This window comes from Microcaecilia unicolor, chromosome 7, assembly GCF_901765095.1.
Source record: "Microcaecilia unicolor chromosome 7, aMicUni1.1, whole genome shotgun sequence".
Classification (NCBI taxonomy): Eukaryota; Metazoa; Chordata; class Amphibia; order Gymnophiona; family Siphonopidae; genus Microcaecilia; species Microcaecilia unicolor.
This window is the reverse complement of record NC_044037.1, coordinates 107,659,977-107,732,065: the sequence shown is the minus strand read 5'-3', so window position 1 is coordinate 107,732,065 and position 72,089 is coordinate 107,659,977. Positions and strand designations below refer to the sequence as shown.

The 72,089-nt window shown below is 43.8% G+C and overlaps 1 protein-coding gene across 1 annotated transcript; it reads right to left on the bottom strand.

The window, feature by feature from the left end:
- Positions 1–21,485: 21,485 nt before the first annotated feature.
- On the bottom strand, positions 21,486–61,026 carry LOC115474524 (protein mab-21-like 3). The gene is given in 5 exon segments (XM_030210015.1): positions 21,486–21,772; positions 31,458–31,608; positions 60,100–60,340; positions 60,343–60,360; positions 60,482–61,026. Coding segments are annotated over 5 exon segments (1,122 nt in total). The 5' UTR covers positions 60,957–61,026; the 3' UTR covers positions 21,486–21,535.
- Between the last annotated feature and the right edge of the window lie 11,063 nt (positions 61,027–72,089).

The window sequence follows — 72,089 nt, the reverse complement described above, 5'->3', positions numbered from 1 at the left end:
TGTGAGAATGGCTTCCCCCCCATAGTCTTTTAGGGAGATTGCTATCTGACAGCATACATCTGGTCATTTCCACAAGTGACCTAAATTTTCCTCTCTGCAACAGAATTTGCTCTGGTGTATAAGCTACTGTTGTGATATGCTGAATGCCTTCTTGTTTCTAGAAAGGTGCGCATGCTTTGTGAAGTGAACTCACCACCATTGTCGGTCTGAAGAACCTTTGGTTTTCTTTCAAATTTATTGCTCACCATGGCTACCGTATTTCTTCAGCATGTCTGTGACTTGACTTTTTTCTTTCAGCAAATAGGCCACACAGTATCTAGAGAAATCTATCCAAGAATATTAGCACAAATCTGTATATTCCCAATGATGGGATATTAAACGGCCAACATAAGTCACTGTGTATTAAGTCCAGTACTTTATTACTCCTATTTCCTGGGTATGCAGGAAATGAGGGTCTCACACCTTTTTGAGTAACACAGTCTATGCATTCTCCATTTTACCAGTATCTGCATTTATTTTGAATGCCTAGTGGCAAGTTGCTTACTGTGAAGATCCTGGATCACCTTAAAATCACGATGTCCCAGGCGGCGGTGCCAGATTTCCAGACTACATTTACCATCATTCTTCCTTACTTGCGCCATATGTGAGACTTCACCTGAAATGCTCAGTTTATAAATATCATTATGCATAAAAGCTTCAGCATACCTTCATCATTTTAGAGATTGTTGCACTTACTGTTTTCAAAATGAATCACATATCCCTTCTTATCTAATGTAGATACACTAAGCATATTGCAAACTGCTTGGGGAAATAGACAAGACATCACTACAAGGAATTTCTTAACTTCATTAGACCTTTGCATTTAAGAATCCAATGCCTTTTGCTTGGATCTGAGTAATCCCTGCGTTTGCAGTATGGAAGAACACCTTCTTCTGGACTCAATTTCCTGAAAGAAATCCTTACAATTGGTTAAATGGCATGTGCTCACCCGAATCCAAAATCCAAGTACTTTCATTTGAATTATTATTTACCATAGTCAAAGATGTTTCGGCCATTAGAAGCTCTTAATGTTTATCATTGTCCTTTGTACATTTCCTGCTTTGGAAAATTCTTTTGTTCCATTGGCTTAGGGTGAGCTAGAGGGGGTGTTTTGTGTTTCCTTACACCATTTAGATACAGGTCCCTTCTTTCCACATGAATAGCAAATCAGCTTGCCCTTGGGTGGAGTTTTCCCATAGCTCCGCCTTCCTCTATTCTTTGCCAAGAAATTTGTTTCATTTCTCTCTGACTGTCTTTGAGAACACATCTCCTCAAAATCATTAATTATGCATTCCTGCCTCAGTTTTGATGCTGCCTGTTCAAAAGATTGCCCTTCAATGGCTTCATTACAGACCTAAAAACATCAAACTGCTTTGATAGTGAGGTAAAAGAAATGCTCTTTTCAATGCCTCACACATGGGAATTCCAGAAAGTTCTAACTTTTGAAATGAAGACATAAGATGCATAATGTGATCATTACACTTACTTTTATCCCTTAATTTGGTTTCATTCAACTCTGCCAACCAAATTGGTTGCTGTTTGCATATGTAGTTGCATACATAGTTTCTCAGTTTATCTAAAATTTCCTTTGCTGTATCTTTTGCCTCCACCAATATGGCTTGTTTCTCTGAGAGAGCTTCAAAAAACATGCACTTCATATAATAGTTTGCATTGTCCCATTCAGCCATATTTTCAGCTGTTCTGTTTGGTCTAAACATATACTTAATTTCTTTGCTTGAAGGAGACATATGAATCTTTAGCTCCCATTGCTGTATAATTATATTCAGTTAATTTAGGCACCTTGAGAGAGTGGAAAAATGGTGAATTTCCTCCCTCTGCCATTGCTTAGCCTTGCCTTCTGTTTTGGTGTGTGGGGGGGGAGAGAGAGAGATCAGACTGAATCTTTCTTTTAAACTTAAGAGAAAAATTTGGCTTTTTCACCTGCCCTGGTAATATTTCTCTTCTTCCTTTTTCATTCCTGGGCTGGGCCCATAACCCTTTTGTTGGATTATTTGTAGTAAATATTAGCAGATTTTATACACACAGCTTCAGCTTTAGAAACTGTTAATTTCTTTTCTTCATCTCTCTCACATACACCCCAGAATAATTCACTGCTGAGTCACTTTAAAGTTGAATTAACAAAACATCTGTTTACTCACAATTTTAGTTAGATTGATATTCAGGCAGGCTTATATAACATAATACAATACATTTGGATTATCAGCTCTCTCCATGTGCTTAGATGGTAATGGATGCTCACACCACAGATCCTCAGGCTAGGAAAGACCTTTAGAGCTCCATGTGCTGTTCCTAATCACACCCACAGGAAGTTGCATGGGTGTGACCTCTCTAGGCAATTCACATCAGAGGTCACAGAGTAATCACAGAGAAAGAAAAAAAACATTGCTGACAGACAATGCATGTAAAACACAATACATTATTCCAACAGTAATAATACTCAATTAGGATGTAAGAGCTCTGAATTTGAAGTTACCTCATTGTCGACACCAGTCTTGCAATCCAGAGGTGGCTGGTTCAAATCCCACTCCTGCTCCTTATGATCTTGGGCAATTTAACTCTCCATTGCCTCAGGTACAACTTAGATCATGAGCCCTCCTGGGACAGAGAAATATCCAGAGTACCTGAATGTAACTCACCTTGAGCTACTACTGAAAAAGGTGTGAGCAAAATCTAAATTAAATAATGCCTAAGTGTCTTTATAGAATTGGCACCCATCGCACCTAATTCAAGGCACACACTTATAGAATTGCTCTCTTATCTTCCTAGAAAGCTTAGGAATCATTGATGCTCCAAAGGGTCTAACAGCCAAGACTCGACATGGCCGTGTTTTGGCTTATCTGACCTGCCTCAGGAGTCTCCTAAGGTTGTCTGTGTAATCCCAAAGGAATGCTACTGTGTAATGCACTATAAAATATGTCTGGCCAAAGTATAAATCTTGGCGGAAACTGCTACACACCAAGAAAATGAATGTACTTTCTGAAATCCACTTCTCAAGACTAACAGCAAAACATCCGTTGTCTGTATTTCCAGAACACAATACATCCGAAAGAAAAATGAGAGAGACCAGCTGCTGGCACTGCCAATTTAGATTTGAATGCACATCGGACCCTGGGAGACTTGAAATGATTAGTTGAAACTTTAGAAGCAAAGTAATCAGCTAGTGCATCTGCACTGCAGAAGGGCCTGGCTGACTAAAGAAGAAAAATAAATGTTCCATACACGACCATGGACCACTTTATTTATCTTTAAAGTCGACTCGCGATGATGGCTGCCTGCCCCTGCCTGCTGCTGCTAGTGCTCACCTGCTCCGACGACCACGATGCTCCAGCTCCTTCCCGATGGCTGCCTCCTGCTCACCTGGCTCCGACCACGCTCTCCAGGCAGCTCTTTTTCCCTTCCCGCTCAGACTCCCACCCGCCCTCGCGGAAACAGGAAGTACTCATCATCAGAAGGCGGGCGGGAAGGCGGAAGGGAAAAGCTGGGGTGAGTGAAGCCGACAGCCGTCGTGCCTGTGGCAGGCTGCTGCACTGTCTGTCTTTCGGGTCGGGGCGGGCCGTGCTGTCGTCCTGGTCGCTGGGAGTGGGACTGGGAGGCAGGAGCTGTTGTCAGCGGGCTCGGGGGGGGGGGCGGGTGGCAGGAGCGAGAGCGAGCGTCGAAGCGATGATCGCCATTCGCGGTCCAGTCCAGAGCGAGTGGGATCGGATCATATATTGATGAATCATGCGAGCAGAGCAGCCGGGTCAACTCGGAGAGGCAGAGTAGAGGCGCGCCACGCGGGGCCCCTTAAGCGCGGGGCCCTATGCGGCCGCCTCGGTTGCCTCTGCCTAAGACCGGCCCTGTCTACTGAAGACTCATCTCTTCAACAAGGCATACAACAAAGATTAACAAATATGAACTCCTGTACACATATCCAGAACTGCCCCTACAATATTTGCTTGCAAAACCACTATCATATTTTTTTCGCTATCACTAAATGCATACTCCAATATAATTTTTATATAATTCTTAAATATTTCTTACTATGATTGTTTGCTAAAACACCATCATGTTTTATCATTATCATGTACCCAAGATCCTCTGTCAGTACTAAATGTATACTTTCTAATGTACTTTCACTATTCATGATGTATTGTAAGCCACATTGAGCCTGCAAAGAGGTGGGAAGATGTGGGATACAAATACAATAAATAAATAAATAAACCACAAGAAGCGGATTTGCTGCTTTGCTGGCATGGCAAGCAGCGGTTGGAGGGTTTGGATATTGTTACCTTTTGACACCTGTAGCTCAGGGTGTATGTTGTATTCTAATGTGCTATGTTTGAAAGTGGTTAATAAATTAAGCTGCGGCCTACTGTTATCCCAAGTTGTTTTTGTAAGTGAGTTTTATTATGAGACTGGTCTTAAAAGAGGAATGTGAGTGGGGGGAAAATGGGGGGAGAGATGGGGGGTGGGGGTTGTATGTACCCCGGTGAACAGGTCCTAGATCCAAGATTTAAGCCTGATGAGCAATCAGAATCTTAAAGGGGATGCGATACCGAGATTAGAAGCCAGTGCTCTTCTCATAGCAAAGAGTTAATCCTGTCAAACTTCTTCTTCTTCTTCTTCTTTTTCATAAAGCAGTTTTATAGTGATATTTTGAACCAACTGTAAGCGGCGTTTTTGCGAGGTCGTGAGATCAGAGTACAGAGAATTGCAATAGTCTGATCTTGAAAGCACTAATGAATGGGCCAAAAGCCTAAAAGCCTTCATTTCAAGCAGGGGGCAAACAGATCTGAGTTCTTGAAGAGTAAAATATATCTGCCAACTAAAATATTTAATTTGTATTATGCTTTCATTTATGCTGATGTATATGAACGTTCTTCCTATTTTGATATCATTTGTATTCTTCTGACATTTATTATAGTTCTGTTATGATTATTTTACAGTGCTAACCCCCTAATTTTATAATCTTGCTTGCCCAATTTTATGCTTACCCCCTAATTCTATAAAACTCACCAAAAATTGTGTGTGCAAATTTGGGTGCATGCCCAATTTGCACACGCAATTTAATTGAACGAGCCAATTAGTGCCAATAATTGGCTTTTTAACAAGCAATTATTGGCACTATTTAGATGTAATTGACATTTACATGTGTAAATTTAGGCATGGGAGTGACGGGATCCATGCCTAAACTTTACGTGCAATCTGAAAAAGGGGGTGCAGAAATGGGCGGGTCATAGATGTAACGAGAGCATTCCGAAAATTAACATGTGTTGCTGTAGAAAAACGGGGATACATACCTAATATAGGTGTGTACATTTGCATCACATTTCAGTTAGTGCAAATGGCTGTGCCTAAAGTTAGGTGTGACGCTCTAGCGTGCTATTCTGTAAAACGCGCCTTACTTTAAGAGCGGCTTATAGAATAGTGCTTTTTTCAGTGTCGATTTTTTAGATGCCATATAGAGTATCTAGTCCTTAGGATGCAAAATTGCATGCACAAGTAACAGAATACTTACAATTACACACATAACTTAATTGACAAATTAGCTACTAAGTGGCACTAGTGCGGGGTACAAATGTAAAAAATAAATAATAACCAATTATTGATGATAATTGTTGTTAATTGGTGCTAATGGGCACTGATTTGCAGTTATGCGCATAACTGCACTTAGTCAGAATTCTATAACCTTAACACACAAATTCTATAGCACATAACTTCAAGGGGGTGTGGATGTGGGAGGGGCATGGGTGGGTCAGGGGTGTGACCAACATTCACACACTAAGGTTATAGAATACTCTCAGCAGGGATGGACTGAAAGTGATCTTGGCTCCCAGGCAGTAAAGGTCATTGGGCCCCCCGGCAGCTGCCCACCCCACCATGCCATGCCATACCATACCATACCAACCCCACTGCCACCCCCTACTCTTGGCCAAAAGGTAAGCACACACACCCACCATCCACCTTTTTTCCAGCCCCCCTCCTGCACAGTACAGCCCCTTTATTTCTAATAGAAGTGATTTATAGTAGTAGTAGTAATACCCTGCTGCATATTACAGCCCCCCCAGAGCTTCAGTGGACCCTCCCTTGTCCTATCTTGAAGGGCCATGATGGTCTAGTGACTTCTTTGGGGGCAAGAACCCCACTCCTGCCCGCTGTTGCTGCTCTGCCTGGCGCTGCTGCCACATTTTCTTCATGTCAGTCCTCTTACTAGGATTCAATTTGCCATCTCCAAGTTTATCTCATTGTTTGTTTGTTTTTTCCTTATGTTTGTTTATTTTACTATTGTTTATGCTGTTAACAAAATTATACGTTGTATGTGATGCTGTACCTGCTGTACACCATCTTGGGTGAATCTCTTCATAAAAGTGGTTAATAAATCACAATAAATAAATAAAAATAGGTAAAAATTCCACCTTATTTAAGATCCAAAAATTGTCCTCAAGAGCAATGGAATGCCTTTTTGTATGGGGAGGTCCAAGATCTGCATCCAACTCCCTTCTCCCAGGCCCAGCATAAAATCCCTTCTGCAACCCCTAACTCTAGTCACTGTTTACCTCTGAGCCTCCTTCTCTCAGACCTAGCATCAGACCCCACTTGCCTCCAACATCAGACCCCTTCTGCTACTCCCAATCTGCCAGCATCTCCACTGTCTAGCATCACCCTCTATCCTCTCTCATGTGCCCAGAATTGCCCATCTGTATTTGTATCCTTCTCACATGCCCAGCATTGCTTCCTGTGTCCCTATCCTCCTCCCCATGTCCAACAGTACCCCTGTATCCTTATCCCTCTCCATGTCCAGCTTTCTCCCTCACTCTTCCTCTCCCTTGAGGCCAGCATCTCTCTATCTCTCTTCCTACCCTTCTGCACCCCCTGCCACCAGACTACCATCTCTTTCCCTCTCTCCTGACCCCTTCCCTGGGGATCCAGCAAGTGTCCCTCTTCCTTCCCTTCTTCCTGTCTTTCACTCTATGGGTCCAGCATCTCTCCCTTTTCCTATTTTCCCTACAGGTCCTGGATCCCTTCCTCTCTTTTCTCCCTTCCACTGGATGGTCTTTTAAACTTGTTTTTGTTGCTTCAGCAGTAATGTTACAGACAGGCTGTCACTGGCCAGTCCAGGGCCATCCCTTTACTGTGTTTTTCCTTTCTAGAAATGGGAAATTGCGTGAAAGGAGACAGGTGCAGCAGAGGGAAGGCTCCAGGCCGGCTGGGACAGCATGTCTTTAGTGCCGCCGCTGCTGGCCAAAGGCAAGTTTGGAGGGGTAGGGTTGTGGCAGAGAAATGCTGGATGGGTCCTGTTTTTCTTTGTAGACATAGTAAGGTATATTTATGGAAAAGGTTAGTTACCCCTCTTTGCCTATCGTTGAAATTAGAGTATCCAATTTGTCCCACTCAATCTTGTTTGAGGTTCCCATGCTCCATCATATTGAGGTGCATTTCTTGAAGGAATGCTATGTCAGCTCCCTTCTTTCTCAAGTAGGGCAATATTTTTGTACATATAATAGGGGAATGGATCCTGTCAATATGCAGCGTTAAAATGTTCAAGGTGGTCAGAGTAGTGTAGTAGTAGGAAATAACAAATGATATTGCAAAGATATGTTTCCAGCCCAAGAGACCTCCCAGCAGAGCCACCCTGATCTTTTCAACCAGTTATCCTCCCAGTAAGGCAGTTGTTAAAAGCCCCATTTTCATAGCCTATTGTAACATCAGCAAATTTCTGATTCTGGAGACACACACAGTGACAAGCACACGTTCTACCATTCTTCCAACTATAAATGCAACCCATAATCCCTCCCCACATCAAAGGTCTCCCTCCCCATATGCCTGTGCCCCACAATTCTCCCCATCTATCCCCAAACAGAGCTTAAATCCCTCCCCCATGCATCCCATCCCTTGTTTAAAGTGAATAAGCACAGTTATGAGGCGTATGGACCTCCTTATAACAAGCAACATGAGTAACTCCACTGGAGTCCCATGCACAGGAAATAAGGAAGGAGTGTCCCGTGTGTGAAGATTGTTGTGCCTTGGGTGATAAATACCAATTCAAGGCCTGATCACAAACTATATTTGCTCACAAATGGTATCATAGGCCCCCTCTATGGAGAAGAACGGTGTGGCGGTAGTACCATATAGAGGACCACCCTGCCCGGTCTAGCCAATAGATCAGTTATGGAGAACTGTGAACAGTAAACTGAATTTGTTATGTGGTCTGATTGTCTGCACTTCACGTCTAATCCCCTCACACATGAGATGTGACAATGCAATCCAAAGAGCTAATGAGGTAATAAGATCCCAAAATCCCAGAGGCCTTAGCTGCAAAGAAAAAACAGCTTACTTCCACTGTATAGAAGGAAACTTTGCAAAGAGAAATGCTGCATCCTCTCGGTGGCTGGGCTGCCTACTGTGGATTTGGTGAGTGTATATGGATCAATTGATCCATGAATTGCTTCACCTCCTCCTTGCTGTTAAGAAGGAGCATCTTGCCATCGTGGTGCACTCATACTTTAGTGAGAAATAGAAGGACGGATTTCAGGCCCCTTTGGTGGAGCTCTATGCAAAATGGTGTCAGTTCCTGTTGCTGTTGCAGCACATGTGCAGAGTAGTCATTAAACAGCTGCACGTTGTGGCTTTTGTACTCCAAGTGCCCCACTTACGATAACCCACAGCACTTTTTCTATATCATCCTAGTATACATAATGAACAATAGCTGCTCTGTGCTTCTGGTCGCCATCTCTATGAGGTCCGATGCGGTGTGCATGCTTACAGATAAAGGAGAGGCCCACTGCTTTCAGGCCCAAACTTTCCAGCAGCCACTTACCAAAAACATCATACAAGTCACCATCTGGAATACTTTCTGGGAGGCCGATAAAAGTAAGTGGATCCGTCAGCTCTGTGGGTCCTGGTCCTCCATGCATTCCAACAAGGTTACAGTGTCTGTCTGCAGTGTGCTTAGCTGTTGAGATATTCAGTGTGCCTCATCTTCCTGAATGGAGACTCTCTGCTTGACTTCATATAAGCGGCAGGCTTGTGAATCAACTTTTCATTTATTTTATCCACTGCAGATTGGAGTTTAAGCCTGTCCTCCAGAGCTACAATGACACACCTTGTAATCTCTTTAACCCAGTGCTCAGGGGAAGGTGGGTCACATTTCATCACTATCTATTTCCCCTTCTCTTGATTTCCTGGCTGGAGTTTGGAGGTTATTCCAGGACCAGAGGTTCAGAATTGCTCCCAGCGGCAGCTCAGTCCCAGTAGCAAACATCATGCCATAAAGATGGGTTTTTTTTTTCTTTTTTGGGGGCCTCTCCCAAAAAAGAATCCCCCCCCCCCCCCATCTTTAGAGGTTAATGGCAAATGTTTTGTTTTTTCAGTGTTATGCTGCAGGAGTTCTACAGCTGCACGACTTTCCCAGAGCTGAGCATCACTTGACACCCCCCCCCCCCCCCCCCCCCCCCCCCCAGTTTTACTTCAGTTTACACTTTTGTTTTATACTTTGGCCTTGTACATAACCCCTTTTCTATTGGTGTGGTCCTTGTAGCTTATCAGTGAATAATAAAAGGGAATTCTGAACTCTGGGACCTGTATTATTAGACGTGTTTTCCCTAGATCTAGTGCCTTGTTTACACGTTTGTGTCCTACACTGACCCCTACTGCTCAGTGTAATACTGTTCTACCCTCAAAGGTCTCCTCCCCCCCCCCCCCCCCCCACCATATCTTTCTTGTCTACTAATCCCTTACTCACCTCAAACTCTTAAGATCCTCCAAATCTAAAGGTCTAGTAATTCCGTCTTTCTGTCATATCTGCTACGATTTAGTTAGAACAAAACTTTTTAGTGTAGTGGGCCCTTCCTTATGGAATACCCTCCCTCCTCATTTGCACTTAGAATGCTCTTTAGAGAAATTTAGAACTGGCCTAAAAATATTTTCTTTTTAGAGTTGCGTTCACTGATTAATTCCCTTTGTTTCCTATCGGAGAGTCCTCTGCTTGGGAGACACCTTGGGGACATGGCAGGTGGCCCGGCCCTGCCCTGCAATAATTCTATCTCTCTGTCCTAAGTACAAATGTAGTTCCATCTTATTTGTATATTACAATTGCAAACTGCTCTGAAAGATTCTCAAGGGAGGTATATCAAGCATTTAATAACCTTGAAACGTGAATGTTAAGCTGATACACCAAAGAGGAGAAAGACATGTTCTCTGAATGATGTGGGAACCTTCTACTCCTTCAGGAGAGCGAAAGAACAAAAGTAGAATTTCTTTTGATTTGAACTTGTACAAATGCAAAGTAGCATTTCATAATCAGAAAGAAAAGCAGGAGGGAGATGGAGATGGCACAAGAGAATCCTGATGTGGGACAGTCCCCTACACACAATCATAAACAGAGAGAACAGAAAATTTGTGCCTTTCTCTTGCTAGTGATCAATCACAGAAAAACACACTCCGGTCTGCAGAAAGCAGGGCAGCTAAGTCCCACGATTGTGCTGAGTCCGAATATTCAATGTTGGGCCATTTTCAGTGACCAGCATTGAATATCCGTTTTTTTTCTTCTGCTTTAAACTTAACTGGCCAAGTCAATATTCAGCGCTGGTTGGTTAAGTTTCTAGCGGCAAAAGTCAGGACTTCTATTTAGGTGGCCCGTGTGGCTGCTAAATTTAGTCGGTGATGTGCTGATTATTTGCGGTTTGTCAGTTATATCATGCAATAAAGCGATAATATTCAGCGAAGATAACCGGCTATCTTGCGCTGAATATTAGTGCTTAGCCAGTTAAGTATTATTTAACTGGCCACGAGCCGTTTCTGGCCAGTTAAATAGCGCTGAATATCGGCCGGACTGAATTTAGTTGATACAGATTATGGGGCAGAAGTAACCCTGACTGGAGAAACAGTTTATGCTGCACTAGTGCATGTCCCTGTAAATACTATGGGGTCCTTTTACAAAGGCATGCTGAAAAATGGCTTGGGCTAGTAAAGGCATGTGTTTTGGATGTACGCAGGTCCATTTTTTCAGCGCACCTGCAAAATAAGGCCTTTTTTTGGCCGAAAATGGACATGTGGCAAAATAAAAATTGATGCGTGTCCATTTTGGGCCTGAGTCCTTACCGCCACCCATTGACTTAGCAGTACGGTCTCATGCATTAACCGGGCAGTAATCCTCAGCACGTGTACACTGCCAATTACCGCCTGGTTAGCGCCGCACGGTACAAAATAAAAAATATTTTCTGATGTGCGTATTGGATGCGCGTATAAAATGGAATTACCACCTAGGCTATGCGGTAGCCAGCGGTAGTTCCAAATTGACGCATTTTGCATGCACATAGGCACTTACATGGCTTAGTAAAAGGACCCCTATGAGCGCTGACAAGTAAGCAATGTACACAGAATGAGATAGCTAGTTTTAATGAGAGCGTGCATGAGATATGTTCCAAGACACAGAGGCCCAGATGATCAAAACTCCAGTGCTATTCTGAATAGCGCCATAAAAATAGCGCCGGAACAGCGCAGAACGCCTTAATGCTCAAAGCTAATGAGATGCAAATATAGGCACGCTCATAGCTTTGAGCATTAGGGAGTTTGGTGGAAGGACTGTGATTGGCACATATGCAGAAGAGTTCAGCGGTAAGCTCAGCTCCTGTGTGCATGCGCCTGGTAAAACCTGAACATAAAGCACACATTGGCATCTGTTTTCTGCAGTCTAAATATAAGTGCTCTTTTCTGGATGCTTATATTTAGATGCAAGTAACACGCCAATGTATGCTTTGGGTTTCTTTTTAAGCATGGCCGCTTAAAATTTAGACACAGGACAAGAACGCCAGTGTGTGCTTCACATTCGAGTCTGCTGTTTCTCACAACCAGCACTCAAGGGCTTGCACGGGCTTCCATCTGCTTCCAAAAGCAATCAAAACTGGTAGATTTTGCAAAATGAATTATGAGAGCAGCATGAGAATCATGGGAAATCCTCTCTTCCAACCCCTAACACCTGTTCAGACTTGGCATTATTTTTTACAGCGGTAAGGCACCTTTGTATCAGGTGCTCTTGTCTGATCTGGAGAGGAGTGTGGTAGCCGTGTTAGTCCACTCTTAAGGTTATCAATAGAAATCAAACAAAATAAAACATGGAAAAGCAAATAAGATGATACCTTTTTTATTGGACACTAGTAAAAAAAGGCCCGTTTCTGACACAAATGAAACGGGCGCTAGCAAGGTTTTCCTCGGAGTGTGTATGTTTGGGAGAGTGTATGTGAGAGTGATTGTTTGAGAGTCAGAGTGAAATTGTGAGTGTGTGAGAGAGAGAGTGAGTCTGGGTGTGAGTGTGTTTGTGAGAGAGTGTGTGTGTGAGAATGAGAGTGTGTGCAAGTGTGTATGTGAGACACAGTGTGAGAGAGAGTGTGTGTGTGTGGGCGAGAGAGAGAGTGTGTGTGAGACACAGATTCTCTGTGAGAGTGAGTGTATGAGACCAAGCGAGTGTGTGAGTGACTGTGTGGCACATAGAGAGTGAATGTGATACAGTGTGAGACAGAGTGTGTGAGAGTGAGAGTCAGAAAGACATTGTATATGAGAGAGAGATTGTGAGCCCTGCCCTCCCAATCCATGCCCATCTGTCCCCTGCCCCCTCCATTCATCCCTTTCCAGCAATTCCCCTCTCTCCCTGAGCCCTGCCCTCCCAATCCATGCTCCTCTGTCCCCTGCCGCCTCCATTCATCCTTTTCCAGCAAGTCCCCTCTCTCCCTTCCATGACCCCCCCTCGCATCCATGCTCCTCTCTCTCCCATGTCCCAGCCTGGCCCGCCCTCTTCTCCCCCCCCTTCGCATCCATGCCCCCCCCTTCGCATCCATGCTGTCGTTTCTCCCCTGCCCTCCCGCTCCCATTGTTCAACTTTACTGCCCACCCTCTTCTCTTCCCCCCCAAATCCCTTTTTTTTTTCTTCTTTTTAAATTTACCTCCGTGGCGGTTCCGGCAGCGCAGCATCAGGGAAGGAGGCGGCGCTCCCGACGTCTAGCCTTCCCTTCTCTGTGTTCCGGCTTCTTCTGACGTCAAGGATGACATCAGAAGAAGGCGGAACACAGCGAAGGGAAGGCTAGAGACGTCGGGAGCGCCGCCTCCTTCCCTGATGCTGCACTGCTGGAATTGTTTGTTTTTTTTTTCCGCCCTCGACGTCATGACGTTTGACGCGAGGGCGGGGCAGAGACGGCTGGCTGGCTTCACACCATGAATCCACGAACCCTACAGCCAGTGAGTATTTGAGTGGCTTCAGAACGTTGTCTTCAGAATGTTCACGGTGCGTTTTATTATATTAGATAACTTAATACATTTCTTGATTAGCTTTCGAAGGTTGCCCTTCTTCGTCAGATCGGAAATAAGCAAATGTGCTAGCTGACAGTGTATATAAGTGAAAACATTCAAGCATTACTATGACAGTCTGACAGGGTGGGAGGATGGGGGTGGGTCGGAGGTATGCATGGGGACATCAAAGCATATCATTGATATTCTAACAGGATGGGTGTGGATAGGTGAGGGGTGGGGTGATCAACAGAGACATACAGCTTTATGGTTTATAATGCGCTAGGAACCCCAGATCCTTGTTAAGTCCTTTCTGTTGGGTGTTAAAATATTCAATCATTCTGACTTCAAAGGTCTTATGTTCTTGTATGGTTTTAAAGTTACCTTTCAGTATTCTTACTGTGAAATCACTGGTACAGTGTCCTGGTTCTGTGAAGTGCTGTCCCACCGGGGTGGGGGCCCTACTGGCTGTATTGTTCATGTGATGTCTATGTAAATTGAATCTTGTCTTAAGCATCTGGCCTGTTTCTCCAATATAGCATCCTTCGTTACATTTTTTACACTGAATGATATATACCACATTGGAAGATGAGCAAGTGAAAGATCCCTTTATGTTGAATATCTTTCCTTTGTGGATAACTGTGGGGTCCTGTGAAATATTTTGGCATAGTTTGCAACTGGATAAATTACAGGGACGTGTGCCCTTCTGTTCCTTTTCAGTCTGTGATGGAAGTTTACTTCTGATTAGCTTGTGTTTTAAGTTGGGTGGCTGTCGGAAGGCCAGTACTGGTGGGGATGGGAATATCTCTTTCAGTAATTCATCCTCCTGGAGTATAGGTTGTAGATCTCTTATGATTTTCCTCAGTTTTTCCAGCTCTGGATTGTATGTCACTACAAGTGGGATTCTGTCTGTGGATTTTTTCTCCTTGTACTGTAGCAGATTCTCCCTGGGTGTTTTGAGGGAGGAGGCAGTATTCTTGGAGATTATTTTGGGGTTGTAGCCTTTCTGTTTGAAGGATGCAGTCAGGCTTTTAAGGTGTCTGTCTCTGTCCCCTGGGTCAGAGCAGATATGGTGGTATCTTGTGGCTTGGCTGTAAATGATAGATCTTTTTGTATGTGAAGGATGGAAGCTGGAGTTGTGGAGGTAGCTGCATCTGTCTGTGGGTTTCTTGTATATAGATGTTTGTATACAGCCATCACTGATTGAGACCGTGGTGTCCAAAAAATTGACTTTTTCTGGGGAGTAGTCAATTTTGAATCTGATTGTAGGATGGTATATATTGAAGGCAGAAAAAAATTGTTTCAGAGTTTCTTCACCCTCCATCCAAATCATAAAAATGTCATCGATGTACCGGTAGTATTTTAGAGGTTTGGTCTGGTGTGTATTCAGAAATGTCTCTTCCAACTCAGCCATAAAAAGGTTGGCATATTGGGGTGCTGTCCTGGTGCCCATCGCAGTGCCCATTATTTGCAGATAGATATCATTGATAAAGCGGAAGTAGTTGTGAGTTAAAATGAATTTGATTAATTTTGTAATAGTTTCTGGTGAGTATTGATGGTCCAGTGTGGATTTTTTTAGGAGTCTTCCACATGCAGCTATGCCATCCGCATGTGGAATGTTGCTGTATAGTGATTCTACATCCATCGTGACCAGAAGGATGTTAGGTGGTAGTTGCTTGATATTTTTCAATTTATTCAGAAAGTCTGTGGTGTCTTGTATGAAGCTGTTAGTTTTATGTACGAGAGGTTTCAGAATTCCCTCTATGAATCCAGATATTTCTTCCATGAGTGTGCCAATACCTGATATGATTGGTCTGCCAGGGTTTCCCGGTTTGTGGATCTTGGGTAGCATGTAGAATGTGCCCACAGCAGGCTGGTTTGGTATGAGTTTCTTCAGGTGAGGTTGCGCTTGTGTAGGAAATGTTTTGATAAGGTCTTTCAGCTGTTTTGTGTAATCCTGTGTGGGGTCCTCAGTTAGTTTCCTGTAGTATTTATTGTCTGAGAGCTGTCTGTGCCCCTCTTCAATGTATTTTTGTATGTCCATAATTACCACTGCGCCTCCTTTGTCTGCGGGTTTGATGATAATGCGTTCGTTAGTTTGTAGGGCTCTTATGGCCGCTCTTTCTGGTGGGGTAAGATTGTACAGGATTCTCTTTTGTTTGTTGGAAAGTTGGGATTTCACCCTATGTCTGAAACTTTCTATGTAATTATCCAGCTTGTAGTTTTGTCCCTCCTGTGGGGTGAAATAAGTGTTCTTTTGTTTAAGACTGTACTCCGGTCTGTTTATTTATAGAAATGTGTTTTAAGGCGCATTTTTCTAAAGAATTCTTCTAGGTCTGAGTATAGTTGGATTTCATCTAGTTTACTAGATGGGCAGAATGAGAGCCCTTTGGAGAGCACAGAGACCTCATGTTGTGATAATTGATGGTTCAAGAGGTTTATTATCCCCATTTGGTTTGCATCTGTAAAGGTGTGATCAGTATTCCCTGGTTTGTTTGGGCTCTGATTTTCACATGCCTCAGATGTGTATCCAAGTGTCTCCAAGGTGTCTGGGGATGTTGGTTCTGCAGAGCTGTAGCTATTCAAGGATAAGCAGTTTCTCTCTCTTTGATTTTGAAGAAGAGAATATAGCTTTAATTCCTTTTTGCGGATAGCACTGTATTGCTTTTCTCCTTGGATGTTATGTAGGTCCTCTTTAAGTTGGTTCACAAGGTGTGGATGTAATTCCTCCATGTTCCTCATGATTACATCCCTTTGGGTTTGTATTATTCTTTTTTTCTTGTAGAGTTGATGTATAAGTTCATTTCTTAGTTTCTGACTAGTGCCTTTGCAGAGTTTCTCTGCATAGTCAGAATTGTAAGTAGTAGCCAAAGGATTTTTGATCCTCAGTCCTTTGGGAATGATGTCATTCTTCTTGCAGATTGTCAGAAAGTAAAGATGACTGTTCACTTTTGTTTCTTTTTCCAAACGTTTGTTCATTTGCTTTTTCCTCACCTGAAGAAACTCATACCAAACCAGCCTGCTGTGGGCACATTCTACATGCTACCCAAGATCCACAAACCAGGAAACCCTGGCAGACCAATCATATCAGGTATTGGCACACTCATGGAAGAAATATCTGGATTCATAGAGGGAATTCTGAAACCTCTCGTACACAAAACTAACAGCCTCATACAAGACACCACAGACTTTCTGAATAAATTGAAAAATATCAAGCAACTACCACCTAACACCCTTCTGGTCATGATGGATGTAGAATCACTATACAGCAACATTCCACATGCGGATGGCATAGCTGCATGTGGGAGACTCCTAAAAAAATCCACACTGGACCATCAATACTCACCAGAAACTATTACAAAATTAATCAAATTCATTTTAACTCACAACTACTTCCGCTTTAACAATGATATCTATCTGCAAATAATGGGCACTGCGATGGGCACCAGGACAGCACCCCAATATGCCAACCTTTTTATGGCTGAGCTGGAAGAGACATTTCTGAATACACACCAGACCAAACCTCTAAAATACTACCGGTACATCGATGACATTTTTATGATTTGGACGGAGGGTGAAGAAACTCTGAAACAATTTTTTTCTGCCTTCAATACATACCATCCTGTATTCAGATTCAAAATTGACTACTCCCCAGAAAAAGTCAATTTTTTGGACACCACGGTCTCAATCAGTGATGGCTGTATACAAACATCTATATACAAGAAACCCACAGACAGATGCAGCTACCTCCACAACTCCAGCTTCCATCCTTCACATACAAAAAGATCCATCATTTACAGCCAAGCCACAAGAAACCACCGTATCTGCTCTGACCCAGGGGACAGAGACAGATACCTTAAAAGCCTGACTGCATCCTTCAAACAGAAAGGCTACAACCCCAAAATAATCTCCAAGAATACTGCCTCCTCCCTCAAAACACCCAGGGAGAATCTGCTACAGTACAAGGAGAAAAAATCCACAGACAGAATCCCACTTGTAGTGACATACAATCCAGAGCTGGAAAAACTGAGGAAAATCATAAGAGATCTACAACCTATACTCCAGGAGGATGAATTACTGAAAGAGATATTCCCATCCCCACCAGTACTGGCCTTCCGACAGCCACCCAACTTAAAACACAAGCTAATCAGAAGTAAACTTCCATCACAGACTGAAAAGGAACAGAAGGGCACACGTCCCTGTAATTTATCCAGTTGCAAACTATGCCAAAATATTTCACAGGACCCCACAGTTAGCCACAAAGGAAAGATATTCAACATAAAGGGATCTTTCACTTGCTCATCTTCCAATGTGGTATATATCATTCAGTGTAAAAAATGTAACGAAGGATGCTATATTGGAGAAACAGGCCAGATGCTTAAGACAAGATTCAATTTACATAGACATCACATGAACAATACAGCCAGTAGGGCCCCCACCCCGGTGGGACAGCACTTCACAGAACCAGGACACTGTACCAGTGATTTCACAGTAAGAATATTGAAAGGTAACTTTAAAACCATACAAGAACGTAAGACCTTTGAAGTCAGAATGAATGAATATTTTAACACCCAACAGAAAGGACTTAACAAGGATCTGGGGTTCCTAGCGCATTATAAACCATAAAGCTGTATGTCTCTGTTGATCACCCCACCCCTCACCTATCCACACCCATCCTGTTAGAATATCAATGATATGCTTTGATGTCCCCATGCATACCTCCGACCCACCCCCATCCTCCCACCCTGTCAGACTGTCATAGTAATGCCTGAATGTTTTCACTTATATACACTGTCAGCTAGCACATTTGCTTATTTCCGATCTGACGAAGAAGGGCAACCTTCGAAAGCTAATCAAGAAATGTATTAAGTTATGTCCAATAAAAAAGGTATCATCTTATTTTCTTTTCCATGTTTTATTTTGTTTGATTTCTATTAATAACTGATCTGGAGAGGAATACAAAATGACCTCATTTACATGAGCTTGACTACATTTGCATGCTATCTGCGCTAAGGCCTGGCGTGCTCGTTGTTTGCTGTGCTAGACCCCTCTGATCATTCTGCGCTGGTAAATGCGGGCAGATTTACTTTTGATCATCGGAACCAGATTGAGACAGACCCTGTAAAAAGGGCTCTAGTTGATATTTCCCCACCCAGAAAACTGGAACAGTATTGCCAGCCAAGGGAAGGGGGACACGCAGGTAGGAGAGATGATTCAGGGATCACTGCAGGTGGATCCTGTTAAACCTGAGGTGAGTCCTTATAATCACTGGGTGTGGTCCTTGTTGAGCCCTACCTTATGTGGGCCTGAACAAGAGACACATTTCACTGATGTATGAGAAGTCAGCATGCAGCATCAGGCACCAGTGAGCCCATAACCCCTTATTGTGAGGGAGGATCCTCAAGTTTTACGTCCTAGCTAGTTTGAAATAGTATTTATATTTAGCTGTGTTCTGCTAAACCAGTAACTACATAAAAGCTGAAAAGTTTGTAGAAGCCAGACAGAAGCTAGAAACTGCAAAGACCACTGCCCTGCCCTGGGTGTCTGGGAACCAGGGGCCCCTCTCACCCTTCTGCAAGCCTAAAGGGGAAATAGGGCATAATCCATTTCCACTGGTAGTTCCAGCTGGGCAAACTATCAGTGCTACCTTGAGGCTGAGGACAGGAACACTTACTTTACAGCAGTGCCTTGGCATTTCCATCCCAGAGGACATCTGTGTCATTTTCTATGAAGGGGGATCCTCAATTACCCTGAGTTACAACACCAGAGAGAGATCATCAAAGATTTTACTCTAGTTCCTGTATTTCGTCTTAAGCACTGCTGATGTTAAATGCTGTACTGAGTGAAACATGAAACATTCTCACTGAAGAGTAAAGTAATCAAAAAAGAGGTGTGTAAAATTTGTATATAATCAGTGCTGCTTCTGCTAGAGTACTGTCCCATCTCTGTTCTGTCCTCTGACAGCCTTGCAATAGTTTATAATGTGATCCTAAAATGCGTTTAATGCTTTTACTGTTAATCTCATTTCTAAGGACCGTGTTGTAGTTTCCTCGGCAAAGATATGTGAGCAAGGCATTGTGTACAATGTAGTTCACAGGCAATGCAACTACACTTGTCTGTCTGAATAAGAACTGTTACCACTGGTTGTGAGGCTGCCCAGACCTCCTCTCTCTCTCTCTGCCAAGCCTGGCTTTTTTGTCTTCCTGCTATCATTTCCTGGTCATTCTTACTATCTCTGTCCTGGGAGGTCAGCCAGGTATGACCTTTCCCTCCAATCGAGGGCTGTCTTCTAGCACCTCCCTTGCCACCCGGTGGCAGGCTCTGTCCCCATTGGTCTCTATCTGCTCTTCCTTGAGCTTGTGTGAAGCCTCAACACCCTTTTGTCCCGTCAGCCATTAGGCATTCCACCATCTTGCTAGAGACATGGAGCATGCACCATCTTATTCAATCCAGACAGCTCTGTCTTGATGAAACTCCCTGCAACAAACTTGGTTTTTTACCTTGAAAATATCTCCTCCCTAATGAGATATCGCACATTCCAGTCACCCAGCTTTGAACCACTTCTACCTGTTCAACTACTATCTTTCTCCCCTGCAATAAAGCTACCTCTCCTCAGATCTCCACCTCCAACAGCTCTCAGATTACGGAGTCTCTGTGCCCTGGAGTAGCTCTTCTGAACATCTGATTGTGAGTAAATTATCTGTGATTTATTCAATAAAAGAGACTTCAGAAAAATAATAGAGGCTTCAGGTGTGATTGGTGTGCCAAGGTTATACTCTAAGATATCATGACTTTACAGTAATAAGTCTATGAGAGTCTCAACAATCTCTATTGACTGTTTTGAAGTTTCAGGTAAAGTAAAGTGGTTCATAGCAAATATAATGGTGTGGTCTACATTATTTTGGAAAGTGTAGAGAACTGAATTGTGTGGTACTATCTTTCTGGCCTCCTGGAGGTATCCCCAATGTCAGCCTATGCCCCTAAACAAATATTGTTGTGTACTGGCCATACTTATGCTCAAGAGTGCAGACCAGGCAGTCGCCTAAGTGAATACCTAACCAGGCCTGTGTTACATATGGATCCTGGAAGAGATGAGGAATCAGCAGTTAACCTCGAGAGCTACACAAAGAAGGTCAGGATTCAAAAGGAGTGAATGCCCAAAGTTTCATCCACATCCAATATCTGGAGATATGGAAGGGTCTGACTGGAGAAGGAGCCAGGAGGGCCATGGTGCAAGGGAGGAGCTCCTGAAGACAGTGCCTGATATTCAAATCCAAGGAGAAGAGATAACAGGGAGACAGGAGTCCCCAGTTTAGGAGGATACTGCCAGTGAAAGAAGGAAAACAAATCCCTTACCCTTGGGCAGAGCATATGAGAACTGTATTTTGAAAAACAATACTTTGCATTATTTGTTGTTTTATTGGTAGGCCCAGTTAAAGAATTCAGTACACTTTTTTTTTCAGAATAAACTTATGGACTGGACTTTGAGTTTTTGAGTTTTTTGGGGGGAATTGAAGAGAGTGTTCAGGGTGAGTAATCCCCAGGGCCAAATGCCTCCATACCCTAGTTGATCCTGTCCCAGAACTGTGTAAAACCAAGGGTGATTGGCTTAAGCAAAACATGTGGCAACTTCTGAAGTTTGTGCTCCGGGTCTCTGCAGAGAGAAGTCAGTACTTCTTGAGGACTCACAGGCCCAGGGGTTACATATTCAAGCATCCTTCTGCTTTAACAATCACTTCATCTACCTGTTTGGCTATCTTCAGATCAATAACAATAGCAATATGTCTTATATTCTGCAGCTGACCTTGCGGTTCTAAGCAGATAACGGATATCTTGATGTTCACCAGAGAATACAATTTCCTATCAACAAACCCAAAATAAACATAAGGACATCAGGTCATTCCATATCACATTGCACAAATTTCTTAAATAGGAATATTTTGATCAAGTTTCTAAAATGCCTATAGTTTAAGGCAGACAGTAAAAAAAACTTTATCATCATTTATTTTTGTTAAGATAAAATCACCAAGGATGCCTTCTCATGTTTTATACACAGAAAAACTTTACCCCATATATTCGGATTTGCAGCCCAAATATAAAGACAGTGAAAGAGAAAATTTTAATCATTTATTCTATTATAGTGGCCATAACCACATTTCTTAGACAGCATGTGAATACAGCTGCTTCCTTTGCAGCATCTTCAAATTTCCAGATCCTCTTAACACTGGAGGTAATGCTCAGGGTCACTCTTGAACTGGACTACTGCAGCGTGGATCTCCTGCAGCTTCATGCTGTCAGCTTTAAACAGGTTGACCTGAGAGCCCAGAATGTAATGAGGAAGTACTCCATGGTAAAGGTAGGACTCAAGGAAATCCACTAGCCTCATGAAGCTCTTCACAGGGTCTTGCCACTCTGCAGATTCAGGGAACTCCTCGCAGGCCCAGAAGAGAATTGTCTGGGGTTAAAAGAAACAATATTTATTGTTTCGTAGAACACCTCCAGTTGACCAAGTGTTGAATTAGATAATTCACATGATTACAAGGTGTGAAACACTATATTAAAATATCAGAATCTTCTATGGAGCTTAAAAGAGGTGGTGCTAAAACCCAGCAAAAACAGAAGCAGCTTAAGCCAAGGCTCTGTACTGGATAGGCAAATGGTACTTTTTATTGTTTCCAACCCATTGGAAGTTGGAAAGAATCATGTAAGTGGTCTATCCGTCCATCCATCTGTCTGGGGACAAAAAAACTCTGAAACCTTAACAGAATGGGATGAAATTTGGGGTGGAAGTGATAAAAACACACATAAGGTTTGAAAATGGGCCAGGTCAGACTTGGGATTCCAAACAAATAAGCCCTCAAAAGTGCCCTAATGCATTTCTATGGGAAAAAGAGTTCAAGCTTCTAGGGCACAGAAACTTAGATTCAATGAAACAGAGAAGTTAGAGAATTCTTCATTTCAAACTACCTCTCCCTTTTCTCACAAACTGCCCTCAAAACCCCCTACCACAACTTCCCTACCACTGCTCCACCCACAAAACTACACCCACAACTGCCCCACTACCCTTCAAACAGCCCCATCCCCAAAACTAACCTTCTCTATTCCACAAACTGCCCCTCCCCAAAACCTACCCCCACCACCCTGCAAACTGTGTAACCTCCAAAACTACAGCCCTGCAATTGCCCCACCACCCTGCAAACTGCCCCACTCTCAAAAAACACTTCATCACTAAATTGCTCCGTGCTTAAAAACTAATCCCCACTACCCCACAAACTGCATTACCTCCAAAATCTACCAACTGCTCCAGCATCCCCAATCATAGGAGCCAACTTTTCAAAATTATTGGGGGTGCTAAGCCTAATGGAAATAACCCCTCCCTGGACACATACAAGGAATTTTGTCAATATTGGGGGTGCTTAAGCACCCACAGAGTCGGCTCCTATGTCCCCAATACTACTCCACAAAAAATTAGCCCCATCACTCAACTTTCTCATTCCCAAAAACTGGCCCCCATGCAGCTGCCCCATAACTCTGTAAACTGTCCCCATCCTCAAAAAACTACTCCTTCACAGCTTCCCCCCCCCCCCCCCCCACCCACAGATACATATACATGGACAGAGGTTGGAAAGAATTCCCTGAACCATTTTCTGCATGCTTTCTCTACTTGTTTCCTTTTAAACTGTTGAGAATGGAGTCAAGTATAGGAAATTGTTCTGCCTCTGTATTCAGATAGAAATCAGTTGCAAGATCATTAAGGGCCGCTTTTATCAAGCCGCGCTAGTGGCTCCCTGGCGGTAATGCCTACAAAGCCCATTCACTTTGAATGGGCTCTGTCAGCATTGCCACACGGGAACTGCTAGCGTGGCTTGATACATGAGGCCCTAAGAAAAGAACATCCTATTGTTTAGATGCAGTAAGTTGAAGAGAAAGAACAGTCTCTTCAATTGTTCAGTTCCCATTTGGTGGAAGTTTCCAGGGAAAGGTATAGTGTATTGAAAAAAAAAATCCAGATGATAGAAAGCTGTAAATGTTTACCTTGAACTTAAGTTTACCTTGTGAGCTACGCTGGGCATTTTCAGACTTGGTTTGATTGGTAACTGAGGTTACCCGTGTCCTGCTCTTAATATCTTCCTTAATATCTCTTAATATCTTCCTGGTAAACTATTGACTCCTTTATTCTATTTCACCCCCTTTTTATTCTATCCTATTAACACAAAAAACAAACAAACAAAAAAACCCTGTCCTTTCACTTGCAGACGGTCTGACCTCTATAAGTTCCTTATCTGTCTCCATCCTATTGCCTATATTGCACTGTGATTTTATCTTTTTATGCTGGAATTGTCTTAAAGGTGTTTTCATTGGAACTGTGTTTTAACCTGTGCCAAGTGTTTTAAACCTGTGACTTATCCAATCAATCTGGTGACTGGTGTCTGTTTTAAAGGTGCATTCTTTAGAATAGTGCGTTGAATCTACATTGCCAGAGACTTAATTCAATCAATTTGGTTACATAGCATCTGGTGACTCATAGCTGTGGAGGAGGGGCAGTTTGGTTAGATCTGTTTGGTAAAAGAAAAGAAAACAGAACTTAAGTTTACCTTGTGAGCTACACTGGGCATTTTCAGACTTGATTTGATTGGTAACTGAGGTTACCTGTGTCTTAGTCCCACCCACCCCTAGGGAAACTCCCTTTATATAGAGTGTGAAGAGTATGAGGATGGGGAGGGGGTAATTGCTAGGGAAAGAGAGAGAAAGGCTCCTTTGGAGTGGCCGGAGACCTCCCGCAGGGCAGTGGCATAGCAAGGGGGGGTGCCAGGGGAGCGGCCGCTCCCCCAAACGGAGTTCTGCCAGCTCCGATGCCATGTGTTGCATTGAAAATGTGTGCCAGCGCCGGCGGAAGTCCGCTCTCGCTCTCCCCGTGCCGTCAACCTGGCTCCACTTCTACCGCAGGGGTGGGCGCTGTAGATTCCAGTCCCCAAGGATCCAGCATGCTAGGGAAAGCAGCTGGTCACCTTCCCCAGATGCAATAGGGAAAGCCAAAGACTACAATTCCCAGCAGCCCCTGAGGGAGACACAAAGTAGAGCCAGGGACTACAATTCCCGGCAGCCCCTGGGGGAGACACAGGGTAGAGGAGGTAAGAGTAGTTCACACTACCAGTCCCAGAAGGCTAAGGGGAAGGAGGAGACTCTGAAGTTCAATCAGGGGAACGAAGAGCAGCTGGGAGGGAGGAGTGTAGAAGAACCTATGGATTGGCAATCAGGGGGTGGTGGAGAGAGAGAGAGAGAGGGGAGAGCCTGGAAGAGGAACCCATGGATATCTCTGCTCTTGCTAAAGCTAAAGGTCGAGAATTAAGAAGGCAGATGGCAGCCTGGTTCTCTGGCTTAATGCAGGGAGGGAAAAGGTGGCTGCATTAGAGGAGGGATTAAGGAATGAATGTTTCAACCTGGGTGTGTGGGTGGTTGTCAGGAGTTGGTGCTGACAGTGAAAGGGTAGGGCCCTTACATTCACCTGAACTGCTAGTAGGTGGATAGGGGAAGAGAAGGTTGAAGCAGAAGGCAGAATCTTACGGTTTGTGCTGTGATAAATGTGAACTATTTGAATTGGGGGTTTGCTACAGGACTTTCTCCCTCATCAGGAAAACTGAAGAAGCGAGAGAGAAGGGGGAGACAGGAGAGCCCCACTACTCCCCTCCCCTTTCGAGGGGGGGAAGGGAAAGGAAAAGGACGGATTGTTTCAGAGGGAGTTTGAGGCTGAGGGGTGGTGGAATCCGGGAAACACTAAGGGACCACGCCCGCCTAGGAGCTATAGTCCCAAGTCGTGGGACAGCTAAGAGGGATAACCCTCCTGACTGTAAACGTTAAGAGGCTGAGCGAGATTACCCTGGCTGTGGATTACAATATAGCTCGTCCCGTGGGCTGGTGGATTGCAAAGGACCTTGTGAAATTCCGAGCCACTGAACTCTGAGGGTAAAAGAAAAACTCCCAGACTGTGAAAGAGCAGAGATTGAGAAGGGAGGGGCACAGGCTGTGCTGACCATATCACACTGCCCCGAGGTTTACAAGAGCAATCAAGGGACAAGTATCTTCATTATACTTAGTTGGTCAATCCTAATTCTTGTTACTCCCTGTCATACTTCACCTTTTCTCACTTGTGAATCACATCATTATGACCTTCATTCAGTGCAATACATGTTCTGCTTTAATCCTAAAGCAAACTATCTGGAACCTTAGAGCTTGTCCTATCTGTCTCCAAATGTCAGCCTTGAAAGAAGTGATCAACATACTCAAGAAGGAATTAGCTATAATTAAAGAAACATCCAGGATTACTCATTTTCCAGCTAATTTACCATCACCACTGCCTCAGAGAATGAAACATCAGAGGGTCACAGGGTTGTGCTGGTAAATTGTTAACAGGGGGCTCTCTCTCACCAGCAAAGTAAAAGAGAATTCAGGAGGGGCCCAAACCCACATTTTGGGATCCATTTGTTAAAGTAGCCATGGAGAACCGGCTCCCAAAATTCTTAAAAACTTAACAAACGGCTCTCGAGAGCCTGTGAGAGCCTGCTCCAGCACACCTCACAGTAGGCTCTGGTAGACTAAGATCTGTGACACAGAAACACTCGCCTTCCCAAACTTTGCCCCTGTCAAATTATTTTGCAGCATTGCATCATTATGATGGTGAAAAAAGAAGTACTGTGGAGGAACCAGAGGCTATGAAAGTAGAACAACCCAAGAAACATCCCCCAAATAACGACAGAATGATGAAAAGCAGAAAACTCTTTCTGTTCGGAGACTCCATTATCAGAGGCATTAACTTAGGTACACAGTTGAGGGGTTCCAACCTAGTGAAATGTCTTCCAAGGTCTTCAGCTACAAGATGTACAGACCAAATACTGAAAGTGATCCGTGAAGAGAATGAGGCTTCAAATGCTGATGTTGTAATTCACCAGGGGACAAATGACCTGGCCAACAATAGCAAGTTTACAGCACAGAGAGCGTTCCAGAAACTTGGGGAGGGACAGAAATCTTTGGTTTGGACTGTGGCTTTTTCTGAAGCAATTCCTACGTGGGGGAGGAGAGAGGAAAGACTATGCAAAACAGAGGAATTCAATAAGTGGCTTGAGTCTTGGTGTAAAGAAGAAGGTTTTAGATACATAGGAGCATGGGGTAATACATGGAAAAATAACAGGCTGTACTGTAATGATGGGCTACATCTTTCTGTGATGGGAAAAAGGATCCTTGGGGAGAAATTCAGACAATATGTTCATAGACATTTAAACTAGAGGGTGGGGGTGATAAAAGGAAACAAGGGATTTTGGAAAGTCACCCCCAGAATAAACATGATGGCAGAGGGAAAAGTCATGTAAGTATAGTAAACCACCTAAACTCACTAAGAACATGGAAAGCTATGTGCACAAATGCTCGTAGTCTAAGTAAAAAGGTTCAAGACTTGCAAGCCCTGATGTCTGAAGAAAACTTGGATATTGTTGCTATTATGGAGACGTGATTCAACAATTCTCATGAATGCGATGTGACCGTACCGGGCTATAATCTTTTTAGGAAGGACAGAGAGGGCCAAAGAGGTGGAGGAGTGGCTCTGTATGTGAGAGACAATATCAGAGCAGCTGAAATGCGGGGAACCTGGGGAAACAAAGAAGCTTTATGGATCGTCCTGGAAAGAGAAGATGAGACCTGTATCCACACAGGGGTTATCTACAGACCTCCTGCGCAAACAGAGAAGTTAGACAAGGATCTGATAGAAGATATTCAAAAGATTGGTATGAAAGGGGAGGTGCTACTGTTGGGAGATTTCAATTTGTCTGACATGGATTGGAACGTCCCATCTGCGGAATCGGAAAGAAGTAGGGAGATTGTGGATGCCTGTCAAAGTGCCTTGCTCAGACAAATGGTGATGGAACTCACGAGGAAAGGGTCGATGCTGGATCTAGTGCTCACAAATGGGGGTAGTGTGTCCAATATTCGGGTGGGAGCCCACCTATGTAATAGTGACCATCACACCGTATGGTTTGATATAAGGGCGAAGGCGGAGTGCGGATGCACAAAACTCAAAGTACTGGATTTCAGGTGTACTGATTATCAACAGAAATCAAACAAAATAAAACATGGAAAAGAAAATAAGATGATACCTTTTTTATTGGACATAACTTAATACATTTCTTGATTAGCTTTCGAAGGTGGTGCCCTTCTTCGTCAGATCGGAAATAAGCAAATGTGCTAGCTGACAGTGTATATAAGTGAAAACATTCAAGCATTACTATGACAGTCTGACAGGGTGGGAGGATGGGGGTGGGTCGGAGGTATGCATGGGGACATCAAAGCATATCATTGATATTCTAACAGGATGGGTGTGGATAGGTGAGGGTTGGGGTGATCAACAGAGACATACAGCTTTATGGTTTATAATGGGTTAGGAACCCCAGATCCTTGTTAAGTCCTTTCTGTTGGGTGTTAAAATATTCAATCATTCTGACGAAGAAGGGCAACCTTCGAAAGCTAATCAAGAAATGTATTAAGTTATGTCCAATAAAAAAGGTATCATCTTATTTTCTTTTCCATGTTTTATTTTGTTTGATTTCTATTGATAACCTTAAGAGTGGACTAACACGGCTACCACACTCCTCTACTTAAGGTGTACTGATAAAATGGGGGAATACCTGAAGAAGGAGCTGTTGGCGTGGGAAGGCGTAGGAGATGTGGAAAAACAGTGGTCCAAGCTAAAAGCTGCTCTAAATATGGCAACTGATCTTTTTGTGAGGAAAGTAAACAAAAACAAGAGAAGCAGGAAGCCTATATGGTTCTCCAAACAAGTAGCTGAAAAAATAAGAGCAAAAGAGGCTTTCTTCAAGAAATACAAAAGAACGCAACGAGAGGATCACGGAAAAGGTTATTGGATTAAACTCAAAGAAGCGAAGAGGGGATACGGCTAGCAAAAGCGCGAGCAGAAGAAAAAATGGCTAAAGATGTAAAGAGAGGTGACAGGACCTTTTTCATATATATTGGAGAAAGGAGAAGAGACAGGCATGGAATTGCGAGACTGAAAGATAATGAGAATGGCTATGTGGAGAGTGATGAAGATAAAGCGAACGTGCTAAACAATTATTTCTCTTCGGTGTTCATGGAGGAAATGCCTGGAGAAGGACCACGGTTGGCTGCCGAGGGAATGTCTGGGAATGGAGTGGATACTGCGCCGTTTATGGAAGAAAGAGTTTATAAACAGTTTGAGAATCTCAAGGTGGACAAAGCTATGGGGCCAGATTGGATACATCTCAGGATACTGAAGGAGCTCAGAGAGGTCCTGGTGGGACCTCTTAAGGATTTATTTAATAGATCTTTACAGACAGGAGAGGTTCCGCGGGATTGGAGACAAGCAGATGTGGTCCCGCTTCACAAAAGTGGAGACAGGGAAGAAGTGGGAAACTACAGATCGGTAAGTCTCACGTCGGTGGTAGGAAAAATAATGGAGTCGCTGCTGAAAGAAAGGCTAGTTAACTTTCTAGAAGCCGACAGGTTACAGGACCCGAGGTAACATGTCTTTACCAAAGGAAAATCCTGCCAAACGAATCTTATTGACTTCTTTGACTTGGTGACCAAAGAACTGGATGAAGGATGTGCGTTAGATGTAATCTACTTGGACTTCAGCAAAGCCTTTGATACGGTCCCCCACAAAAGACTCATGAATAAGCTGAAAGGGTTGAACTTAGGACCGAAAGTGGTGAACTGGATAAGAAACTGGTTGACCGACAGGTGGCAGAGGGTGGTGGTAAATGGAATCCGCTCAGAGAAAAGGAAGGTGAGCAGTGAAGTTCCTCCGGGGTCGATGCTGGGGCCTATTCTGTTTAATATATTTGTGGGAGATATTGCTGAGGGGTTGGAAGGAAAGGTGTGCCTTTTTGCGGATGACACGAAAATAGCCAATACAGTGGATACCCTGGAGGGAGTAGAAATGATGAGAAGGGATCTCCGAACCTTAGAAGAATGGTCGAGGGTCTGGCAGTTAAAATTCAACCTGGGTGAGAGTTGTTCCTCCCTAAGATCCGCCGAACTACTAGTTCCCCTGAGGATGCCAATACTTGGCGAAACATGGCCCATGTAAGAAGCTATGAAGATTAACACTGAGCGGTGAAACTGCAGTTTTATCAGTCATGGATAGAAATGGTGATCATGAGATTTAAAAGTATTACACTGACCTGACTTGGAATTCGTATCATTGCTTGAATTGGAACATCTATGAGAATGTAAAGAAGAGTTTTTTCCCATCTCCCCCCTACTCAAGCTAAGTAGCTTTTTCATTTAGATTGATATAAGTGTTGAAGTTGTAATAATAGAGAGTGGAGGTAGGGAGTGCGATGATGGTGATATGGTGCTGTTAGACATCTCGAGTCTTCGGGTCAATTGTAATACACCAAAAAAACTGAGTACAATATATTAATATACAATATTTATTTTCATGGTATCATTATTTTTTTATATCCTTGATGTTTTTGAGTTTATTATTTATTTATTTTAGTTACATTTGTACCCCGTGCTTTCCCACTCATGGCAGGCTCAATGCGGCAGGCAATGGAGAGTTAAGTGACTTGCCCAGAGTCACAAGGAGCTGCCTGTGCCAGGAATCGAACTCAGTTCCTCAGTTCCCCAGGACCAATGTCCACCACCCTAACCACTAGGCCACTCCTCCACTCATTAGTGCGCATTTGGTTTCTGTAATAGTTTGTAGTTTACTGATTGGAAACCAAAATTTTCATTAAAACCCAGAATATTTAGTGGAGTTAAAATGTAATGCCAAGAAGTGTAGAGTGATGCACTTGGGGTGCAAAAACCCAAAAGAGAGATACTGGATAGGAGGGGAGAGATTAATAAGCTCGACTCAGGAGAGAGACCTTAGGGTGTTAGTGTCTGAGGATCTAAAGGTGAAGAAGCAATGTGACAAGGCGACAGCCATGGCCAGAAGGATGCTAGGCTGCATACAGAGGGGCATAACCAGCAGAAGAAAGGAGCTGTTGATGCCCCTCTAAAAGTCGTTGGTGAGGCCCCACTTGGAGTATTGTGTTTAGTTTTGGAGGCCGTATCTTGCTAAAGATGTAAAAAGACTGGAAGCGGTGCAAAGAAAAGCTACAAAAATGGTATAGGATTTGCATTGCAAACCATACGAGGAGAGACTTGCTGACCTGAACATGTATACCTTGGAGGAAAGGATAAACAGAGGTGACGTGATACAGACGTTCAAATATTTGAAAGGTATTAATCCGCAAATGAACCTTTTTTGGAGACAGGAAGGCGGTAGAACTAGAGGACATGAATTGAGGTTGAAGGGGGGCAGACTCAGGACTAATGTCAGTAAATATTTTTTCACGGAGAGGGTGGTGGATATGTGGAATGCCCTCCCATTGGAGGTGGTGGAGATGAAAACGGTAATGGAATTCAAACATGCGTGGGATAAACACAAAGGAATCCTGTTTAGAAGGTATGGTTCCATGGAATCTTAGCAGAGATTGGATGGCGACGCCGGTAATTGGGAAACAAAACGGGAGCTGGGCAGACTTCTATAATCTATGCCGTGATCGTGACTGAATAGATAGGAATGGGCTGGAGTGTAAATTTTAAGGGGCTTCGACGTTAGCTTCAGAACTTAGTACAAGAACAGTGATGGGCAGACTTCTACGGTCTGTGCCCTGAGAAAGGCAAGGACAAATCAAATTCGGGTATACATATAAAGTATCACATGCCGTGTAAAATGAGTTTATCTTGTTGGGCAGACTAGATGGACTGTACAGGTCTTCATCTGCCGTCATTTACTATGTTACTACTATGTTTAGGTTACTTCTTAGAAACAAATACATAATCATGGCCTATTTAAAAAGTTTCACCTAGAGCCTGTTTACTAGCATTTATTTCTGCATATCCAGGTGTGTTAACACAGCAACCACACTACTTTATTTATCAAAAAGTTTTAAAACGTAATCTCTATTGTTGACTTCCACCAGAACTTAAGAGAGGATCATGTGTTTCAGCCTCTGTCCAGATCAAGTCCTTTCCCAGTCCTCCCCTCCCCCCCCCCCCCCCCCCCCCCCCCCCCACACACACACACACAGCACAATCTATTCGAAGTGTACAGGACTCACCTTCAGGTGATAGGATACCAGAGCCTTCCCAAACTTCGACTTCCAGCGATCCTCGCGGACTTTCTTTAGGGCACGGAGAGCATCTCGCCTGTGTCCACCATCAGCATCAATGCCTTCCAGGAGGATCCTTTCAATGCGGGAGAAAGAATATCTGATGGGAACAAAACAAAAAAAAAAAGCATGGCTCACAGTATTCTTTCTAGTCCCTCTGCTCATGTATTTTTGTACTTATTTTGTCTCTGTGTGTCTGTTTTGCTTGTGTCTATGTGGGTGTATGTGCTTGTTTTGTTTCTATATGTGAGGCTGTGCGTGTCTTTTGTTTGTGTGTGGATGAGGAATGGGGGAGGGGGGTGTCTGTATGAAGGGACCATGTGTGTGTATCTGTGGATTTGTCTGTGTTGGTTCTGTGTGTGTCTGTGCCACAATGGTACAGAAGAGGAGAGAGTCTGAAAGGATAACAGCTCAGTGTATCAATGTTTCTATGCTGTGGAAATTATAACTACTCTTATAAAAATGCATTGCACTTTTTTTTTAAATTGAGGCAACTCCTGGTCTGATTGGCCCATTTCTGATCTCAGTGTGTCTTTTCACCAGTTTTCCTCTCATGTCAAATTTGGTCCTATTCTCTTAAATGTATGGAGAGTTATTTTGCATCCAGAGAAACAGAGAGATTCTCAATCCCTTATATATAATTTATTTCAAACAACTATTGGGTTGAAAAGAATAACAAGTGGGGAAAGCCTGCAGAGCCTGGCTCTTATAATTCTTTCCAGTCCCTCTAAATGTGTGCTTTGTGTCTGACATGGAGGGGAGAGGAGTTAAGCAGTTTGAATGGAGCAGTATGCAAATATTCTATTGGTTTGGAAAGAATAAATGAAAGCAACTATGATAATAAAGTTAACAATTAGATGTCACTATCAACAGATTTCAAAGGATAGACTTTACAGTTTAATCACAGGGTACCACTCTCCCGGTACTGCTGTGGTTGTCTACTACTAGGAAGCCATACACACAGTGGCGTACCAAGGGCGGGACGGTGGGGGCAGTCCGCTCCGGGTGTCAGCAGGTGGGGGGGGGGTGTTCCGCTGGCGCCGCAGTCCCCATCTGCCTACCACCAGCTCCGTCGACAGACGACCCTCTTCTCCTGCCACCCGGCCGACACCCAGCCTTTAAAATATATCTGTGAAGCTCCTCGTGTCTACTCTGCATGTAATTGAAGCAAATCGCCTTGTCGCGTCGACCCTTCCCTCACTGTGCCCCGCCCTCGCGGAAATAGGAAGTTACATCAGAGGGCAGGACACAGTGAGGGAAGGGCCGACGCGACGAGGTGATTTGCTCCATTTACAACAGACGCAAAGCGCTTCACAGATTTTCTTTAAAGGCTGGGTGCCGGCCGGGTGGCAAGAGAGGGTCGTCTGTCGACGGAGCTGGTATGCAGGTGGGGACTGGGTCGGGGAGAGGGGAGGCTCAGATGAGAGAAGGGGACTGGGTCTGGGGGGTCTCAGATGGGAGAAGGGGACTGGGTCTGGGGGGGGGCTCAGATGGGAGGGGGCATGGACTGGGAGGAGGGTTCAGATGGGAAAAGGGGCCTGGAGCTGGAACTGGGGTCTTAGAAGGGGGCAGGAGGGAGAATGGGGCCATGTCTGGGGCAGGAGGGAGAATGGGGCCATGCCTGGGGCAGGTGGGAGAATGGGTCTGGGGCTGAAAAGGGGGGCCCTAATGCATGGCATGTGGATGAAGGGGACTGGAACTGGGGGCCGAAAAGGAGGGTAGGTGGGATAAGGGGGCTAGTACTGGAACTGGGGGCTGAAAAGAGGCAGGGTCTGAAACTGTGGGGACTGGGGGCTGAAAAGGGGACATGGAGAAGTGGCTGGGGCTGAAGCTCGGGACTGGTGGGAGAAAAGGGCTGGGGTTGAAACTGGGGACTGAAAAGGGGACAGGGAGAAGTGGCTGGGGGCTAAAGCTCGGGACTGGTGGGAGAAAAGGGCTGGGGCTGAAACTGGGGACTGGTGGGATAGTGGGGCTGAAACTGGGGGCTGAAAAGGGGGGCAGGTGGGAGATGTGGGCTGGGGCTGGAACTAGGGGCAGGTGGGATAATGGGGCTGGAACTGGGGGCTGAAAAGAGGGGGCAGAGAGAGAGAGAGGGGACAGATCCTGGATGGAAGGGGAAGCGAGAGGGAGGGCAAACCCCGGATGGATGGGAGAGGGAGGGCAAATGGTGGACTGAAGGGGCAGAGAGAAAGGGCAGACAATGGATGGAAGGGATAGAAAGGGCAGACTGTGGATGGAAAGGGGAGGAGAGAGGGCAGAAGGGCAGATGGTGGATGGAAGGGGCAGAGATAGAGGGCAGATTTGGATGGAAGGGGGAGAGAGGGCAGACAGTGGATGGAAGGGGCAGGGAGAGAGGGCAGACACTGGATGGAGGGGACAGCAGAGAGGGCAGACACTGGATGGCAGAGAGAGAGAGCGAAGATGGATGGAAGGAAGACAGTGAAAAGAACATGAGGAAAGCAGAAACCAGAGACAACAAACTGTAAATAAAATATATATTTTTATTTTTTTTGCTTTAGGATAAAGTAGTTTTGTAGATGTGCTAATAAATGTTCATAAATAGAACATGTAAATAAGGTAATCTTTTTATTGGACTAATTTTAATACATTTTGACTAACCTTTGGAGAACAAAACCCCCTTCCTCAGGTCAGGATAGGATACTGTAACAGCACTATACTGTATTGACCTGAGGAAGGAGGTTTTGGCCTCTGAAAGCTAAATGTATTAGTCCAATAAAATGGTATTATTTTATTTTCTATATTTGTTTTATTTTTATTTGTTAATTTGTAAAGTGGTGATTGGTACTTGTTAGTTTTTTCAAATTTACATCTGCTGTCTTTATATTTTGCACAGTATTAGGGGACATTTTCTGTTTCTGTGGTGTTGCATTGTATGCAGAGTCTGCCATCTTGGGGGTTCAGTTTAATTTTTGTCTAAATATAAAGTTTATGATTACTTATTCTATAGTGGATTAGGGTGTATCTGTGTTTGTGAAAAAGACATGGCTTTCAGTTGGCATTGACTGTGCAGGATCGACGAACTGTACTATCTGTCTGGTTTCATTTTACAATAGGTGAATTGATGTTCTAGTGCTCATTGTAGTGTTTAAGATGCTTTCCTTTTCTTTGTGTGACTCATAGAAATGACTGCTTATGGTATGGTAGAATTGCTCTATAGGTCCTGAGTGTTTTGTATCCTTGGTATGCATAGTAGTGGATTTTGGAGGAGGGTGTTAAAAAATGACCATCCCCAGGTGTCAACTACCCTAGGTACACCACTGCATACACATACCCCCCCCCCCCCCCCCAATAGACAAAACTATTTAGCTGGCCAGGAACGGTTCCTGGCCAGTTAAATAATAATAAAAAAAAGTTGATTGTTCTAATGCATGCTTATTAGGTGTATTATTAGTATTATGCTAACATTGTATTATATCTCTGATATTTGAATTCCAATGCTGTTAATGTGTATATTTTTGATACTGTTTCACAGTAGTTCTATTATTAGGTTTCAATTTACTGTTTTTAAGTTTACCTCATGTATTGTATTTATGTTTATTCTTGGTTATTTTACTATTGTTATGAAGTTAACAAAATTGTAAGCTTTATGTTAAACTGTACCTACTGTATACCGCCTTGGGTGAATCTTTTCATAAAAGTGTTTAATAAATCCCAATAAATAAATAAATAGCAGTTAACCAGCTATCTGTGAATATTCAACGGGGAATAGCTGGCTATCTCCTACTGAATATTTACAGTCAATGCATAGTGGCTAACCGGCTATATTGTGTGATACAGCCAACTAGCTGCAAATATTCAAACACTGGCCAGCTAAGTTTTGCGGCCAAATTGGGCTACGTAAATAGCAGGTCTGTCTTTGACTACTATAAACTTAACTGGCCAGCACTGAATATTAACTTAGCTGGTTATGTTTATAGTGCCCCCCCCCCCCCCCAAGATATTCAATAACAGTCACTGGAAATGGCCCAGTATTGATACGGTCTCAGCGCTGACCACAGGAGTTACCTGGGCTGCCTCCCATGGTCTGAATATCAGCTCCATTGCATCCATTAACCAAACAACACTGTTCGGTTTCTAGGTAAGAAATTCTGTAAGTGGGCACCTCCTGTTAGGTGCCCCAGTTCTGTGTGGTGAGCGCCTGTTCTATGAAGGCATCTGGGTGGCCAGACTGCATTGTAGAATACTAGTGTAACCTGGCACAAGCCCATCTAACTTTTAGGCACCCATAGCTACAGCAGTCATAGACCTGGCGTAATTGCAAGCAAGGGCTTAACTGGGAGGCATGGCTATGTCCCACCCATATGTACACCTCATTGCATTTACACATGATAGCACTTAACACATGCTAATATAGAATGGTGCTTATGTATACACTTACATGTATAAGTGATAATTTGTCCTGCATTTAGGTGTTCAAGGAGCAGGTAACTGCCAGCATTTAGTTATAGAATTCCCCTTCATGTCACACACATAGCAAACTTTAAGGAAACTATACAGTTCTGTCACTAGGTTTCACGGTAAAATTTACAACAAAGAAAATAAAATACACATATAAGTTATTAACAGCCAGTCCAGCAAATAGAGGGTAAGGCACTTGGGGAAAGCATGCTTCATTGAATGTGTGTGTGTGTTTCTGGGTATGGTTTGTTTGTGTGTGACTGTATCTGTGTGTGTTCACGTTATCTGCGGATGAGTGTGGGTGTCTTTGTGTGAAGGGTGTATGTGTGTGTCTGAAGGTTGATGTATATCTGCTTTGTTTGTGTGCTTGACTGGAAGAATAGAGAAGAGGGGAGAAGTAGTTTGAAAGGAGTGATTCCTTTACTGTTATGTTTCAGTGTATCAAAGTTTTGATGCTTCAGAAGCTGGAGAAGCTTCTCCCATATAAATGCACCAGGCCACTACTGGGGGTGGGGGAAGCTTTATTACTTTGTAGCCCCCGGACCAATCTGACCCATTTCAAATGATGTCTCTTTTCATCTTTACACTGATGTTTCCTCCATGCCAAATTTGATCCCATTCCATTAGGTTTTCAGAGTACTATTTTGCCCCCAGACAAACAGTTTCTCAACCCCTTATGTATCACATCTTCAAAAATCAATTGGATTGGAAAGAATAAAAAGTTTCAGGTTTCAAGTTTATTTAATGCTTGTACAGCAGAGTGGAGGAGTAGCCTAGTGGTTAGTGCAGTGGACTTTGATCCTGGGGAACTGGGTTTGCTTCCCCTACAGCTCCTTGTGACTTTGAGCAAGTAATTTAACCCTCCATTGCCCCAGGTACAAATAAGTACCTGTATATAATATGTAAACTGCTTTTAATGTAATTGCAAAAACCACAGAAAGGTAGTACATCAAGTCCCATTCCTATTGTACCAACCATTAGAAAACTTCCTGAGCTGTGTACAAATTACAACTATAAGAAAATGAAAAAAAATTACAATTTACACAGGGTCCTTTTACTAAGCTGTTCTAAAAGGTGGTCTGCTGTATGATTAGTGCATAGATTTTCCCAAATACGCTCCCAGTGCTAAAAAAACACAAAGTATTTTTAGTGCCAGGAAAGTGTGCGCAGATGCTTGAAATACCGCAGAGTGCCTAAGTGTGCCCTGTAGCAGTGGCGTAGCTTTGTGGGGCCTGAGGGGACATAGGTCCCCGTAGATTTGGCCCTGGCCCCCCTGCCGACGATTCCCTTGAACCCCCTTCCCGCCACCAACCTTCCCCCGCCGTCACCGCCCGCCGCATCAGATACCTTGTTTGCTGGCAGGGGTCCCCGAACCCCGCCAGCCGAAGAGAGTCTTCTTCAGCGCCGGAGTAGTGCCTTCGTTCAATGAAGTTCTTGGTGCAATTAGCTGTTTCTGACGCCTTATGTCCTGCACCATGCATGTAGCCCCAAGCAGGACATAAGGCATCAGAAACAGCTGATCACACCAGGAACTTGGTTGAACGAAGGCGCTACTCTGGCGCTGAAGAAGACTCTCTTCGGCTGGCGGGATTCGGGGACCCCCGCCAGCAAACAAGGTATCTGATGCGGCGGGGCGGGTGGCGACGGCAGGGGAGGGTTGGTGGTGGGAGGGGGGTTCAAGGGGGTCGTCGGCAGGCCGGCAGGGGAGTCCAATATGGCGGCAGCGGTGGCGGCTCAGGGGGGGTGGCTAAACAGTGCCCCCCCACCTCGTGCTCTGGCCCCCCCTCCCGGCGAGGTCTGGCTACGCCCCTGCCCTGTAGTAGTGCCTTTTGGCATGAGGGAGGCACATGTCAATACCTACTGCTGCTTTGTAAAAGGACCCTATAGTCAGTAATAGACCCAGCAGTTATGCTTCCATGACTTGCACTTCCGTCCACAAATGGGGCAAAGATCTCTACAGCCTAGTCAACCTTATGTGAATGCATCTTCAAACAAAAAAAGGCTTTAAGCTTGATTTAAACTTCTGTAGTGAATGCTCCAAATACAAGTGCGTAGGAAGAGCATTCTGTTGCGCTAAATATATGTGTCTGAATAGTCAGTTTTGTTGAGAGGAACTAAGTGCCCTCGACGGGGCTTAGGGGATTAATAATCATGATATGTAGAGAGGTTGTATTGAGTTATGTACCTTATAAACTAAGAGAATTACCCTTAATTTATTATAGAATTACCTTCAATATGTGTCTGAATAGGTAAACTCAACTCCCAATCTGGCTGGCTCTATAAAGGCTGAAAGTATGTGAATGCATCACAACTTTGTGGAGTTACATGTAAGGGTCTCAAAATGAAATCAGCTTGTATTGCATGGTTCAACCTTACTCAACTAATCCAGGCAAAGCCAGGATAGTGAAGTTACTTACCTGTAACAGAGGTTCTCCATGGACAGCAGGATAAGTCAACCACACACTGGTGATGTCATCAGATGAGCCGGAAACGGATTCTGCTCTCCCAGAGAACAAAGGAACTTTTGAGCAGGTCCCTCTGAGCATCTGCAGTGTGCCCTATATATGTCCCTGTGTGAGCCCTCCTGCCTTAGGTGTCTCCAGCTGTGTTGCATGCCATCAACTGTAGGGGAGGAGGTGGGGTATGTGTGGCTGACTTATCCTGCTGTCCATGGAGAACCCCTGTTACAGGTAAGTAACATCACTTTCTCCATGGACAAGTAGGATGAGTCAGCCACACACTGGTGACTCTCCAGCTGAGGGCTGAGAAGGGCCAGGTGGTAGGGGTGTCCCCATAGGAAGTATCCCTTCAAGTGCCTGCTGTCCTGTTCAGGTAGGATGAGGCAGCATGGTAGACAGTAATGAGAGGTGATAAGCTCTGTTCATTTTAAAGAGAATTAATTTTTTATTTTTTTTTGCAAATCAACAATTCAACATTCAACATGGCAAGGTAGAACAAAATGACATGGCAACTCTGCATGGTAAACTATAACTAGGACATTCCTGACAACACAACTTGACAGTTATCGGTAATACGAGCATGGTAAACACTGTAAAACAATCGGTAAACAAGGCATTTACCAGTATGGTAAAGTAACCTCACTCAGTCAAGTACATTATAATGCTGAGTCTAAGAGGCATGCAAGTCTGTCTCAGAGGTGTGAAAGTCAGTTAGTGAGACTGAATGGGCAGTGTAGGAGTGTTCACGGGTTTGGTGTCCTCTTGTCTCCGGGCCATAGTACAGTTGCAGTTTGGAGGACAGTGAGGCCAAACTTGCTGATAGTCTGTAGCAGCCTGTCGAGACAGTAGTGACATGTGAAGGTATGAACGGAGGACCAGGTTGCTGCGTGGCAAATGTTCTCCACCGAGGTAGAGTGCAGGTTGGCCAGTGTGGTGGCCTTGTCCTGCAGTTGGTGTGCTGAGGCCTTGTTGTGCAGGAGGCCCTCCTCCTCGTAGCAGAAGGCTATGCAGTCAGATATCCAGGATGACAGGGCGCGTTTGCCAACAAAGGCGCCTAGTCTGTTGGTGTCAAAAGAGATGAAGAGCTGAGAGGCTTTTTGCCCTGGTGTGCATTGGAGGTAGAGGTGCAAGGCTTGGGTGCAGTACAAAGTGTGGAGGAGATGCTCATCTTGGCTGTTGTGTGGTCCCGGGTAGAAGGAAGGGAGCACAATTGTCTGGTTGATGTGGAAAGGGGAGACAACCTTGGGCAAAAATCTAGGATGACTTCTGAGGATTTCGTGGTTGTGAAGGAGTTGTGTGTATGCTGTGTAAGTCACGAGGGCCTGGAGTTCACTGATGCATCGTACAGATGTTACTGTGATGAGGAATAAGCTCTTCCACGTGAGGAACTTGACCTCTGCCATTTCAAGTGGTTTGAAGGGATGGGGCATGAGGCAGTGGAGGACAATGTTCAGATCCCAGGCTGGCAGCGGGCGTCATATGAGAGGGTTGAGGTTACCTAGCCCCTTCATGAACCTGGTCACCAGATGGTGAGAGGCCAGTGGTCCACTACCCAATCTATCATGGAAGGCTGATATGGCGCTGACATGGACTCTGATGGAGGTGGTCCGGAGGCCCACATCTGAAAGGCTAAGCAGGTATTGTAGGACGGCAGGGAGAGGGCATGAGAAGGGGTCTATCTGTGCCATGGTGCACCAGGTTTGGAATCTTTTCCACTTGAAGGTGTAGGATTTTCTGGTGGAGGGCCATCTGGCAGCTATTAAGACATCCGTGATTTCTGGGGACATGTGGAAAGGGGCTAATGATAGCCTTTCAACATCCATGCTGCCAGGGCCAGCGTGCTGAGGTTGGGGTGTTGAGTGACACCTTGGTCTTGTGTGATGAGATCTGGTCGGCCTGGCAGGCATATTGGCATTGTCACTGTCAGGCATTGTAATAAGGGAAACCACACTTGTCTGGGCCAGTATGGCGTAACGAGAATGATGGCCTTGTACTGGATGATTTTCAGGAGTGTCTTGTGGATGGGGGGGGGGGGGGGGGGATAAGCATAGAGCAGTTGATGCCCCCAGTGGATTGTAAAGGCGTCGTGGCTCAGTCTGAGCGGAGACAGTCAATTTGAGCAAAAAAGTCTGCACTTTGCATTGTCTTCGCTGGCGAAGAGGTCTATTTGTGGTGATCCCCACTTGTGGAACAGTTATTGCGTGACCTGCAGATGGAGGGACCATTCGTGGGGGTCCAGCTTCCGTCTGAGGCTGTCCGCTAGTGTGTTAGTCCTGGTAGATATGACGCTTGTAGGAGGCAGTGTCTGGAGAGGGCGAAGGTCCCGATCTAGGATGCCTCCTTGCACAGGGGAGGGAGCTTGTGCCCCCTTACTTATTGATACAGAACATGGCTACCTGGTTGTTCATCTGGATCAGGAGGCTCTTGTTGGAGATCCACGGAGTGAAGGCTCAGAGTATGTTTCTGATGAATCTGAGCTTGAGGAAGTTGATGTAGTAATGTGATTTGGAGGGGGATCAGAAGCCCTGTATTCGCAGGTGGAGAAGATGGACTCCCCACCTGAGCTTGGAGGCATCTGTGGTGAGTATCAGCTGGTGTTGTGGTTGTTGGTAAGGTTTCCCCCTGTAGAGGTTGTGGTGGTCTTGCCACCACCTGAGAGTCCTGCAGGCGAACTGGGTGATGGTGATTTGTTGAGACAGGGATGGTTGTGCTGATTCCATCTCTTTCGGAGGTACCACTGGAGTGGCCACATGTGTAGCTTGGCAAAAGGCACAACATGGATGGATGCAGCGAAGTGTTGCAGGAGTTGCAGGAGGGTTCGTGCTGGAACTCATCTCACAGATGCGATGTGTTGTACCAGGCAAATTATTGCTTGTCCCCTGGAAAGGGGTAAAAATGCCATGCTGCATTTGGTGTGGATTTGGGCACCAATGAAGTCCAGTTGGGTGCAGGTGTGACTTTCTTATTGACCAGGAAGCCGAGCGTCTGGAGGAGGGATACTGTGGATTTGACTGCCTTCTTGGTCTCATGGGCGATGATCCTACAAGTAGCCAGTCATTGAGGTAGAGGAAAACGCACACCCCTTCCTTGTGCAGGGGTGCTGCAGCCACTGTAACACATTTTGTGAAAACTCTTGGTGCTGAGGAAAGTCTGAATGGGAGGGCTCAGTACTGGAAGTGGTGGCCCAGGACTTGAAATGTAGGAATTTCTTGTGTGCTTTCTGGATGGGGATGTGGGAGTACGCATCCTGCAGGTCCAGTGAGGCTAACCAATTTTTTTTTTTTTGATCAGTGGGAGGATGGTTCCAAGTGAGTGCATTATGATCTTCTCTTTCGTGATGTATTTGTTGAGGTGTCAGAGGTCCAGGATGGGCCTGAATCCCCCTGACTTCTTGGGAATGAGGAAGTAGCAGGAGCAGAACCCCTGATGAGTTCTGCTGGGGGAACAGGCTCTATGGCTCCTGCTTGCAGGAAGTTACATGGAAATACTTTTAAAACAAATAGGAGGAAATATTTTTTCACTCAACGAATAGTTAAGCTCTGGAACTCTTTGCCAAAGGATGTGGTAACAGCAGTTAGCGTATTTGGGTTTAAAAAAAGTTTGCACATATTCCTGGAGGAAAAGTCCATAGTCTGCTATTGAGACAGACATGGGAAGCAAGTACTTGCCCTAGGAGTTATAGTATGGAGTGTTAGCTATGATTTGGGTTTCTGCCAGGTACTTGTGACCTGGCTTGGCCAGTTTGGAAAACAGGATATTAGGCTAGATGGACCATTCGTCTGACCCAGTATGGCTACTCTTATGTTATGTAGAGTCTGGAGTTCCTTGTGAATGAGGAGGTAAGGTACTCTGAAGTTTTTTCTGTGGGTGGGGATTGGTTTGGAAGCAACAAATGGAGGCAGATCTGTGCTGCGTAATGCTGAGGACCCATTTGTACGTTGTGATCTGTGTCCAGGTTTTGAAGAAGAAGGAGAGATGGCCCCCCCACTGGTGGGGGTTACCGCCAATCCAGAGTCAAGAACTGGGTCTCACCTTGAAGGCTGTGGTGGGGTTTTGTTTTTGATGCTTTCATTCCCTTGGACATTGCCTCTGTTGATAGATGGGGCCACACATCTAAGGTTTTTGCCAGTGCTACTTCGTGGGTCCATCTTATCGTCTTGCTCTGTGATGGTGTCTACGGTATTGGTTGGTTTGTTGCTTTTGTGATGATGAAGGGCATACAAGGTCATCCGGGGAGAGAGTTTGTAGGGTGGTGCAGTGATCTTTTAGGATGCTGATTATTTCTTTTACCTTGTCTCCAAATAGGTTCTCCTCAGAGTAAGTGGAGTCTGCAAGGTATTCATGTATATCCTCACAGAGTCCAGGGGCTCTTAGCCATGCCATACATCTTGCAGTTATGGTGACGCCGGCTGTGCGGGCAGATGTCTCAAAGGCATTGAAGGTGGCTCTGATCATGTGTTTCCCACATTCCTCCATGTCGCAGAGAGTAGGGGAGATGAAAATCTTGACGTCCAGAGGTAGGGAAGACAGGAGTTCCTCAATTCTCTTCCTGAGGGTGCCATTGTAGAGGTCCAATTGGAAGAGGTGGGCATCGATCTTGGCATTCAGCTTGGCTCCATGATACACCTTTTTTCCTATTGTGTCCAGTGTTTTTAGTTCCTTTCCTGGAGGGTTATTGGTGTGGGTTCTGGAGCTCCTCACCTTTTTATGGGCAGATTCCACAATGATGGATTGGTGGGGAAGCTGTGGTTTGTCAAAGTCTGGGCAGGGTAGGACCTGGTACTTGAGGTCTAGTCTCTTGGTGATTGCTGATCTGGAGAAAGGAGTTTGCCAGATATTTTCTCGGCAGTCCAAGAGTAGTTTGTGAACTGGCATCGCTGGAGTATTGTATCTAGGTACCTGAGGATGCCTACTTCATCATTTTGTTGGGCTGGGACCTCAGGTGGAGAGGTGGCTACCTTTTGAAGGAACTTTGGGTAGATGAGGTCTTCTGGAGTTTGGAGAGGTAGTTGAGGTGATGGTTCTGTGAGGATTCCTGATGAATCCTGGGGAGTGGTAGAGTGGAGGTCCTCCTCATCAGAGACCAAGTGGTCTGGGATGAGGGCTGTTCTGAGGAGTAGTCCTCTGGGGTAGATGTTTGTGGTGGGGGTACAGCTGTGGAGGGCCATGGGGTTTCTTTAGCAGCTGACGTTGTGTCTTTGGGGTCATTGCCTCCCCATTGGTAGTGAGTTGTTGTGGCAGAGGTGGAGAGCTGTGTGAGCAGCTGGCTGAAGAGGCCAATCAGCTGTTGTGGGATGCTGTGCTTATGAACTCCAGGGTCCATGAGAGAGGGAGTCCCATGGCTGCCTTCATGTGGGCAGGGTCGGGTGTCAAGACGTCCTGTGCTTATCGCAACACGATGAAGGATTCTGTCTGTCAGGTGAGTAGGAGTTGGATAAGGAGGAGGAGGAAGATCTCAATTATTTTCTGCGCTCTGTGTGGACTCCGGGTAGTGGAAGGGACACTCCTTGTCTTTCCTGCCAATGTGCTCTGTCTGCTGGATTGGGTCCTGGTGGTGTTGGGGTTTTTGTGCGCTGGCCCTTTAAGGGGGCGGAGGTATGAAGCACAGCATGTGCAGTGAGAGCGGTATGGTGCTGGGTGGCCAGTGCTGGCTGGTCTGGGCCTTGCAGTGTGAGGAGGCGGGAGCAGCTTCTGATGTCAGAGATGGAACTGTGTTCTGGGAGGGTGGCGATGTTGTAGTCTGCAACGGAGCTGCAGGGAGCATGATGGAAGTTGGAATTGGCGTTGCTGGATTCAACCTGAGGTGCTTTGGGTCCTCTTTCAGGGGCTGTGTCGAGGTGGTAGGAGAGGTCTGCCTTGCTGCTGTCCCAGGTATGTTGACCTCAGCCCCCGCTGGAGTTAGGGAGGGTGGCATGGCAGTTCCATTTAGAGTTGGGGCGGGAAGCATGTCAGCGGCTGTAGAGGTAGAAGGGTGCTCATGGTCTGTGAAGAGAGCCAGAGCCCTTTTACATTTCTTTTTTTTGTTTTTGTGGAAGCTGTTTGGTTTGTTTAACCAGGAAGTCCTTCAGCATGTGGAGTCTGTGTTTTCGTGCTGTTGGTGACAATTGGAGGCACAGGGGGCAGGCAGCCATGAGGTGGGCTATGACCAGACAATCGACACATACCTCATGTGCGTCTGTTGTGCTCATTATTCTTCTGCATCCTGGGCGTTTTTTAAAATCTGGCTTTAAGGTGCTGGATGTTTTCTGTGCAGGGTCTGTCATGATGAATGTACACAAGAGAGCAAAATTCTGACCGTTTGCAGGGCGGATAAGGTAAACTGAGGCAGGAGGGCTCACACAGGGACATATACAGGGCACACCGCACATGTTCAAAGGGACCTGCTCAAAAGTTTCTTTGGGAGAGCAATAGAAATCAAACAAAACATGGACAAGAAAATAAGATGATACCTTTTTTATTGGACATAACTTAATACATTTCTTGATTAGCTTTCGAAGGTTGCCCTTCTTCGTCAGATCGGAAATAAGCAAGCAGAATCAGTTTCCAGCTCATCAGATGACATCACCAGTGTGTGGCTGACTCATCCTGCTTGTCCATGGAGAATGTGAGAATTCAAGGGGGGAGGGGTATGAGAAACTGATTGGGGAAAGCAATAAGAGACCGCAGACAGGTGGAGGGGGCAGCAATGGAACAAGGAAGCAAGAAGAGAATGTGAGGGGGAAGATAAGAGGTAGGCCATAGGTGATGAGCTACAAGAAGGAGGCTAGAGAATAGGAGAAAGGAAGGGCTTAATTTTGGGAGGAACAGCTTGGAACACAGTTCTGTCACTTCTTTTCAAACTCCTGAGTGACAAAGGTGTTCTGCTCCTGATCTTCCCTTTCCAGGCAAGGAAGAGAAGGAGAAGGGATGAACCTGGAGCAGAGCAGAGAACACTCTGCTCCCCATTCCAGCCCCTCTTCTCCTGTTGTTCCTTCCCCACCTGCCTGCCTCTTCTGGCTCCACAGTTCCATTTCCCTTTGGTCTACAAATTAAGCCTTGGAGAGGGGAGTAAAGTTGAGAGATTGACTGAGCTGAGGAGAAGAAAGAGGGACAAAGATGTACCAGATAGGCAATAGTGGAGGGGGAAAGATATAGGGGAAGAAGCAGGGTTTAATTTCTGGGAGAATGGCCTGGAACTCAGACTCCAGAGCCATATAGTTGTTTTACTCCAGCATCTTCCTTCCGGGCAACCTGCATGGAAGAGGAAGGGAGGAGATAGGACTGTAATAGAACAGAGTACAATCACTCTACTCCCTAATCGTTCACCTCTTCTCCTGTTGCTCCTGCCTGCCCCCTTCCCCTTCCTCTGCTCCACAGTTCCACTTCTTTTTGGTCTATGAATTAAGCCCTGGGAAGAAACAATTCAAACTAGGGAGATAGAAAAAGGTGGGATGTTTATGTTTGTTTATTGGTACTTGTTGATAAGACTGCCTTTGAATCAGAAAATCAAAGTGAATGATAGGCTAGGCCAGCACAAGAAGAAAAGTGAAAAGACAGATTAAAAAAGGTAAGGAAAAGGTGATTAGACAAACTGAGCTAGCCAGATAGGAAAAGTGCAGACATATAAGGGCATAGAGACATACAGAGATAGAAGAAAGATGACAGAAAAGATAAGAGGAGCTATAGGAAGGAAAGAGGATTCAGATTTAGCCTATGCCTTTTCAGTAGGAGCTCAAGGCCAGTTACATTCAGGAACTCAAAGGAATACAAACATTTGAAGAAAGAAAGGAAAAAAAAAAAAAGGAAGGCTACATGACTACTCAGGAAAGAAAGATCAAATAAAAAAGATAAATGAAAGAAGGGTGAGAAAAAGGTCACTCCCATCAGCTGGCACTTTGAAACAGCCTAGTCACAGGACCAGCCCTCTTTCACATTTATGGATGATATACAGTGCGTTCTCGCTATTTATGCGATCAGTATTCACTATTTTGCGCATCTGTGGAGGTGCAAATAGAGATCGCAATTTGCTATTTGCATCGCTTTGCTCGTGTATTCATAGACATGCACATTTCAAAACAGCCTTCTTTTGCTTTTATGTTTTGGGCATTTGCTGCTGGAAATGGCCACCAACAGTCCAGGAAGTGTGTTGTAAGTCTCTAATCCTAAGAGAAAAAAACATGTCATGTGTCTTAGTGACAAAATAAGTGTGTTAGATAAGTTTTGTTCTGGCATGTCTGTTTCTGCTGTTGGCAATGAGTTTAATGTTAATGAATCAACAATCTGATCCATCTGGCAAAAAGAGGAAGATATTTGGTGATTAAGATATTTGGTGATCTGTGTATAAATCTGCACTGCCTGCAGTGCATAATATGGCTGTCCGTGACATGAGAGCTCTCATAAGATGGCTGACATGACCCCTGTTACCTTTGTAAAGCAGAGTCTGACCAATTGTGTGATACAGGGAGACAGATTTGCTTGCTTATTTTCAAAAGAGAAGGGCGCCCATCTTCCGACACAAATCGGGAGATGGGCGTCCTTCTCTCAGGGTTGCCCAAATCAGCATAATCGAAAGCCGATTTTGGACGTCCTCAACTGCTTCCCATCGTGGGGACGACCAAAGTTCACGGGGGCATGTCAGCACCGTAGTGAAGGCTGGACTGGGGCGTGATTAAGAGATGGGCATCCTTGGCCGATAATGGAAAAAAGAAGGGTGTCCCTGACGAGCACTTGGCTGACTTTACTTGGTCCATTTTTTCTTGCGACCAAGCCGTGAAAAGGTGCCCGAACTAACCAGATGACCACCGGAGGGAATCGGGGATGAACTCCCTTTACTCCCCCAGTGGTCACCAACCCCCTCTCACCCTAAAAAAAAAAAAAAAAAAAAATTAAATAATGTTTTGCCAGCCTCAAATGTCATACCCAGCTCCATGACAGCAGTATGCAAGTCCCTGGAGCAGTTTTAGTGGGTGCAGTGCACTTCAGCCAGGCGGACCCAGGCCCATCCCCCCTCACCTGTTACACTTGTGGTGGTAAATGTGAGCCCTACAAAACCCACTGTACCCACATGTAGGTGCCCCCCTTCACCCCTTAGGGCTATAGTAGTGGTGTACAGTTGTGTGGAGTGGGTTTTGGGGGGCTCAGCACCCAAGGTAAGGGAGCTATGCACCTGGGAGTAATTTATGAAGTCCACTGCAGTGCCCCCTAGGGTGCCCGGTTGGTGTTTTGGCATGTCAGGGGGGGCCAGTGCACTACGAATTCTGGCTCCTCCCATGACCAAAGGGCTTGGATTTGGTCATTTTTGAGATGGGCGTCTTCGGTTTCCATTATGGCCGAAAACCCGGAACGACCATCTCTAAGGTCGACCATCTCAACATTTAGGTCGACCATCTCTAAGGTCGACCTAAATGTTGAGATTTGGGCATCCCCGACCGTATTATTGAAACTAAAGATGGACGCCCATCTTGTTTCGATAATATGGGTTTCCCCGCCTCTTCGCAGGGCCATCCTACGAGGATGGTCTCATGAAAACTTGGGCGCCCCGTTCGATTATGCCCCTCCATGTAAGCAGAATTTTACAGCCAACATAAGAAATGCTAACATAGCAACAGGAAGGGGTGAAGAGGAAATTGAAAGCTTTAGGGCAACCACGTGTAGCTTTGTGGCTGAGACTTCTCTAGTCACAATGGTGAAATCAGTGTATTATTAGGACAGGAATATTAGCAGATGCTTTTACAGATAAGGGGGCAACGGCAGAACAGCAGATGTGAGAACTGTCACATACACATAGTTAGATAAGAGTATAAAAGGAATGCTCTGTTGCAGCAGAAACAGGAACTTTGCTAGTGCTGAGAAGTGACTTGCTTCAGGATTGGCCTAGTTCCTCTCACAGGAAGAACGAGACTCTTTTTGCGTGCATTACTTATATACTGAAATTATAATTGGCAAATCTGCAATCAAATATCTATTTTCCTATTTGCAATAAATAAACTTCTGTAACAAATTTATTATTGGTTAGTGGTGTATCTCTTCCTGTGAACTTCAGGATCAGGTAAGACCCAAATCAGTTTATCCAGGGAACAAGCACCCTGAAGGTTTAGCCTTGCATCTTGCAGCCTGTCTAATAAGGAGCACAGGTATAAGGCTAAACATCTGTTCATGAATCCATGCCAGAAAGTTCCAAAACGTCTGTGGTTCATGATGAGTCAATGGAAAGGATGGGAAAGGGGTTAAATTTGTGGATAATGCAAATGGTGGATGAAAAATAAAGCACAGTGGACAGCATTGTTGTGAGGATGAAAGCCAAATAGATTTATAAACACATCACCTAGGAAAATGTGAACCCCTTTTCTGTTAGTTCTTCCTGGCTTGTGCATTTTAAAAAGCGATATGAGCTTAAACAGGAGGCAGATTCAGCCGACAATGAAGCTGCAGAATTTTAAAAATACCTGATAAGTGTGATAGCAGAAAAGGGTTATGTGGCAGAACAGGTCTTCAATATTGATGAAACTGGCTTGTTTTACAAGCAGACTGGGAAATGGACATATATAACAAAAATAGCAGCCAAACCCCCTGGCATTAGGGCATTTAAAGATCACCCCACCCTTTTTTTATGTGCTAATGTAGCTTCCCCCACTCACGCCTGAGTGTGATGTAAGGTAGGAGCAGGGTTCCGGTAAGCCAGATGTTAGTAGTCGTGGCAACTTCTCGGAAACCCAGCACACAGGAATGAAGAGAGAGCAATAAAAACTAACCTCGTCACCTACCCTCGAAGGATAGGTGAGAAAATCTAAACTAATTTCAGGATTTTTCCCCTTTTTGGACAACAAACACAACCTCACAAATTGGAATCTATGAAACAATTAAAAAGATTTAGAACATTCTTCAGTTGTTGTATATTTTTAGTTCAATTAGAAAACTCAACTAGTAACTATGTATCATTTAAATTAATGTTGTTTTAGTACTCTTATCTCACTTCTTTTTCTCCCTGCAGGGACATCTTTCCATCAAACGGAATAGCTATCAGATAAGTATTTAAACATCCATTCCCAAATTTCTCGACCTAAAGTAGAATATTTCTTTTCTTTCTTTTATCAAAATCCCCAAGAATTTGATTCTTTGTGTTATTTTTCCATCTTTTACAGATATCGTCTCATGTACACCCACTTTCCAGGAGGAATCAGGTAAGTATCTTTTTTTTCAGGTTTCCCTATTCAATTAAAGTTTTTTTCCCCCTCACAACTGTCCTTGTGTCCCTCAAAGTCACTTAGCTGCTGTAGAATTCTTTCTCTCCGATGTGTCGTGTAGTTTTTCTTGCGCTGGGGCCCATGATGTACACTGGAATCCGTTGATCCATCTGATGCAGGGTTCCTTCCTAAACCTACCACTTAATGAAAAGAAATGTAGGCAAAACCCTGTCTCCCTATCTTTGCTTTAAGGTACTCTCTACTAGAGGGAATCTTTATCAAATACTGTGGCCCAATAATTTTAGTAAAATAAAATTAAATGAAATTTCCCTTTTCTTCCAGGCCTATTCTCTATTTTAACTGTCCCTCAGCTGTGCAGAGTGGCTGATCATCTCTCACTCACAGCACATTATTCAACATTCTATCAGCAGCACCCAATCAGCAACATTCTATCGCATTACTCTCCATACACTCTCACAGTTGACTAGGATTTTTCCCCTTTCCTGTTATTTTATTTCTTAAACTTTCTCCCTAACACATTCACAATTCTCACATCTGATTTACTTTCAATCATTCAAACCCGCTTTCCCTAAAATCCACTCAACAAATAACCCAAACTGACAAACTCCGTATAAATTTAGGAAAATTCCTTCCCAATTACACCTCCTCACTCATACTTACCTCCGTACACTGGCTGAACCTAAAATCCCTCTAAATTCCCTTATTTTACTACCAAATCACACCACTGCCACTCTCAAACAGCACAGCACAGCCTCTCTCTTCGGATGTCAGCCCCGCTCTGCTAACTGCCAGTGACTCCGTTGCCCAGGATACGGAACCTCCGGCTGGAGTTCCAGAGACCCCCCAGCCAATTAGATGTCCTTCTCAACATTCCAATTTTTTCTGCTGACCAACGGAATGTTGGTCAGCACTGCTAAATCTCCATTTTAAATTACTATTTCCCATAGAAATCAATGGAGAAATTGTATAATTAAGCAAAAACCCATTTAAACTTTAACCAAATTACCTCAAAATTTACCTAATAATTAAACTCCCTGGCCCCTATTGAACTATATTTTTAATTTTCAAAAATCCCAATTATTAATATCCGCCCCATAATAAATTCCCATAACCCTCTCAAAAACACCCAAATTTAATTAAAATGTATCTCAAGAATTTAATCAACTCCCTCTCCACCTACCACGTTGAATAAAAAAATTTAACGCTTAACTAACCCCTTTAAATTAACCCCCATCAAAAACACCCCCTAAAAATATTAAAATTCAAAATCCAACCCACCAGAAAAATCCCCCAAAATTCCTCGACCCCAAATCCGCAAAAAAAATTCAAATAACTTTAAACCCTGAATTTTTAAAAATAAAAAACCCAGTATTCACAATTATAAAATAAACTAATTAAAGTCCGGGCCAAAAGACCCCTTGCCTCAATCCTGATTTTTCTCTCAAGAAATGACCACCGCTGGTTCCAGTCCCGCTGGTCTTCCTAAAAAAACGGAGCCCAAAAACGAAACGGCCCCAAAAACCGCCATTTTGCCTAGAACTCCGGTCAGAAATCGAGGCCCAGGCTTCTAGGCCTCACTGGAGCTCCAGCAAAACAGGGCATTTGCACGCCCCCAATTCGTGCATTAGGCGCGCACACTTGGCGTGCGCGCCCCCGCATCACCTTCTCCTTTTTCCCCAGCCGGTGCTTCTCTCTCTTCCAGCCATGCCGGCCGCATTCAGGTGCCTCTCCAGCCCCGAACCTGGCTTCCTCCGGCTCCCGAAAAAAGTCGGCGCTGCTCCCTGCAGCGCGTCTCTCCTCCAGCACTCTTCCTGTGCCTCCCTCACTTCCTGGACCTGGCGGCCAGCACCGATCCCACCACCGGGCCTGATCTCGGCTCCGAGTGACACCAGCCATCTCCTATCACCCAGGAATGTGCCAAACGTCGCCGGACCCCCTGCAATCGCGGTGGTGCCCCCTGCAGCTATCCTCCTAAACACCCAATTGCCTGCCGCCTTCAACTGGCCCAAAAACGGGGCCAACCTCCAGCACCGCCCAATCCCCTTCACCCTGCCCGGGAATGTTCCCAACCGTTCCCAGGTTCTGAAATTCTTTTCGCTGCCACAGCAGCCTTCCCGACTGCCGCCCCCTCAAAATCAGGGCCATGGACTCAGCTCCCAGCCGATCAGGCCTCGAAACGGCCCTGAACACTCCCCGGATCCGTTTCGCTCCCGGGGACGCGCCCCATCATCCCCGGAAGTTAGGAAAACGCAACACTGCCTCCTGCAGCACCTCCAGCCTTCCCGAACCCCTACCAACATCAGGACCCGGAGAAAAACACCCTTTGATCCAGCCAAAAACGGCCTGAAAATAAACCTGGAGCCACCAGCAGTGCGCTCCTCCACCCACTAGCCACCTCGACCTCAGACCTGCCCCAGAACGGGCCCAAAATGGCCCCGAAGCCCCAAAACGGACCCCAGGTAAGGAAAATAAATTACTATATATATATATTCTTTCCTCATGGCCATATTCCCCCTCCTCTTTTTCTTCCACTATGCTACACTAATGCCAAGGGTGATTTCAAATGCAAGCCTCTTATGGTTTACAGAGCCCAAAATCCTCACACACTTAAAGGAAAGAATCTGAACTGCATGCCAGTCCATTGGAGATGGAACAACAAAGCTTGGTTGACATCCAAATTATTCTGGGATTGGCTCAACAACTGTTTCATTCCAAAAGTTGAACACTATCTCCATCGTAAAAACCTTGCCTTTAAGATACTGCTGATTTTGGATAATGAACCAGTACACTGTTGTGAAGACCTCAGAAATGCATACCCCAATGTTGAAGCTGTCTTCATGCTCCCAAACACAATGTCCATTGTCCAGCCCCTTGACCGGGAATAATGAAGGTTTTAAAATGCAACTACACGTGGGGAGCTTTACAGCAAGGTCTGTGAAGCTTTAGATGCGGACAAGGAAACCGCCATGCTTGATTACTGGAAGACAGTGACAAATAAATAAATAAATAAAATAATACACAATGTAATTGACTATGTTGGCATAATGATACAGTATACAGTAATCTGTAATTGATTACTGTTGTGTAAAGCTATTTTTTTTCAAACAATGTTTTCATAATGGTACCAGATCTTTACATATGTCCGTTTCCCAGTCTGTACTGTAGCATTCTAGTTCTGCAGCTGTGTTTTGCAAGCACAGTTTTCATAGTGTTACCAACTGCAAGTAAATAATTTGTTGTAAATCTAGCACTCACTTGGTTTCAGCACTAACCTGACTCAGCGCAGTAGCTAAATGGCTGCTATCACAGTGGTGGGTAGTTCCCCTGAGTCAAGGCACATTTCTACCCAAAATCGCTACAGATGTTAAAAACGCCAGCATTGAAGTGTGATAATGCGTGACAACTTTGTGAACACCTTGCAGGAACAGACTTCACCCAAACTCTTTTTCAAACTAGTAAATAGTTATTGCACATTAAACATGTCTAAAGATATTGCAATTGAAGTTTAAAAAAAACTTGTTAAAATCTGTGCAAAACGTGGTGATACAGTAAAGCAATTATTTTAAAACCACAGCTGTGTGCATTTAACTAAAGCTCTGTTCACATTTGTTCTGCATTCCAGACCATGGGCCCGATGCACAAAACTTGCTGGGCTAGCACCGTGTGTTTTTGACTGGCACCAGCTGGTTTAGCGAGCATGGTACTCAGCGGGCAACGGACTCTTTTTCATCCACAGTGGCAGCCAAAGGGAATTGCATGCAAACGAACTGATTAGCATTTAAATGTGCATTCCGAGGGATGCTCAGCCATTTACATGCAATGCAAAGATAGGGCTGCCTACCTTTTGCAGGAGAAAGTTTATGGGAGATCTGGAGCAGCTGATGGTGGCTCCTGGAAATGCACAGTTGCAGCCGAGACCAAAAACATCTGGGGAGACGGCTTGGATCAAAAAACGTTTGAAAAAAAAAAAAGTGGGTTTCCCAGTATGCTTTTTTTCCATTGACTTGGAAGTCCGCAGCAACTAGAGAAACCAAAGCAGTAAAATGAGAGTCCCGTAGACCATACTAGGGGCGAGGTCTGGGAAGGAGAGTGTGGGAGGCAGCCAATGAAAATAACAGAACAGCAGGAGGCAGCCAATGAGAAGAAACGCTGTCCATCATTCCGAAGCCGGAGAATTCCTTTCCTCCTGCTTATTTCTCCTCTAATCATCATGGTGCCTGTGATGAAATTTGGAACGGGGATGTGGAGTGAGTCACTAGTACAGCTTCAGTCAAATGTATGACAAGTTGTTCTCATGTTCATACCAGCCATGCTTATATCAAGTGACTGCTATGCACATGCCCTAGCCTGAGCTGCACTGTAAAGGTCCGGTAGCTCATTTGCATGCAATTGTTTTGAGTATTACTCGCTGTACTGTTCTGGGCAAAGTACAGTGCAGCTGAACAATAAGCTTAAACCATCCCCAAGTAGAAGCTTTATTAGTAGACTCTCAATTCGTAAGCAAATCTTAAGTGAACATATGTTAGCACTGTGAAATCTTAACTGCACTGGAGTGACTCTGGAATAGGGTTCATTTCCCTGTAGTTTCCATTAAAGGGGGTTGGGAAATCAGTTAGGGACTCATGCTTTTGTTTTTCTTTAAGATGGGTTAGCTAGCTACACAAAGGTTCCAGCAGAAAAGTTAGGACATACAAAGAAGAGCATATCACTCAGGTAGAGAGAATTTGTTGTTGATTTTTAAAGAGAGGGAGTAGGTACTTGCCTGCTTGTACCTACTTGCCTGCAGTTGATGTCCATGCTCCAGTCCTGAAACTTCTGGTTTCTGGTGGATGTCTTTTACTATGCCATGGTAGAAATCAGCTGGTGGTAAACACTGAGAAGCCCATCATATTCCTATGGACATCTCGGCATTTACTGCCAACTGATTTCTACCGTGAGCTAAGAACGCTACTGCGGCTTAGTAAAAGACCCCTAAATTTTTACCCAAAGCTTTTTGGAAACCTCTTCAAGCAGGTTTTGGCATCAAAACTAAACAATTCAAACCTCTCAATCTCTATCTGTCCACATTCAATGGCCTCCTCTCAACTCAACCCGTTAAGCAATCAGCTTCCACCCGCAAACCAGGCAAGCAAACCCTGTTACATTTCAGTGGATTTCTGCCAATTTCAACCCAAAAGAACTCTGTTTGTGCCCCACTCACACATCAGCATGTCACCCTTTCAGTGTTGGACCCCAACTGACTAAGCCATTACAATAACAACAGGACCCTTTCTGGCATCATCTGAGCCTTGTAAAATCCAAAAACTATCTATTTGGGTGCTTAAGATTCTACTAACTGGTATACGAAAATTATGAATAAACTATTCAATTAATACCAGAATTACATATATGCATTACCTCAACAGGATTTTTTATTATTATACTATTTTTAATTATTTTTATTATGCAGTGCTCAGTATATGTTGCTGTGCCTATACCATTCGCCACGGTAACTAACCAGCATTTCAACTTCAAACATCACAGCACTGGACCTACCTACCTTTGCCACCTATGTTAAATGCTGTTAGTTCTATATAATAAAAAACAAATAATTGTGTCCACTTATCTCAAAACCACAAAAGAGGGCTTCCAATGTTAATTGCATTGAAGATAGGACCCTTGTGGTGTTGTGCTGTTTGTGGCCATGGCTATCATTCACCGTGTCTGTGCTTTGCAATTTAAAAAGTGATTCTGAAGATTGAGTGTCGTTCCCAACGTGAGACCACGTTTTGCCGTTACAGGCGTTTTCAGGGTACAGCTGGTATAGTGTAGCAAAGTGTTTCTGTCAGTAGATTTCTTAAACAAGGAGGTACTGTTTAAGAAATCTACTGACAGAAACACTTTGCTACACTACACCAGCTGTCATCCTCGATCTTTGAAAAATGGCATCCCTGGTGGACAATTCCTGCGAGTTAAGCAATTATGTAGTGATCACAATACGTTTGAACAACAAGCTCAACAAATGATAATGAAATTCAGACAACGTGGATACCCGCGTATATCCTCGTATAAAAGATAAGAACCCACAAAGTAACATTCACTGTGTTCTCCCTTATTTCAACCAAGGACATGAAGTGACCAGGATCATTCATAAACATTGGCCTATATTGCACCTACACCCTCAGTTGATCAATAGACCTCAAATATCGTTTAAAAGGGCTAAAAACATGGGTGAAATGTTATCCATTTTTCGGTATAGTAGACTCTGTACAAGGGCTGACAATGATGGTCACACATGGTGTTTAAATTGCATTTATTGCCCATATGTTATGGAGACACAAACAGTTATCAATCCAAAACCTGGTACTAGATACTTTTTACGAGGGCATACAGATTGTAATACAGCTCAAGTTGTGTATGGGATTAGATGTCCATGTTCGAAATGGTATATAGGCCAAACCAAACGCAAAGTCAAGCAGCTTATAGGAGAGCACATCAGTAATCTTCGAATCAACAAGAGGGAAGCTCCATTGGTTGATCATTGGGGACAACAACAACATCTGATATCAGATTTGAAATATGTGGTTTTGGCACAAGTACACATGCGCTGGTGGGGGGGAGATATTTCTGCCACACTAACTCACATTGGACAGAGATTCATATATCAATGGGACACGGTCCAACCTAATGGCCTCAATAAAGAAATAGAATGGTTGCTTTAAGAGATGGGTGTTTCTGAATTCAGTCAGCTGGAGGATTAGTATAAAACTCTGACGTTTAGGCAGTACATGCAATTGATTGCAGGGCGGAGCTTGTGGCGATTCCACCTCCTAGCGAGCCAATATTTAAATTCAAAGAGAACAGTGTGTAAGGTAATAACTATATATTGATTATTGAGTAATAGTTATATAAAGTTTAGTTGAACTCATTACGTGTTGTTTTAATTTTAAAACAAAATTTTAGAGCATGGAACATACATTCCCCTGAAGATGCCTGTAACAGCGAAACATGGTCTGACGTTGGGAACGACACTCAATCTTCAGAATCACAAAGCACAGACTCGGTGAATGATAGCCACGGCCACTAACAGCACAACACCACAAGGGTCCTATCTTCAATGCAATTAACATTGGAAGCCCTCTTTTGTGGATTTGAGATAAGTGGACAGAATTATTTGTTTTTTATTATATAGACAGCATTTAAAATAGGTGGCAAAGGTAGGTAGGCCCAGTGCTGTGATGTTTTGAAGTTGAAGTGCTGGTTAGTTACCGTGGCAACTGGTATAGACACAGCAGCACATATCGAGCACTGCATAATACAAATAATTAAAAATAGTAGCAGCTTACACTTCTACGGGAACCCCACAGGAACTGCTTCCGGAACCCTGCAGAGCTGCTTCCATCCCCGTGGGAACCCTGCAGCCCTAGAGGGGATTCCCGTAAACCTCGTTCCCATGCAAGTCTCTATTTTACAGTGTCCAGCTCCATTTTGAAACCCTAATTTTCCACTAATAAAGGAGAAATTACATTTTCCTTAATTTTTCTACACCAATTAATGGAAACCGCTGTCCACTTGCTAGCAAATCCATACCGAAGTCTCACTACTTTTAAATTTTAAAAATATTTGCTTTCCCGGATATCCCACATTTTTTACCTAAAAGCACCCAAAATTACCATAAAAATTCCATGACAGCCACATGGAAAATTCACAAAAATTCCCCTGTAAAGACTAAACTGATGAAATCCCAAAAATGCACATTTCAATAGCCACCAGCCCTCCGTACCTAAAGTTACCACTTTATGGGCAAAAATATAATGTTTCCAGGTCCAGACCCCCATGGCTAATCTAAAGGAAGCATCTAGAGACCCCATCCACCAAAATGTATTCCCCCCAAAAAACTTTCTCTGGAACCCTGGCAAATGCAGCCCAAAAATGGCATTTTAAAAATAAAATAAGGAACTCAAAGTCCCAAGCGACCTCTTACCTGGCTTCCAACAGGGAGGAAAGGCCACCTCCACTCTCAAATTCGGTCCAGTTGAACCCTCCACGATAGCAGGAATAATCCACATTAATTGCAGAAGCTTCTGGGCCTAAAAACTAATTGAGTCCCTGGCTTCACTTTGAGCCCCAGAGCTGCACTGAGCATGTGAAAAAGTTCGCACATGATCGGTTCACTTCCAGCCCTGACCAGGCCTCAAACCAAACAGGTTTTATGACAGGAGATGGCATGACATCAAAAAGTTGAAGCCTGTTCTTCCAGCAGCCACCATCTTGGTTTCTCCAAAACATGCCGGATTGTGCAGCATGTGGATGTACAAAGAGGAACCGTCAGCAGGTATAGAAGACAATTATTGTAAAAACTAAACTGCCTATACCAGGGACATATTGGGTCCGAAGAGCTGGCGAGTCTTCACTCATTCAAGGCTCTTTTGCATCAGCTGGGGTAGATGCAGTTCTGTTCCCTTTTCAGGATGAAGAAGCAAACCGATACCACACTCCCTTTTGTGAGAAATGTGTAAATATATTGCTTTTTCACTTGACATAATTGCAAAGATAGAATATATAGCTTATGCCCTGGTAGAAAGGAACTCTTTAGGGATAAGGGTATAACTATATATTTGTGTAGGCCTCTTCTAACAGAGATCACCATAATTTAGCTTTCTAAATTACTAACAAAGAAACTGTGTTAGTCTAAAGAGACGTGTGCAAATTGATAAAAACTGCTGAAACAGGAAGAGAGAGAAGGGGGGGGGGGGGGGAGGGAAGAAGCCCAAATTGCTGAGACAGAGATGCATGAAAACTTCAAGGACAGGCCTAAGAGCTGAAATAAAAATGTAGCCAGACATGAGACCATGAAACTGTGAAACTATGGGCAAAGGGAACAGAAGAAAGAGGGGTTGGGGGGAAGGTGAAGCATACCATGTATGAAACTGCTAATGCAGAGTTCACACATAAAGGTTTGAAGATAAGAAAATGAAAACCAAGCAGAAGAACTAACAAAGGCTCTGTCTATGGAAAATTTTCAGAAGGGACTGTCATATGATAACCAGCACTGACGTAATAGGGGTTAAATGTGATCAATATCCAATGAGAAACTTAGGGGCAGACACCTAATGTAACCAGAAAGAAAGAATATATAACCTGTAAACATTAAGGAAGCGTGTGCCTGCTTGCTTTCAGAGACACCCATTCTTGCAAGAGTATATTTCTTTTTTTTAACAATAAATTAATTAAGACGTTTCACCAATTTGATTTTGTAAGTTCTTTTTGTATTGGTTCTCAGGTTATCTGGGGACTATTTATAACACAAGTTCAGAAGTTTATGCTCCTGCTCACTTTCCATTCCCCCTGAAGGAGAGCCCCAGCACCTATGCTCTCCTTCCTGCATCACTTTCCATGATTTTTTTTTTTAAACGCATATAACTGCACTGAAATGTACAATACAGCATTATAAATAACAAAGCAAGCTCTTGAGCAATGACAAAACCATTAATGCTCCCCCCTTCACAGATCCCTCAAACTCCCCAACCCCCCAACTCCCCTTACATCCCCCTGATCTCCTCCTAACAGAAAGAATGCAAAACTAAGGCAGTTTAATAAAACCTCAAGTTTGCTATTGTTTTCAATAGTGTTTGCTATTGTTTTGGACAAATCAATACAGCGGCAAACTCTGCCCACTGGCTTCAGTCCATATAATGGGCTAGATAGGCTCACACTGTCTCCTCTCCTGTCATAAAACCTTCTTGCCTCAAACTGGCCATTTTCGAGGCTCCAGGAGATTGGCATGGGGGTGGTGCTCATGACCCAGAAGAGCTCCTGTGCTGTTCTGCTGCAACTCCACTACAGGACTCCGGAGTAGGTGAGCTTCCTTTACTTCCTTACATAAACATGAAATATGGTGACAAAACCATGGTACAGTGTTCACCATTTGTTGATGAGTACACGAATTGCTGTTGTAAATACTGTATTGTATTTATTTTCCAGCACTGTTCTGTGCAATTTCTTTATTTAAGAATGTTACTAATGTAAGTGTACAGCAAATAAAAAAAATTGTATGCAACATACTATATGTTCTATCTGGTTTCTCAAGTATAGTAAGAAAAAAAAAAAAAGATTTCCAGTACAGGTTTTGTTAAGTGCTGTCCCATTCAGGAACCTAACCCTGTATTTCCCATAGGCATAATTATTCACTCTCCAGATTTTGTGGAAACATAAGTATAGCTGGAACCTAACCATTGTATTCTCTAAACTGAGTGGGAGTCCTCCAAGCATTGCAACCAGTGTGTGTGTGTGTGTGTGTGTGGGGGGGGGGGGGTGCTTCAATATTATGTTTTCAATTGCTGCAGAGCTTGCCTGTCCCTCACTATTAAAAATGTCAGTGGTGAAAGAGCAGCATCCCACTGGCAAGACTGTAGGTGGAGGACGCCCCCCTCAGAGGGAACAGTGAATCTAACCCCTATATTCCCATATGGACATTGTATTTTTATATTAATTCGTGGTTCACAATGTTTTTAAGAATCATACCATCCTGATGTCACCTCTGACCTTTACCTCCAATACACTGGATGTTTGGCCACCAGATCCACTCCTGCTTGCTTGACCTCTTGGACTTTTTCTTGGGAGGGCCAACAATTGAAGGAAAAGACCATGCCTCCCCACACTTCTCTTGGTCTTGGCCACTCAAATATCCACTGGGAGAAGGGATTCTCGATGACAGGGACAAGATCAACACTGACGTCCAGCCCACGAATGGGGACTGAGAAAGTTACAGCCGGAGTTCCCTGCTGTAAGCACGAAGGTTGATGTTTGGATCTGGAACAGGAAGAATAAACATCTTAATTTTTAGATATAATTCATTCTCGAACGTTTGTATTATACATTTTATGTGACTTTCATGCATACATTTTGGCTGAATTGCAGTCACAATCCTTACCTTGCTGGGAGCTAATGGCACCCGCCACTTTCTTTTTGAAGATGGTCATCACTTTCGCTGGCATCACCACTGGATTGTTTGTGTCCATGTCGATCCAGTCTTCAATGCCCTCCTGCTCATGTAGTATCAAACGGACGTAACTCTTATCGGGTGGGTTTTCCAGCGGCAGCCACGAAACAGCAGGCTGCATATATCTATTGACCTGCAACTTGATAGGCACCAGGAAATCGAACTCATCGGGAGCGGAGACCTTCAGGCTCTCAATGTAGCTTCCAGATTTGAGAAAGTGCCTATCGAAGCGATTGTCCTGTTCCTCCACTGACCTCAGGATTTCCTCTACTATGGGCTCAAGGTCTTTGAGGACCTTGGAGGTCTCCTTTCTGGAGACAAGCACCGAGTCTTGAAGGAAACGGGTGAATGTGGCCTGAGACAGTTTATTCCTGCGGGGGATCCCGCTGCTCCATGCAAAGCTCATCAGCGTTTTTACGCTCCTGATTGAACTGACAACTGAGAGATAGATAGCGCGAAGCTGTTTAAGGCTGCGATCCTGATCTCGGATATCACGTTCAAATTTGGCGGGTTGGCTCCTTTCCCCTTCTCCCGGCTGAGCTCGTCCAGCAGCAGATCAACACTACAGCGGAAAAGAAACTGAGACAACAGTAACTGCTGAATCGTGCCCCTCCCTTCACAAATCCCACCAGACTGATTTGCAGAGTTGCCAAGTTAGTCATCCTGTTCCAGCAGGGAGACTTTTTAGGTCACTGTGGTTTTGAACTTAACCCTTTAGTGACCAATGTGCCCATCAATCTGTTCCCATATGGCTTATTAGGGGAACATTGGACAGTAAAGGGTTAAATCTTAAAACCATGTCCTGATTTTATACATTGAAATCAGCGGCTGCGAAGCAGAATGATGGGAATATCTCCCTCCTGCTTCTGATCGGTGTAATTTGGCAGCCCCCCGGTCATGTGTAAGTACTGCATTCATTCGGTAATTTATTTTGGAATTTGCTCACACCTTTTCAGTAGGTATCACAAGGTGAGTTACCTCTCAGTGGATTTATTAACCGCCTTTAAGAAAAGATTCACTCAAGGTGGTGTACAGCAGGTGCAGTAACATAAAACTTACAGTTCTGTTAACAGCACAACAATAGTAAAATAACCAAGAATAAACAAATACAATAAATGAGGTAAACTTGAAAACAGTAAACTGAAACCTAATAATAGAACTACCTGTGAAACAGTATAAAAAATACATGCATTTAACAGAACTAGAATTCTGGTGAACCTAATAACAAAATAGGACAAGAACTCAGATAAAGAAATACTTAAATATATGGTATTAAAAATAAATATAGGATCAGAAAGTATGGGTCATGTTCAACAAAGGCTGATTTCTAGCATGCACATCAAGATGATCCCACCTGCCCTTCTCCACCCCTTTTGGTATGCTGGTTTGTTCTGTGGAGGCTTTGGACTTCCCACATTTTGTTGATGTTGGCCCTAGACAGACAGGCACCAATTATGATAAAGAAAAAAGTTCCCCCGACCAACGGCTCAGGCCTATGGGGGCTAACAACTGCAGAAAAATGAAAAACTTAAAAGTGCCAAAAAAAACTCAATAAAACTATAAAAAGAGAACAGGGAAGAACTTATCCCCACACAGCAATTACAAAATGAAGGATGAGAAGCAAAAATGTCTCAGAACATCAGAAGCCAGCCATGAGAGAGATAGGAGAGCACATTTTCACTGCTCCACAGATAAAAACAGACTGTCTAGTCCAGCATGGCTGTAGCAGGCAAGAAGATATATATATATTGCCACATTGTCCCAAACAAGCTTGCGTTCAATGTGCCTTACATGCAGTAACAGTAGTATAGACTACAATAAGTTAAAATTTCAATAGCAGTGAGTACAGAATATTATTAAATTGGGAAGGAACAGTAAGCGTAGTTATAGAACATTATTCCATTTACTCCACCCTGGGCTGCTTACTGTACACATCTTGTGAAGGATGTTAATAAAATGGAAGCAGTGCAAAGAAAAGCTAGGAAAATGGTATGGGATTTGCGTTACAAAACGTATGAGGAGAGACTTGTTGACCTGAACATGTATACCCTGGAGGAAAAGAGAAACAGGGGTGATATGATACAGACGTTCAAATATTTCCTTTTCCGGAGATGGGAAGGCGGTAGAACTAGAGGACAAGAAATGAGATTGAAGGGGGGCAGACTCAAGAAAAATGTCAGGAAGTATTTTTTCACGGAGAGAGTGGTGGATGCTTGTAATGCCCTCCCGCAGGAGGTGGTAGAGATGAAAACGGTAACGGAATTCAAACATATGTGGGATAAACATAAAGGAATCTTGCTCGGAAGAAAGGGATCCCCAGAAGCTTAGCCAAGATTGGGAGGCAGAGCCGGTGGTGGGAGGCGGGGCTGGTGGCTGGGAGGCGGGGCTAGTGCTGGGAAGACTTATACAGTCTGTGCCCTGACAATGGCAGATACAAATCAAGGTAAGGTATACACAAAAAGTAGCACACGTGAAATTATCTTGTTGGGCAGACTAGATGGACCGTGCAGGTCTTTTTCTGCCGTCATCTACTATGTTAGATCAGTTCCTCATATCTTATTAAACTGTACATATAATTTACCTTCAGTTTGTCTTATGTACAGTGGTGGAAATAAGTATTTGATCCCTTGCTGATTTTGTAAGTTTGCCCACTGACAAAGACATGAGCAGCCCATAATTGAAGGGTAGGTTATTGGTAACAGTGAGAGATAGCACATCACAAATTAAATCCGGAAAATCACATTGTGGAAAGTGTTGCAAAATAACTCTCCTCTCGTGTGTCTGGGCAAAAAACTCTTTATTTGGGAGTCAATCCCCTTCTTATATACTCTATGAATATTCATGGATATTACATGTATTATCATTACTATTGGTTACATTTTGCTTACACAACCATGATCATGCATTGCTTACAAGAACAACTCTACATGAACAGCTCGTGAACCTGCTCAGGAATGTACAAACATCACCTGCTATTCTGCTACTTTCTCAGGAAAGAACAAAAACATCACATGCTAGATTCTCAGGAATATACAAAACATCATCTGCTGCCTGTATCCAAATACATTCTATCTACATCTCCACCTTTTTTTTTTTTTTTTAATGAAATCTCCGTGGTGTGCCAGCTGGAGATGGAGGTGGAGATGTTGTAATAGCTTATAAACATATTGAGCAGAGTGACGTGTTGGAGCGAATGGACGAGGAAAACATAAAGAAAAAAGGTTAGGAATGCATTGTATACAACAGCAAAAAATAGTGAAAACAAAAATACCAATGACTAAATACTGGATAATAGGGCGGAGCCAGGTCCAAGGGATCCATTGCCACAATTGATCCCATACATCAGAGAGTAGGTTATTATGAATAGTAATATGAGTAGTTAAATTCCGTAGGAAAGCTAATTGTTTGTCAATGGCCTTTGAATTGTCAGATAAATTAAAACAGCACATGTCCTGAAACTCTTCGCAACCATGATGGTTAAGTAATAAAAGATAATCAATGGCTGCTCGATTTTGTAAAACTCCATGACGTAATTGCTGTTGCTCAGCATTAAGTAAACTAATAGCAGTGGAGGTTGCATTGATTGATTTAATTGCCCAACAGGCTAATTCACGAATATTTTTTGCATTTGCCGCTGCCAATGCAGGGACACCTATTAATGAAAATGCAAGTGCCAGATATTCAGTTTGACTCAGAAATTTAACATTATCATTGCAATTGGCAGCAAGGGTCATACGCTTGGATCGCATATGTGAGGAGTTAGAAAATAAAATATGTTTACTGGGAAGTACCATAGTGAGTCGACTTAGACAGCATGTAGTACCATCAGATATATTAGCTGGAATATAATTAAAGGTATACATTCCACATGACCAAAACCAGCCAGGGGGTAAATGAGTAAATTTATAAATATATGAAACATTTTCGTAGGAGCTACAATTTAACAAAGTTGGTCCAAAATTAACACAATTTGATCGGGTACAATTAACCATACGAGCACATGTCATATTGATACTAGCTATTTGATTGGTTCTCACATGCATTGCCAAAGTAGGCGGCAACAGGGTTTGTGTTCCCCAATTATGGTATTCATAAGAAGCATTTCGATAGGATGAATTAACAGGAAGCTGTGAATAAAACCAAGTATCATTTTGCATATCTTTAGGATCATGACATACTGGAATCAGGCAAGTTGCCAAAACTTCTCCAACTGCCTTTTGATGAGAAAGACAGAAATCAGTTTGGTTCAGTGAAATTGCAAACGCTTCCCAAATATTTTTTGTGGGAAGTAATTGTGACTGTCCACAAGGTATGTACAAACAACAACACAGTAGAAGCAATGTAATGGAATTAGCATTAAGCGCTGCAATAATAGCCACTACGAAGTTATCATCAGTCTTTTCAATATGAGCTTTTTCTAAAGTCTCTGTAGCTTGTTGACTCAAGGCTTTAATTTGTCCCCAAGTAACAGGAGCATTAGGTTGACGAGTCACTGACCGTTTGCGTGTTTGCATCTGCGGTCCTTGAAGGGTGAGTGTGAAATTGGGAATTGGGTTGTGAAGACCTTGATGCCACGACATGAGGTTTCACCCACTTTGCTGGAATCCACACCGGGCCAGAATCTGTTTGAACAGCAGCGTAACCACGACCCCAGGTAAGGAGAGGCACAGGGGAACTCCACTGATCAGAAGGTAGTTGTCGGTATATGACCAAAGGACGAGATAAAGGTGGGGCAGGAGTACGAAAATGTTGTTCAAATCTGGAAGAAAAAGTTTTTGTAGCAGGATTATTGATGAGATTGAGATGATTCAGTGTGTAAAGGATTTGTGCTAAGCATTCATCAATGCTTACTCTATGACGGAGAATACCGTCTTTTTTGTAGTCAGATTACTTAAAGCAGTTTTCAGTGTGCGATTAGCACGTTCAACAATAGCTTGACCAGTGGAGTTATAGGGGATACCAAAAAGGTGCTCAATATGCCAGAGGGTCAGGAACTCCTGTAAGGAGGTGGAAGTATAAGCAGGGGCATTGTCTGTCTTGAGAGTTTTAGGAACACCCATGACCGCAAAAGCTTGGAGAAGATGAGAGCGGACATGAGATGTAGTTTCCCCTTTTTGTGCAGTGACCCACAAAAATCCAGAATGAGTATCAACAACCACATGAAGCTTAGACCATTGACCAAAAGGGGGAAAGTGAGTAACGTCCATTTGCCAGAGGCTATTAACTTCCAGACCACGAGGATTAACTCCAGGAAAAAAGGTAGTAGGAGCTGAAAAGGAACATTGTGGACAATTTTTGATAATAGCTCTAGCTTCTTCTAAAGAAATTTGAAACTGGCGAGCTAGGCTAGGTGCATTTTGATGATGAAGTTCATGACTGCAGTGTGCTGTGGAGAAAAAATGAAGATGGCGATCCGCTCGAGCATTCCCTTCAGACAGACCACCAGGAAAAGGTTGATGACTGCGGATATGACCTATAAAGAGAGAAGAAAGGCGATTCTCCAAGTAACCTTGGAGGGTTAACAGTAAAGCATAAAAAGAGGCATCCATTTTGAATGATACATAACTGTCGGGCATGCGACGGACAAGATTAGCACAATATTGACTGTCAACAATAAGATTCAGTGGTTGATCTGAAAATAAAGAAAGAGCCAGGATGATGGCAGCAAGCTCTGAACGTTGAGCAGAGGTTTGTGGAGAGGTAAATTTGACGTGCCATTTGTTCAGATTGTACCAAGTAACCACCCCACGAGTGGGACTACCATCTGTAAAGACGGTGAGAGCAGTAGGGAGTGGACGTAAAGAAATGGGATCATGAAGAGTGATTGGCAAAATGGATGTGCCCTGTATGCGAGGGTCTTTAGGATAGTGGCAATCTATAATACCAACATAAGTGGCTAAAATAAATTGCAAGTCGTCGGAGAACTGAATCATTTTTTCCCACTGCCACAAAGAATGAGGAATGATGAGTTTAAGAATGTCGAAACCAGTCATGAATGTTGCTCGCTCTCGAGCTTTAGTAATCAGCAAGGCTAGTTGCTGGGGCCATTGTGTAATAGTAGAATGGAGAGTATTCTGTAAATAGACCCATTCTATCAATTTCGGAGGAGTTGTATCTTGATATAAGACACCAAACGGTTGTCGGTGGGTGGGGTCTTTGAGAACGCAAAAACAAAAAAGGGCAAATGCATCTCGTCTATCTGTCCATTTTGTTTGTAAGATTTGATCCAATTGTGACAGAATTGTTTGTTGCGATGCAGTGAGTGTAATTAATTCAGCAGGTGTTTTATGACCTTTTAATGCGAGAAACAGGGGTTGTAAAAATTCTGTAGGAAGTTTCAAGTAGGGACGTAACCAATTGAGATTTCCTAAAATCTCTTGTAATTGATGTAATGTCGTGGGAGACTGTAAATTGAGATGAGGAGCGACAGGTTGGGCTGCAGCTTTAGTCATACGGAAACCTAGATATAAATAGGGTTCCTTTTCTTGAACCTTCTCTGAGGCAATTGTTAATCCTGAGGAGGCCAAGATAGAAATTAAAGTAGATTTCCAAGAAGGGGGAAGAGTTATCCCTGCAATTAGTATATCATCCATATAATGATATACCAAAGTTGAGGGAAATAGGCACGAAATGGTTGCAAGGCTTGATGAACATAGTATTGACAAATAGTGGGTGAATTTAACATTCCCTGGGGCAAAACTTTCCAACAATACCTAGTAGTAGGGTGTGCATTATTGTAAACAGGTACAGTAAAAGCAAAGTATTTATAATCTTTTTCCTGGAGAGGAATTGAAAAAAAACAATCCTTCAGATCTATAATAGCTAATTGATAATCATAAGGAATCAAATTAGGATTTGGAATACCACATTGTAACGGGCCCATTGGTTCTAAAATCGCATTAATAGCTCGTAGGTCATGTAAAAATCTCCATTTTCCGGATTTTTTCTTGATCACAAATACCGGAGTATTATATGGAGAATTGGTAGGCTCAATGTGATTTAATTGTAATTGTTCTTCCACCAATTGATGTAAAATCAACAGTTTTTCTCTGGTAATCGGCCACTGCTCTACCCAAACAGGTTTGTCAGTTTTCCATTCCAAAGGAAGAGAAAAAGACATATTTATGAACTGTTAATCAGGTAGGATCAATGATGCATCTAATTGTTCCAAAAGGTCACGACCCCATAAATTAAAGGGTACTTGTAAAATACAGGGCTTAATATGTCCTAGAACCTTGGTATCGTTAGGATATGTAATAGATAACCATTGAGAACTTTGGGAGGCTGACTGAGTTCCCCCTATTCCTGTCACATGTGAAGTATCTTCAATGGGCCATTCCACAGGCCATTGTTTATAAGCTATGACAGAAACATCCGCCCCGGTATCTAATATACCAACAAAGGGCTTTTGTTGCAATAAAAATTGAGCAGTGGGTCGTGCATTAGAAACCGGTTTTAAAACTGCACTTACCTGTCGCGTAGATCCAAAGCCCCCTGTACGAGAGACAGTAGAAGGAATAGGTGCTGTAAAATATGGTAAAATAATTAATTGTGCCCACGAGTCCCCGGGAGAAATTGTTAAAGGTGATGAGGACCATACTTGAATTTTAACAATGCCTGTGTAATCAGCATCAATAACTCCAGGGATAACATGAATACCTGCCTTCGATGCAGAGGAGCGAGGTAATACTAAACCTACAGTAGCCGCTGGAATGGGTCCTTTAAAGGTAGTATTATATACCAAAACTTCATGAGGTAAGATGGCAGTTTTACATTCCGCTGCAATAAGGTCAATTCCTGCACTACCTTGTGTAGCAGTAGTACTATGAGCAAAAGACCCTTGCACTCCCTTTGGACCGAGGTTAGGAGTTAACCCGGAGCAAAGTTTTTTGGGGGTGGCGGTGTGGAATTAATTGGATTAGAGCGACATTGATTGGCCCAATGATATCCTTTTGACATCGAGGACATTTTCGAGAAGGTCGAGAAGGTCCTTTTGCAAAGTTGGCACCCCCTCCTGGGGCTCTACACTGAGCTCGAAAATGTCCTGGTTTCTTACAATTAAAACACGTCCCCTGTGGCTTATTACCTTTTTGTATAGCTCCTGCTAACAAATTCATAGAATAACCATGAGTCCCCACATCTGCACATGCGCTCAATAAATCTGCTAAAGTAATTCCTGGGCGATGAGCTACAGTCTGCAATGCCTTTTTGCAATCTGAATTTGCATTTTCTTGGGCTAATTTAATCAATAACTCTGTTTGCGCATCAAGATTATCAATTTGCCTAGTTACAGCTTCCTGCAATCGATTAACAAATTGAAGGTAAGATTCGGTTGCACCCTGTTTAATTGATGCAAAAGATTTTGTTGGTTTATTCCCTTCTGGTGTTCTTTTAAATGCTCGCAAGATACAAGTGCCTATGGCTTGAAAACAGGTATCGTTTTGTTGAATTTGCATATCAAGGGTTGAAAATGGTCCCGATCCATAAATTTGATCAGGCACCAAATTAGTCCCAGTGATAAGTTGTGCTGCTTGCTTATATTCATTATCCCACACTACATATTGCGCAGGAGTTAACAGCATACGGAAAAGGTCTTTCCAATCTTTTGGAGTCATTAAGTAACCGTTACTAATCCCTTCTATCATGCCTTGAACAAATGAACTTTTTAAACCTGATTCTACGATAGCTCTACGTAATTCTCTCAAAACTTGATAAGGTAGAGCAGTCCATTCTGCATGATGTGTTTCGTTCCCTGCCTCTATTGTTGTAGTTCTAGTAACTGGGTATAAATTAGGATTAGGTTCCGAATTATCCCATAGATCATCGTTCCAAATGAATTCACCATTTTTTCGTGCTTGCTGTATACCTAATTGAATTAAACTAGGTCGTTCTACGCTCTTTGGTGTTTTGGTAATAATAACGCTATCATTAGCGTTGTTGTTTTGGATATTTTCAATTGGTTTATTAGGGGTAGTAGTAGTAAAGTCAGGAGTTTTGTTTTGCTCTTCCCTTCCCATATCGGTGGCCAGCCGACAAGAAGGAGGAGAAGGTGTAGGTCCAAGAGTCGCGGGAGGTAAAAGAGACCAGGTCTTGCCTGGCAATTTGTTGGATATATTTTCGTTAGTAATGCCTGTCAATCCAGAAGAGAGAATTACTATAGTAGAATATATCTCTCTCCAAGTCAATAATATAGGAGTCGAAACTCTAGGCTCTAAACGAAACTGCTGCCCTATCTTTTCCCATGTTTGAGGATCGAATGATCCCTTCTCTGGATACCAGGGACATTGACAAACTATTTCCTCAATTAAACGCTCTATATCTTTAAGAGTTATTGGATTTCGGGAGGAACCATATCTTTGCGTTATAGTATATAGCTCCTGTGCATGTTGTTTATGTGATGATGTTAAATTTCCCCCCATACTTACAGTGTTCCGTAGAAGGAATGGCGCGCTGACTGTTCCAGTCGTAGTAAGTACGTCACGTTTTCACCGATCACGTCGGGGTCACCAGATGTTGCAAAATAACTCTCCTCTCGTGTGTCTGGGCAAAAAACTCTTTATTTGGGAGTCAATCCCCTTCTTATATACTCTATGAATATTCATGGATATTACATGTATTATCATTACTATTGGTTACATTTTGCTTACACAACCATGATCATGCATTGCTTACAAGAACAACTCTACATGAACAGCTCGTGAACCTGCTCAGGAATGTACAAACATCACCTGCTATTCTGCTACTTTCTCAGGAAAGAACAAAACATCACATGCTAGATTCTCAGGAATATACAAAACATCATCTGCTGCCTGTATCCAAATACATTCTATCTACAGGAAAGTATATGAATTTATTTGCATTCTGCAGAGGGAAATAAGTATTTAATCCCTCTGGCAAACAAGACCTAATACTTGGTGGCAAAACCCTTGTTGGCAAGCACAGCGGTCAGACGTCTTCTGTAGTTGATGATGAGGTTTGCACACATGTCAGGAGGAATTTTGGTCCACTCCTCTTTGCAGATCATCTCTAAATCATTAAGAGTTCTGGGCTGTCGCTTGGCAACTCGCAGCTTCAGCTCCCTCCATAAGTTTTCAATGGGATTAAGGTCTGGTGACTGGCTAGGCCACTCCATGACCCTAATGTGCTTCTTCCTGAGCCACTCCTTTGTTGCCTTGGCTGTATGTTTTGGGTCATTGTCGTGCTGGAAGACCCAGCCACGACCCATTTTTAAGGCCCTGGCGGAGGGAAGGAGGTTGTCACTCAGAATTGTACGGTACATGGCCCCATCCATTCTCCCATTGATGCGGTGAAGTAGTCCTGTGCCCTTAGCAGAGAAACACCCCCAAAACATAACATTTCCAACTCCATGCTTGACAGTGGGGACGGTGTTCTTTGGGTCATAGGCAGCATTTCTCTTCCTCCAAACACGGCGAGTTGAGTTCATGCCAAAGAGCTCAATTTTTGTCTCATCTGACCACAGCACCTTCTCCCAATCACTCTCGGCATCATCCAGGTGTTCACTGGCAAACTTCAGACGGGCCGTCACATGTGCCTTCCGGAGCAGGGGGACCTTGCGGGCACTGCAGGATTGCAATCCGTTATGTCGTAATGTGTTACCAATGGTTTTCGTGGTGACAGTGGTCCCAGCTGCCTTGAGATCATTGACAAGTTCCCCCCTTGTAGTTGTAGGCTGATTTCTAACCTTCCTCATGATCAAGGATACCCCACGAGGTGAGATTTTGCGTGGAGCCCCAGATCTTTGTCGATTGACAGTCATTTTGTACTTCTTCCATTTTCTTACTATGGCACCAACAGTTGTCTCCTTCTCGCCCAGCGTCTTACTGATGGTTTTGTAGCCCATTCCAGCCTTGTGCAGGTGTATGATCTTGTCCCTGACATCCTTAGACAGCTCCTTGCTCTTGGCCATTTTGTAGAGGTTAGAGTCTGACTGATTCACTGAGTCTGTGGACAGGTGTCTTTCATACAGGTGACCATTGCCGACAGCTGTCTGTCATGCAGGTAACGAGTTGATTTGGAGCATCTACCTGGTCTGTAGGGGCCAGATCTCTTACTGGTTGGTGGGGGATCAAATACTTATTTCCCTCTGCAGAATGCAAATAAATTCATATACTTTCCACAATGTGATTTTCCGGATTTAATTTGTGATGTGCTATCTCTCACTGTTACCAATAACCTACCCTTCAATTATGGGCTGCTCACGTCTTTGTCAGTGGGCAAACTTACAAAATCAGCAAGGGATCAAATACTTATTTCCACCACTGTATATACCTCAGCTCCATTTGCCTCATGTCTACCTATTAAGATGTTTCACTGTATTGTACAAATATCCTTAGCATCATATCTATGTTATTGAAGGCTGGTCATCGGTCACCTTTATTTGATATACCACCCATCAATGTTTATCCACTCCTACCCTAGCTGAGATAATGTTTAATCATCCCTCTGACCTCATGTGCAACTTTCTTTAAATCAATCCCCTTATTTTCTAACTCCTCTTACTCTCTTACCTATCGAAATG